Here is a 72,089-nt window from a genome sequence, read left to right as displayed (position 1 = left end):
GCTTCGGTTCACCAAATTTTGATAAATCTTTAAAAGTACACATATTAGAAGAGCAGGCTACTGGGAACTAACTGAATTCACAAAGAAACAGTGTTTCACTTCGTTAAAACGTTGCTCTCTCTTGAATAACAAACTTATTACATGCGATCCCTATTGGGAACCTACTGAATTCACCATGATATTAGATTCCGTTCCTTAAAATGTTGCTCTATATTGTAAAGCAAACTCATACAAGCATTTCCCATTGGGAACTCACTGAATTCGCCTAGAAATTTTGATACCATTCGTGAAAATTTTTCTATATCATGAACAGTCCACTCATTACTACTGCGGCCTATTGGGAACTAACCGAATTCACCATGTTACTCAGCTTCGGCTCACAAAATTTTGATAAATCTTTAAAAGTACACACATTACAAGAACAGGCTACTGGGAACTAAATGAATTCACAAAGAAACAGTGTTTCAGTTCCTTAAAACGTTGCTCTGTCTTGAATAACAAGCTTATTACATGCGAACCCTATTGGGCACCTACTTCATTCACCATGATACTTAGATTCCGTTCTTTAAATGTTGCTCTATATTGAAAAGCAAACTCATACAAGCATGTCCCATTGGGAACTCACTGAATTCGCCTAGAAATTTTGATTCCATTCGTGAAAAATTTTCTATATCCCGAACAGTCCAGTTATTACTACTGCGGCCTATTAGGAACTAAACCAAATTACCGATTTACTCAGATACATCTCAGGAAATTTTGATAAATCTTTAAGAGTACACATATTACAAGAGCAGGCTACTGGGAACTAAATGAATTCACAAAGAAACAGTGTTTCAGTTCGTTAAACCGTTGCTCTATCTTGAATAACAAGCTTATTACATGCGAACCCTATTGGGAACCTACTGAATTCACCATGATACTTAGATTCCGTTCCTTAACATGTTGCACTATATTGTAAAGCAAACTCATACAAGCATGTCCCATTGGGAAATCACTGAATTCGCCTAGAAATTTTGATACCATTCGTGAAAATTTTTCTATATCCCGATGAGTCCACTTATTACAACTGCGGCCTATTGGGAACTAACCGAATTCACCATGTTACTCAGCTTCGGCTCACAAAATTTTGATAAATCTTTAAAAGTACACACATTACAAGAGCAGGCTACTGGGAACAAAATGAATTCACAAAGAAACAGTGCTTCAGTTCCTTAAAACGTTGCTCTATCTTGAATAACAAGCTTATTACTTGCGAATCCTATTGGGAACCTACTGAATTCACCATAATACTTAGATTCCGTTCCTTTAAATGTTGCTCTATATTGAAAAGCAAACTCATACAAACGTGTCCCATTGGGAAATCACTGAGTTCGCCTAGAAATTTTGATTCCATTCGGGAAAATTTTCTATATCCCGAACAGTCCACTCATTACTACTGCGGCCTATTGGGAACTAACCGAATTCACCATGTTACTCAGCTTCGGTTCACCAAATTTTGATAAATCTTTAAAAGTACACATATTACAAGAGCAGGCTACTGGGAACTAACTGAATTCACAAAGAAACAGTGTTTCAGTTCGTTAAAACGTTGCTCTATCTTGAATAACAAGCTTATTACATGAGAACCCTATCGGGAACTTACTGAATTCACCATAATACTTAGATTCCGTTCCTTAAAATGTTGCTCTATATTGTAAAGCAAACTCATACAAGCATGTCCGATTGGGAAATCACTGAATTCGCCTAGAAATTTTGATTCCATTCGTGAAAATTATTTTATATCCCGAAGAGTCCACCTATTACTACTGCGGCCTATTGGGAACTAAACGAATTTACCGATTTACTCAGATACGGCTCAGGAAGTTTTGATAAATCTTTAAAAGTACATATATTACAAGAGCCTGCTACTGGGAACTAACTGAAATCACAAAGAAACAGTGTTTCTGTTTGTTAAAACTTTGCTCTATCTTGAATAACAAGCTTATTACAAGCGAATCCTACTGGGAATCTACTGAATTCACCATGATAGTTAGATTCCATTCCTTAAAATTTTGCTCTATATTGAAAAGCAAACTCATACAAGCGTGTCCCATTGGGAAATCACTGAGTTCGCCTAGAAATTTTGATTCCATTCGTGAAAAATTTTCTATATCCCGACCAGTCCACTTATTACTACTGCGGCCTATTGGGAACTAAACGATTTCACCATGTTACTCAGCTTCGTTTCACCAAATTTTGATAAATCTTTAAAAGTACACATATTAGAAGAGCAGGCTACTGGGAACTAACTGAATTCACAAAGAAACAGTGTTTCACTTCGTTAAAACGTTGCTCTATCTTGAATAACAAACTTATTACATGCGATCCCTATTGGGAACCTACTGAATTCACCATGATATTAGATTCCGTTCCTTAAAATGTTGCTCTATATTGTAAAGCAAACTCATACAAGCATGTCCCATTGGGAACTCACTGAATTCGCCTAGAAATTTTGATACCATTCCTGAAAATTTTTCTATATCCCGAACAGTCCACTCATTACTACTGCGGCCTATTGGGAACTAACCGAATTCACCATGTTACTCAGCTTCGGCTCACAAAATTTTGATAAATCTTTAAAAGTACACACATTACAAGAGCAGGCTACTGGGAACTAAATGAATTCACAAAGAAACAGTGTTTCAGTTCCTTAAAACGTTGCTCTGTCTTGAATAACAAGCTTATTACATGCGAACCCTATTGGGCACCTACTTCATTCACCATGATACTTAGATTCCGTTCTTTAAATGTTGCTCTATATTGAAAAGCAAACTCATACAAGCATGTCCCATTGGGAACTCACTGAATTCGCCTAGAAATTTTGATTCCATTCGTGAAAAATTTTCTATATCCCGAACAGTCCAGTTATTACTACTGCGGCCTATTAGGAACTAAACCAAATTACCGATTTACTCAGATATATCTCAGGAAATTTTGATAAATCTTTAAGAGTACACATATTACAAGAGCATTCTGCTGGGAACTAACTGAATTCACAAAGAAACAGTGTTTCATTTCGATAAAACTTTGCTCTATCTTGAATAACAAGCTTATTACAAGCGAATCCTATTGGGAATCTACTGAATTCCCCATGATACTTAGATTATGTTCCTTTTAATGTTGCTCTATATTGAAAAGCAAACTCACACAAGCGTGTCCCATTGGGAAATCACTGAGTTCGCCTAGAAATTTTGATTCCATTCGTGAAAATTTTCTATATCCCGAACAGTCCACTTATTACTACTGCGGCCTATTGGGAACTAACCGAATTCACCATGTTACTCAGCTTCGGTTCAACCAATTTTGAGAAATCTTTAAAAGTACACTAATACAAGAGCAGGCTACTGGGAACTAACTGAATTCACAAAGAAACAGTGTTTCAGTTCGTTAAACCGTTGCTCTATCTTGAATAACAAGCTTATTACATGCGAACCCTATAGGGAACCTACTGAATTTACCATGATACTTAGATTCCGTTCCTTAACATGTTGCACTATATTGTAAAGCAAACTCATACAAGCATGTCCCATTGGGAAATCACTGAATTCGCCTAGAAATTTTGATACCATTCGTGAAAATTTTTCTATATCCCGAAGAGTCCACCTATTACTGCTGCGGCCTATTGGGAACTAAACGAATTTACCGATTTACTCAGATACGGCTCAGGAAGTTTTGATAAATCTTTAAAAGTTCATATATTACAAGAGCAGGCTACTGGGAACTAACTGAATTCACAAAGAAACAGTGTTTCAGTTCGTTAAAACGTTGCTCTATCTTGAATAACAAGCTTATTACATGCGAACCCTATCGGGAACTTACTGAATTCACCATAATACTTAGATTCCGTTCCTTAAAATGTTGCTCTATATTGTAAAGCAAACTCATACAAGCATGTCCGATTGGGAAATCACTGAATTCGCCTAGAAATTTTGATTCCATTCGTGAAAATTATTCTATATCCCGAAGAGTCCACCTATTACTACTGCGGCCTATTGGGAACTAAACGAATTCCCGATTTACTCAGATACGGCTCAGGAAGTTTTGATAAATCTTTAAAAGTACATATATTACAAGAGCCTGCTACTGGGAACTAACTGAAATCACAAAGAAACAGTGTTTCAGTTTGTTAAAACTTTGCTCTATCTTGAATAACAAGCTTATTACAAGCGAATCCTACTGGGAATCTACTGAATTCACCATGATAGTTAGATTCCATTCCTTAAAATTTTGCTCTATAATGAAAAGCAAACTCACACAAGCGTGTCCCATTGGGAACTCACTGAATTCGCCTAGAAATTTTGATTCCATTCGTGAAAAATTTTCTATATCCCGAACAGTCCAGTTATTACTACTGCGGCCTATTAGGAACTAAACCAAATTACCGATTTACTCAGATACATCTCAGGAAATTTTGATAAATCTTTAAGAGTACACATATTACAAGAGTATTCTGCTGGGAACTAACTGAATTCACAAAGAAACAGTGTTTCAGTTCGTTAAAACTTTGCTCTATCTTGAATAACAGGCTTATTACAAGCGAATCCTATTGGGAAACTACTCAATTCACCATGACACTTAGATTCCGTTCCTTTAAATGTTGCTCTATATTGAAAAGCAAACTCATACAAGCGTGTCCCATTGGGAAATCACTGAGTTCGCCTAGAAATTTTGATTCCATTCTTGAAAATTTTCTATATCCCGAACAGTCCACTTATTACTACTGCGGCCTATTGGGAACCAACCGAATTCACCATGTTACTCAGCTTCAGTTCACAAAATTTTGATAAATCTTTAAAAGTACACATATTACAAGAGCAGGCTACTGGGAACTAACTGAATTCAAAAAGAAACAGGGTTTCGTTCGTTAAAACATTGCTCTATCTTGAATAACAAGCTTATTACATGCGAATCCTATTGGGCAACTACTGAATTCACCATGATACTTAGATTCCGTTCCTTAAAATGTTGCTCTATATTGAAAAGCAAACTCATACAAGCATGGCCCATTGGGCACTCACTGAATACGCCTAGAAATTTTGATTCCATTCGTGAAAATTTTCCTATATCCGGAAGAGTCCACTTATTCATACTGCGGCCTATAGGGAACTAAATGAATTTACCGATTTACTCAGATACGTCTCAGGAAATTTTGATAAATTTTAAGAGTACACATATTACAAGAGCCTGCTACTGGGAACTAACTGAAATCACAAAGAAACAGTGTTTCAGTTTGTTAAAACTTTGCTCTATCTTGAATAACAAGCTTATTACAAGCGAATCCTACTGGGAATCTACTGAATTCACCATGATACTTAGATTCCATTCCTTAAAATTTTGCTCTATAATGAAAAGCAAACTCATACAAGCGTGTCCCATTGGGAAATCACTGAGTTCGCCTAGAAATTTTGATTCCATTCGTGAAAAATTTTCTATATCCCGACCAGTCCACTTATTACTACTGCGGCCTATTGGGAACTAACCGAATTCACCATGTTACTCAGCTTCGGCTCACAAAATTTTGATAAATCTTTAAAAGTACACACATTACAAGAGCAGGCTACTGGGAACTAAATGAATTCACAAAGAAACAGTGTTTCAGTTCCTTAAAACGTTGCTCTGTCTTGAATAACAAGCTTATTACATGCGAACCCTATTGGGCACCTACTTCATTCACCATGATACTTAGATTCCGTTCTTTAAATGTTGCTCTATATTGAAAAGCAAACTCATACAAGCACGTCCCATTGGGAACTCACTGAATTCGCCTAGAAATTTTGATTCCATTCGTGAAAAATTTTCTATATCCCGAACAGTCCAGTTATTACTACTGCGGCCTATTAGGAACTAAACCAAATTACCGATTTACTCAGATACATCTCAGGAAATTTTGATAAATCTTTAAGAGTACACATATTACAAGAGCATTCTGCTGGGAACTAACTGAATTCACAAAGAAACAGTGTTTCAGTTCGATAAAACTTTGCTCTATCTTGAATAACAAGCTTATTCCAAGCGAATCCTATTGGGAACCTACTGAAATCACCATGATACTTAGATTCCATTCCTATAATGTTGCTCTAGATTGAAATGCAAACTCATACAAGCATGTCCCATTGGGAACTCACTGAATTCGCCATGAAATTTTGATTCCATTCGTGAAAATTTTCTATATCCCGAACAGTCCACTTATTACTACTGCGGCCTATTGGGAACTAACCGAATTCACCATGTTACTCAGCTTCGGTTCACCAAATTTTGATAAATCTTTAAAAGTACACATATTACAAGAGCAGGCTACTGGGAACTAACTGAATTCACAAAGAAACAGTGTTTCAGTTCGTTAAAACTTTGCTCTATCTTGAATAACAGGCTTATTACAAGCGAATCCTATTGGGTAACTACTGAATTCACCATGACACTTAGATTCCGTTCCTTTAAATGTTGCTCTATATTGAAAAGCAAACTCATACAAGCGTGTCCCATTGGGAAATCACTGAGTTCGCCTAGAAATTTTGATTCCATTCGTGAAAATTTTCTATATCCCGAACAGTCCACTTATTACTACTGCGGCCTATTGGGAACCAACCGAATTCACCATGTTACTCAGCTTCGGTTCACAAAATTTTGATAAATCTTTAAAAGTACACATATTAGAAGAGCAGGCTACTGGGAACTAACTGAATTCACAAAGAAACAGTGTTTCAGTTCGTTAAACCGTTGCTCTATCTTGAATAACAAGCTTATTACATGCGAACCCTATTGGGAACCTACTGAATTCACCATGATACTTAGATTCCGTTCCTTAACATGTTGCTCTATATTGTAAAGCAAACTCATACAAGCATGTCCCATTGGGAAATCACTGAATTCGCCTAGAAATTTTGATACCATTCGTGAAAATTTTTCTATATCCCGAAGAGTCCACCTATTACTGCTGCGGCCTATTTGGAACTAAACGAACTTACCGATTTACTCAGATACGTCTCAGGAAATTTTGATAAATCTTTAAGAGTACACATATTACAAGAGCCTGCTACTGGGAACTAACTGAATTCACAAAGAAACAGTGTTTCAGTTCGTTAAAACTTTGCTCTATCTTGAATAACAGGCTTATTACAAGCGAATCCTATTGGGAAACTACTCAATTCACCATGACACTTAGATTCCGTTCCTTTAAATGTTGCTCTATATTGAAAAGCAAACTCATACAAGCGTGTCCCATTGGGAAATCACTGAGTTCGCCTAGAAATTTTGATTCCATTCTTGAAAATTTTCTATATCCCGAACAGTCCACTTATTACTACTGCGGCCTATTGGGAACTAACCGAATTCACCATGTTACTCAGCTTCAGTTCACAAAATTTTGATAAATCTTTAAAAGTACACATATTACAAGAGCAGGCTACTGGGAACTAACTGAATTCAAAAAGAAACAGGGTTTCGTTCGTTAAAACATTGCTCTATCTTGAATAACAAGCTTATTACATGCGAATCCTATTGGGCAACTACTGAATTCACCATGATACTTAGATTCCGTTCCTTAAAATGTTGCTCTATATTGAAAAGCAAACTCATACAAGCATGGCCCATTGGGCACTCACTGAATACGCCTAGAAATTTTGATTCCATTCGTGAAAATTTTCCTATATCCGGAAGAGTCCACTTATTCATACTGCGGCCTATAGGGAACTAAATGAATTTACCGATTTACTCAGATACGTCTCAGGAAATTTTGATAAATTTTAAGAGTACACATATTACAAGAGCCTGCTACTGGGAACTAACTGAAATCACAAAGAAACAGTGTTTCAGTTTGTTAAAACTTTGCTCTATCTTGAATAACAAGCTTATTACAAGCGAATCCTACTGGGAATCTACTGAATTCACCATGATACTTAGATTCCATTCCTTAAAATTTTGCTCTATAATGAAAAGCAAACTCATACAAGCGTGTCCCATTGGGAAATCACTGAGTTCGCCTAGAAATTTTGATTCCATTCGTGAAAAATTTTCTATATCCCGACCAGTCCACTTATTACTACTGCGGCCTATTGGGAACTAACCGAATTCACCATGTTACTCAGCTTCGGCTCACAAAATTTTGATAAATCTTTAAAAGTACACACATTACAAGAGCAGGCTACTGGGAACTAAATGAATTCACAAAGAAACAGTGTTTCAGTTCCTTAAAACGTTGCTCTGTCTTGAATAACAAGCTTATTACATGCGAACCCTATTGGGCACCTACTTCATTCACCATGATACTTAGATTCCGTTCTTTAAATGTTGCTCTATATTGAAAAGCAAACTCATACAAGCACGTCCCATTGGGAACTCACTGAATTCGCCTAGAAATTTTGATTCCATTCGTGAAAAATTTTCTATATCCCGAACAGTCCAGTTATTACTACTGCGGCCTATTAGGAACTAAACCAAATTACCGATTTACTCAGATACATCTCAGGAAATTTTGATAAATCTTTAAGAGTACACATATTACAAGAGCATTCTGCTGGGAACTAACTGAATTCACAAAGAAACAGTGTTTCAGTTCGATAAAACTTTGCTCTATCTTGAATAACAAGCTTATTCCAAGCGAATCCTATTGGGAACCTACTGAAATCACCATGATACTTAGATTCCATTCCTATAATGTTGCTCTAGATTGAAATGCAAACTCATACAAGCATGTCCCATTGGGAACTCACTGAATTCGCCATGAAATTTTGATTCCATTCGTGAAAATTTTCTATATCCCGAACAGTCCACTTATTACTACTGCGGCCTATTGGGAACTAACCGAATTCACCATGTTACTCAGCTTCGGTTCACCAAATTTTGATAAATCTTTAAAAGTACACATATTACAAGAGCAGGCTACTGGGAACTAACTGAATTCACAAAGAAACAGTGTTTCAGTTCGTTAAAACTTTGCTCTATCTTGAATAACAGGCTTATTACAAGCGAATCCTATTGGGTAACTACTGAATTCACCATGACACTTAGATTCCGTTCCTTTAAATGTTGCTCTATATTGAAAAGCAAACTCATACAAGCGTGTCCCATTGGGAAATCACTGAGTTCGCCTAGAAATTTTGATTCCATTCGTGAAAATTTTCTATATCCCGAACAGTCCACTTATTACTACTGCGGCCTATTGGGAACCAACCGAATTCACCATGTTACTCAGCTTCGGTTCACAAAATTTTGATAAATCTTTAAAAGTACACATATTAGAAGAGCAGGCTACTGGGAACTAACTGAATTCACAAAGAAACAGTGTTTCAGTTCGTTAAAACGTTGCTCTATCTTGAATAACAAGCTTATTACATGCGAACCCTATTGGGAACTTACTGAATTCACCATAATACTTAGATTCCGTTCCTTAAAATGTTGCTCTATATTGTAAAGCAAACTCATACAAGCATGTCCGATTGGGAAATCACTGAATTCGCCTAGAAATTTTGATTCCATTCGTGAAAATTATTCTATACCCCGAAGTGTCCACCTATTACTACTGCGGCCTATTGGGAACTAAACGAATTTACCGATTTACTCAGACACGGCTCAGGAAGTTTTGATAAATCTTTAAAAGTACATATATTACAAGAGTCTGCTACTGGGAACTAACTGATTTCACAAAGAAACAGTGTTTCAGTTCGTTAAAACGTTGTTCTATCTTGAGTAACAAGCTTATTACATGCGAATCCTATTGGGAACCTACTGAAATCACCATGATACTTAGATTCTGTTCCTTTAAATGTTGCTCTATATTGAAATGCAAACTCATACAAGCATGTCCCATTGGGAACTCACTGAATTCGCCTTGAAATTTTGATTCCATTCGTGAAAATTTTTCTATATACCGAAAAGTCCACTTATTTTTACTGCGGCCTATTGGGAACTAAACGAACTTACCGATTTACTCAGATACGTCTCAGGAAATTTTGATAAATCTTTAAGAGTACACATATTACAAGAGCCTGCTACTGGGAACTAACTGAATTCACAAAGAAACAGTGTTTCAGTTCGTTAAAACGTTGCTCTATCTTGAATAACAATCTTATTACAAGCGAATCCTATTGGGAAACTACTGAATTCACCAAGACACTTAGATTCCGTTCCTTTAAAAGTTGCTCTATATTGAAAAGCAAACTCATACAAGCATGTTCCATTGGGAATTCACTGAATTCGCCTAGAAATTTTGATTCCATTAGTGAAAATTATTCTATATCCCGAACAGTCCACTTATTACTACTGCGACCTATCGGGAACTAAACGAATTTACCGATTTACTCAGATACGGCACGGAATGTTTTGATAAATCTTATAAGTACACATATTACAAGAGTCCGCTACTGGGAACTAACTGATTTCACAAAGAAACAGTGTTTCAGTTCGTTAAAACGTTGCTCTATCTTGAGTAACAAGCTTATTACATGCGAATCCTATTGGGAACCTATTGAAATTACCATGATACTTAGATTCCGTTCCTTAAAATGTTGCAATATATTTAAAGCAAACTAATACAAGCGTGTCCCATTGGGAAATCACTGAGTTCGCCTAGAAATTTTGATTCCATTCCTGAAAATTTTTCTATATCCCGAATAGTCCACTTATTGCTACTGCGGCCTATTGTTGACTAACCGAATTCACCATGTTACTCAGCTTCGGTTCACCAAATTTTGATAAATCTTTAAAAGTACACATATTACTAGAGCTGGCTACTGGGAACTAAATGAATTCACAAAGAAACAGTGTTTCAGTTCGTTAAAACGTTGCTCTATCTTGAATAACAAGCTTATTACATGCGAACCCTATTGGGAACCTACTGAATTCACCATGATACTTAGATTCCGTTCTTTAAAATGTTGCTCTATATTGTAAAGCAAACTCATACAAGCATGTCCCATTGGGAAATCACTGAATTCGCCTAGAAATTTTGATTCCATTCGTGAAAATTATTCTATATCCCGAAGAGTCCACTTATTACTACTGCGGCCTATAGGGAACTAAACGAATTTACCGATTTACTCAGATACGGCTTAGGAAGTTTTGATAAATCTTTAAAAGTACATATATTACAAGAGTCTGCTACTGGGAACTAACTGATTTCATGAAGAAACAGTGTTTCAGTTCGTTAATACGTTGCTCTATCTTGAGTAACAAGCTTATTACATGCGAATCCTATTGGGAACCTACTGAAATCACCATGATACTTAGATTCCGTTCCTTAAAATATTGCTCTATATTGAAAAGCAAACTAATACAAGCGTGTCCCATTGGGAAATCACTGAGTTCGCCTAGAAATTTTGATTCCATTCCTGAAAAATTTTCTATATCCCGAATTGTCCACTTACTACTACTGCGGCCGATTGGGAACTAACCGAATTCACCATGTTACTCAGCTTCAGTTCACCATATTTTGATAAATCTTTAAAAGTACACATATTACAAGAGCAGGCTACTGGGAAATAACTGAATTCACAAAGAAACAGTGTTTCAGTTCGTTAAAACGTTGCTCTATCTTGAATAACAAGCTTATTACATGCGAACCCTATTGGGAACTTACTGAATTCACCATAATACTTAGATTCCGTTCCTTAAAATGTTGCTCTATATTGTAAAGCAAACTCATACAAGCATGTCCGATTGGGAAATCACTGAATTCGCCTAGAAATTTTGATTCCATTCGTGAAAATTATTCTATATCCCGAAGAGTCCACCTATTACTACTGCGGCCTATTGGGAACTAAACGAATTTACCGATTTACTCAGATACGGCTCAGGAAGTTTTGATAAATCTTTAAAAGTACATATATTACAAGAGTCTGCTACTGGGAACTAACTGATTTCACAAAGAAACAGTGTTTCAGTTCGTTAAAACGTTCTTCTATCTGTGTAACAAGCTTATTACGTGCGAATCCTATTGGGAACCTACTGAAATCACCATGATACTTAGATACCGTTCCTTTAAATGTTGCTCTATATTGAAATGCAAACTCATACAAGCATGTCCCATTGGGAACTCACTGAATTCGCCTTGAAATTTTGATTCCATTCGTGAAAATTTTTCTATATACCGAAAAGTCCACTTATTATTACTGCGGCCTATTGGGAACTAAACGAACTTACCGATTTACTCAATACGTCTCAGGAAATTTTGATAAATCTTTAAGAGTACACATATTACAAGAGCCTGCTACTGGGAACTAACTGAATTCACAAAGAAACAGTGTTTCAGTTCGTTAAAACTTTGCTCTATCTTGAATAACAGGCTTATTACAAGCGAATCCTATTGGGAAACTACTGAATTCACCATGACACTTAGATTCCGTTCCTTTAAATGTTGCTCTATATTGAAAAGCAAACTCATACAAGCGTGTCCCATTGGGAAATCACTGAGTTCGCCTAGAAATTTTGATTCCATTCCTGAAAATTTTCTATATCCCGAACAGTCCACTTATTACTACTGCGGCCTATTGGGAACCAACCGAATTCACCATGTTACTCAGCTTCGGTTCACAAAATTTTGATAAATCTTTAAAAGTACACATATTACAAGAGCAGGCTACTGGGAACTAACTGAATTCACAAAGAAACAGTGTTTCAGTTCGTTAAAACGTTGCCCTATCTTGAATAACAAGCTTATTACATGCGAACCCTATTGGGAACTTACTGAATTCACCATGATACTTAGATTCCGTTCCTTAAAATGTTGCTCTATATTATAAGCAAACTCATACAAGCATGTCCGATTGGGAAATCACTGAATTCGCCTAGAAATTTTGATTCCATTCGTGAAAATTATTCTATATCCCGAAGAGTCCACTTATTACTACAGCGGCCTATCGGGAACTAAACGAATTTACCGATTTACTCAGATACGGCACGGGATGTTTTGATAAATCTTATAAGTACATATATTACAAGAGTCCGCTACTGGGAACTAACTTATTTCACAAAGAAACAGTGTTTCAGTTCGTTAACACATTGCTCTATCTTGAGTAACAAGCTTATTACATGCGAATCCTATTGGGAACCTACTGATCACCATGATACTTAGATTCCGTTCCTTAAAATGTTGCTCTATATTGAAAAGCAAACTAATACAAGCGTGTCCCATTGGGAAATCACTGAGTTCGCCTAGAAATTTTGATTCCATTCCTGAAAAATTTTCTATATCCCGAATAGTCCACTTATTACTACTGCGGCCTATTGTTAACTAACCGAATTCACCATGTTACTCAGCTTCGGTTCACCAAATTTTGATAAATCTTTAAAAGTACATATATTACTAGAGCTGGCTACTGGGAACTAAATGAATTCACAAAGAAACAGTGTTTCAGTTCGTTAAAACGTTGCTCTATCTTGAATAACAAGCTTATTACATGCGAACCCTATTGGGAACCTACTGAATTCACCATGATACTTAGATTCCGTTCCTTAAAACGTTGCTCTATATTGTAAAGCAAACTCATACAAGCATGTCCATTGGGAAATCACTGAATTCGCCTTGAAATTTTGATTCCATTCGTGAAAATTATTCTATATCCCGAAGAGTCCACTTATTACTACTGCGGCCTATCGGGAACTAAACGAATTTACCGATTTACTCAGATATGGCTTAGGAAGTTTTGATAAATCTTTAAAAGTACATATATTACAAGAGTCTGCTACTGGGAACTAACTGATTTCATAAAGAAACAGTGTTTCAGTTCGTTATACGTTGCTCTATCTTGAGTAACAAGCTTATTACATGCGAATCCTATTGGGAACCTACTGATCACCATGATACTTAGATTCCGTTCCTTAAAATATTGCTCTATATTGAAAAGCAAACTAATACAAGCGTGTCCCATTGGGAAATCACTGAGTTCGCCTAGAAATTTTGATACCATTCCTGAAAAATTTTCTATATCCCGAATTGTCAACTTATTACTACTGCGGCCTATAGGGAACTAACCGAATTCACCATGTTACTCAGCTTCAGTTCACCATATTTTGATAAATCTTTAAAGTACACATATTACTAGAGCAGGCTACTGGGAACTAAATGAATTCACAAAGAAACAGTGTTTCAGTTCGTTAAAACGTTGCTCTATCTTGAGTAACAAGCTTATTACATACGAATCCTATTGGGAACCTACAGAAATCACCATGATACTTAGATTCCGTTCCTTAAAATGTTGCTCTATATTGTAAAGCAAACTCATACAAGCATGTCCGATTGGGAAATCACTGAATTCGCCTTGAAATTTTGATTCCATTCGTGAAAATTATTCTATATCCCGAAGAGTCCACCTATTACTACTGCGGCCTATTGGGAACTAAACGAATTTACCGATTTACTCAGATACGGCTTAGGAAGTTTTGATAAATCTTTAAAAGTACATATATTACAAGAGTCTGCTACTGGGAACTAACTGATTTCACAAAGAAACAGTGTTTCAGTTCGTTATAACATTGCTCTATCTTGAGTAACAAGCTTATTACATGCGAATCCTATTGGGAACCTACTGAAATCACCATGATACTTAGATTCTGTTCCTTTAAATGTTGCTCTATATTGAAATGCAAACTCATACAAGCATGTCCCATTGGGAACTCACTGAATTCGCCTTGAAATTTTGATTCCATTCGTGAAAATTTTTCTATATACCGAAAAGTCCACTTATTTTTACTGCGGCCTATTGGGAACTAAACGAACTTACCGATTTACTCAGATACGTCTCAGGAAATTTTGATAAATCTTTAAGAGTACACATATTACAAGAGCCTGCTACTGGGAACTAACTGAATTCACAAAGAAACAGTGTTTCAGTTCGTTAAAACGTTGCTCTATCTTGAATAACAATCTTATTACAAGCGAATCCTATTGGGAAACTACTGAATTCACCAAGACACTTAGATTCCGTTCCTTTAAAGTTGCTCTATATTGAAAAGCAAACTCATACAAGCATGTTCCATTGGGAATTCACTGAATTCGCCTAGAAATTTTGATTCCATTAGTGAAAATTATTCTATATCCCGAAAAGTCCACTTATTACTACTGCGGCCTATCGGGAACTAAACCAATTTACCGATTTACTCAGATACGGCACGGAATGTTTTGATAAATCTTATAAGTACACATATTACAAGAGTCCGCTACTGGGAACTAACTGATTTCACAAAGAAACAGCGTTTCAGTTCGTTAAAACGTTGCTCTATCTTGAGTAACAAGCTTATTACATGCGAATCCTATTTGGAACCTACTGAAATCACCATGATACTTAGATTCCGTTCCTTAAAATGTTGCAATATATTTAAAGCAAACTAATACAAGCGTGTCCCATTGGGAAATCACTGAGTTCGCCTAGAAATTTTGATTCCATTCCTGAAAATTTTTCTATATCCCGAATAGTCCACTTATTGCTACTGCGGCCTATTGTTGACTAACCGAATTCACCATGTTACTCAGCTTCGGTTCACCAAATTTTGATAAATCTTTAAAAGTACACATATTACTAGAGCTGGCTACTGGGAACTAAATGAATTCACAAAGAAACAGTGTTTCAGTTCGTTAAAACGTTGCTCTATCTTGAATAACAAGCTTATTACATGCGAACCCTATTGGGAACCTACTGAATTCACCATGATACTTAGATTCCGTTCCTTAAAATGTTGCTCTATATTGTAAAGCAAACTCATACAAGCATGTCCCATTGGGAAATCACTGAATTCGCCTAGAAATTTTGATTCCATTCGTGAAAATTATTCTATATCCCGAAGAGTCCACTTATTACTACTGCGGCCTATAGGGAACTAAACGAATTTACCGATTTACTCAGATACGGCTTAGGAAGTTTTGATAAATCTTTAAAAGTACATATATTACAAGAGTCTGCTACTGGGAACTAACTGATTTCATGAAGAAACAGTGTTTCAGTTCGTTAATACGTTGCTCTATCTTGAGTAACAAGCTTATTACATGCGAATCCTATTGGGAACCTACTGAAATCACCATGATACTTAGATTCCGTTCCTTAAAATATTGCTCTATATTGAAAAGCAAACTAATACAAGCGTGTCCAATTGGGAAATCACTGAGTTCGCCTAGAAATTTTGATTCCATTCCTGAAAAATTTTCTATATCCCGAATTGTCCACTTACTACTACTGCGGCCTATTGGGAACTAACCGAATTCACCATGTTACTCAGCTTCAGTTCACCATATTTTGATAAATCTTTAAAAGTACACATATTACTAGAGCAGGCTACTGGGAACTAAATGAATTCACAAAGAAACAGTGTTTCAGTTCGTTAAAACGTTGCTCTATCTTTAGTAACAAGCTTATTACATGCGAATCCTATTGGGAACCTACTGAAATCACCATGATACTTAGATTCCGTTCCTTTAAATGTTGCTCTATATTGAAATGCAAACTCATACAAGCATGTCCCATTGGGAACTCACTGAATTCGCCTTGAAATTTTGATTCCATTCGTGAAAATTTTTCTATATACCGAAAAGTCCACTTATTATTACTGCGGCCTATTGGGAACTAAACGAATTTACCGATTTACTCAGATACGTCTCAGGAAATTTTGATAAATCTTTAAGAGTACACATATTACAAGAGCCTGCTACTGGGATCTAACTGAATTCACAAAGAAACAGTGTTTCAGTTCGTTAAAACTTTGCTCTATCTTGAATAACAAGCTTATTACAAGCGAATCCTATTGGGAAACTACTGAATTCACCATGATACTTAGATTCCGTTCCTTTAAATGTTGCTCTATATTGAAAAGCAAACTCATACAAGCGTGTCCCATTGGGAAATCACTGAGTTCGCCTAGAAATTTTGATTCCATTCGTGAAAATTTTCTATATCCCGAACACTCCACTTATTACTACTGCGGTCTATTGGGAACCAACCGAATTCACTATGTTACTCAGCTTCGGTTCAACAAATTTTGATAAATCTTTACAAGTACACATATTACAAGAGCAGACTACTGGGAACTAACTGAATTCACAAAGAAACAGTGTTTCAGTTCGTTAAAACGTTGCTCTATCTTGAATAACAAGCTTATTACATGCGAACCCTATTGGGAACTTACTGAATTCACCATGATACTTAGATTCCGTTCCTTAAAATGTTGCTCTATATTGTAAAGCAAACTCATACAAGCATGTCCGATTGGGAAATCACTGAATTCGCCTAGAAATTTTGATTCCATTCGTGAAAATTATTCTATATCCCGAAGAGTCCACTTATTACTACTGCGGCCTATCGGGAACTAAACGAATTTACCGATTTACTCAGATACGGCTTAGGAAGTTTTGATAAATCTTTAAAAGTACATATATTTCAAGAGTCTGCTACTGGGAACTAACTGATTTCACAAAGAAACAGTGTTTCAGTTCGTTAATACGTTGCTCTATCTTGAGTAACAAGCTTATTACATGCGAATCCTATTGGGAACCTATTGATCACCATGATACTTAGATTCCGTTCCTTTAAATGTTGCTCTATATTGAAATGCAAACTCATACAAGCATGTCCCATTGGGAACTCACTGAATTCGCCTTGAAATTTTGATTCCACTCGTGAAAATTTTTCTATATACCGAAAAGTCCACTTATTACTACTGCGGCCTATTGGGAACTAAACGAATCTAACGATTTACTCAGATACGTCTCAGGAAATTTTGATAAATCTTTAAGAGTACACATATTACAAGAGCCTGCTACTGGGAACTAACTGAATTCACAAAGAAACAGTGTTTCAGTTCGTTAAAACGTTGCTCTATCTTGAATAACAATCTTATTACATGCGAACCCTATTGGGAACCTACTGAATTCACCATGATACTTAGATTCCGTTCCTTTAAATGTTGCTCTATATTGAAAAGCAAACTCATACAAGCATGTTCCATTGGGAACTCACTGAATTCGCCTAGAAATTTTGATTCCATTCGTGAAAATTATTCTATATCCGGAACAGTCCACTTATTACTACTGGGGCCTATTGGGAACTAAACGAATTTACCGATTTACACAGATACGGCACGGGATGTTTTGATAAATCTTATAACTACATATATTACAAGAGTCCGCTACTGGGAACTAACTTATTTCACAAAGAAACAGAGTTTCAGTTCGTTAAAACGTTGCTCTATCTTGAGTAACAAGCTTATTACATGCGAATCCTATTGGGAACCTACTGAAATCACCATGATACTTAGATTCCGTTCCTTAAAATGTTGCTCTATATTGAAAAGCAAACTAATACAAGCGTGTTCCATTGGGAAATCACTGAGTTCGCCTAGAAATTTTGATTCCATTCCTGAAAAATTTTCTATATCCCGAATAGTCCACTTATTACTACTGCGGCCTATTGGGAACTAACCGAATTCACCATGTTACTCAGCTTCGGTTCACCAAATTTTGATAAATCTTTAAAAGTACACATATTACTAGAGCAGGCTACTGGGAACTAAATGAATTCACAAAGACACAGTGTTTCAGTTCGTTAAAACATTGCTCTATCTTGAATAACATGCTTATTACATGCGAACACTATTGGGAACCGACTGAATTCACCATGATACTTAGATTCCGTTCCTTAAAATGTTGCTCTATATTGTAAAGCAAACTCAAACAAGCATGTCCCATTGGGAAATCACTGAATTCGCCTAGAAATTTTGATTCCATTCGTGAAAATTATTCTATATCCCGAAGAGTCCAATTATTACTACTGCGGCCTATCGGGAATTAAACGAATTTACTGATTTACTCAGATACGGCTTAGGAAGTTTTGATAAATCTTTAAAAGTACATATAGTACAAGATTCTGCTACTGGGAACTAACTGATTTCACAAAGAAACAGTGTTTCAGTTCGTTATAACATTGCTCTATCTTGAGTAACAAGCTTATTACATGCGAATCCTATTGGGAACCTACTGAAATCACCATGATACTTAGATTCCATTCCTATAATATTGCTCTATATTGAAATGCAAACTCATACAAGCATGTCCCATTGGGAACTCACTGAATTCGCCATGAAATTTTGATTCCATTCGTGAAAATTTTCTATATCCCGAACAGTCCACTTATTACTACTGCGGCCTATTGGGAACTAACCGAATTCACCATGTTACTCAGCTTCGGTTCACCAAATTTTGATAAATCTTTAAAAGTACACATATTACAAGAGCAGGCTACTTTGAACTAACTGAATTCACAAAGAAACAGTGTTTCAGTTCGTTAAAACTTTGCTCTATCTTGAATAACAGGCTTATTACAAGCGAATCCTATTGGGTAACTACTGAATTCACCATGACACTTAGATTCCGTTCCTTTAAATGTTGCTCTATATTGAAAAGCAAACTCATACAAGCGTGTCCCATTGGGAAATCACTGAGTTCGCCTAGAAATTTTGATTCCATTCGTGAAAATTTTCTATATCCTGAACAGTCCACTTATTACTACTGCGGCCTATTGGGAACCAACCGAATTCACCATGTTACTCAGCTTCGGTTCACAAAATTTTGATAAATCTTTAAAAGTACACATATTAGAAGAGCAGGCTACTGGGAACTAACTGAATTCACAAAGAAACAGTGTTTCAGTTCGTTAAAACGTTGCTCTATCTTGAATAACAAGCTTATTACATGCGAACCCTATTGGGAACTTACTGAATTCACCATAATACTTAGATTCCGTTCCTTAAAATGTTGCTCTATATTGTAAAGCAAACTCATACAAGCATGTCCGATTGGGAAATCACTGAATTCGCCTAGAAATTTTGATTCCATTCGTGAAAATTATTCTATACCCCGAAGAGTCCACCTATTACTACTGCGGCCTATTGGGAACTAAACGAATTTACCGATTTACTCAGACACGGCTCAGGAAGTTTTGATTAATCTTTAAAAGTACATATATTACAAGAGTCTGCTACTGGGAACTAACTGATTTCACAAAGAAACAGTGTTTCAGTTCGTTAAAACGTTGTTCTATCTTGAGTAACAAGCTTATTACATGCGAATCCTATTGGGAACCTACTGAAATCACCATGATACTTAGATTCTGTTCCTTTAAATGTTGCTCTATATTGAAATGCAAACTCATACAAGCATGTCCCATTGGGAACTCACTGAATTCGCCTTGAAATTTTGATTCCATTCGTGAAAATTTTTCTATATACCGAAAAGTCCACTTATTTTTACTGCGGCCTATTGGGAACTAAACGAACTTACCGATTTACTCAGATACGTCTCAGGAAATTTTGATAAATCTTTAAGAGTACACATATTACAAGAGCCTGCTACTGGGAACTAACTGAATTCACAAAGAAACAGTGTTTCAGTTCGTTAAAACGTTGCTCTATCTTGAATAACAATCTTATTACAAGCGAATCCTATTGGGAAACTACTGAATTCACCAAGACACTTAGATTCCGTTCCTTTAAAAGTTGCTCTATATTGAAAAGCAAACTCATACAAGCATGTTCCATTGGGAATTCACTGAATTCGCCTAGAAATTTTGATTCCATTAGTGAAAATTATTCTATATCCCGAACAGTCCACTTATGACTACTGCGGCCTATCGGGAACTAAACGAATTTACCGATTTACTCAGATACGGCACGGAATGTTTTGATAAATCTTATAAGTACACATATTACAAGAGTCCGCTACTGGGAACTAACTGATTTCACAAAGAAACAGCGTTTCAGTTCGTTAAAACGTTGCTCTATCTTGAGTAACAAGCTTATTACATGCGAATCCTATTGGGAACCTACTGAAATTACCATGATACTTAGATTCCGTTCCTTAAAATGTTGCAATATATTTAAAGCAAACTAATACAAGCGTGTCCCATTGGGAAATCACTGAGTTCGCCTAGAAATTTTGATTCCATTCCTGAAAATTTTTCTATATCCCGAATAGTCCACTTATTGCTACTGCGGCCTATTGTTGACTAACCGAATTCACCATGTTACTCAGCTTCGGTTCACCAAATTTTGATAAATCTTTAAAAGTACACATATTACTAGAGCTGGCTACTGGGAACTAAATGAATTCACAAAGAAACAGTGTTTCAGTTCGTTAAAACGTTGCTCTATCTTGAATAACAAGCTTATTACATGCGAACCCTATTGGGAACCTACTGAATTCACCATGATACTTATATTCCGTTCCTTAAAATGTTGCTCTATATTGTAAAGCAAACTCATACAAGCATGTCCCATTGGGAAATCACTGAATTCGCCTAGAAATTTTGATTCCATTCGTGAAAATTATTCTATATCCCGAAGAGTCCACTTATTACTACTGCGGCCTATAGGGAACTAAACGAATTTACCGATTTACTCAGATACGGCTTAGGAAGTTTTGATAAATCTTTAAAAGTACATATATTACAAGAGTCTGCTACTGGGAACTAACTGATTTCATGAAGAAACAGTGTTTCAGTTCGTTAATACGTTGCTCTATCTTGAGTAACAAGCTTATTACATGCGAATCCTATTGGGAACCTACTGAAATCACCATGATACTTAGATTCCGTTCCTTAAAATATTGCTCTATATTGAAAAGCAAACTAATACAAGCGTGTCCCATTGGGAAATCACTGAGTTCGCCTAGAAATTTTGATTCCATTCCTGAAAAATTTTCTATATCCCGAATTGTCCACTTACTACTACTGCGGCCTATTGGGAACTAACCGAATTCACCATGTTACTCAGCTTCAGTTCACCATATTTTGATAAATCTTTAAAAGTACACATATTACTAGAGCAGGCTACTGGGAACTAAATGAATTCACAAAGAAACAGTGTTTCAGTTCGTTAAAACGTTGCTCTATCTTTAGTAACAAGCTTATTACATGCGAATCCTATTGGGAACCTACTGAAATCACCATACTTAGATTCCGTTCCTTTAAATGTTGCTCTATATTGAAATGCAAACTCATACAAGCATGTCCCATTGGGAACTCACTGAATTCGCCTTGAAATTTTGATTCCATTCGTGAAAATTTTTCTATATACCGAAAAGTCCACTTATTATTACTGCGGCCTATTGGGAACTAAACGAATTTACCGATTTACTCAGATACGTCTCAGGAAATTTTGATAAATCTTTAAGAGTACACATATTACAAGAGCCTGCTACTGGGATCTAACTGAATTCACAAAGAAACAGTGTTTCAGTTCGTTAAAACTTTGCTCTATCTTGAATAACAAGCTTATTACAAGCGAATCCTATTGGGAAACTACTGAATTCACCATGATACTTAGATTCCGTTCCTTTAAATGTTGCTCTATATTGAAAAGCAAACTCATACAAGCGTGTCCCATTGGGAAATCACTGAGTTCGCCTAGAAATTTTGATTCCATTCGTGAAAATTTTCTATATCCCGAACAGTCCACTTATTACTACTGCGGTCTATTGGGAACCAACCGAATTCACTATGTTACTCAGCTTCGGTTCAACAAATTTTGATAAATCTTTACAAGTACACATATTACAAGAGCAGACTACTGGGAACTAACTGAATTCACAAAGAAACAGTGTTTCAGTTCGTTAAAACGTTGCTCTATCTTGAATAACAAGCTTATTACATGCGAACCCTATTGGGAACTTACTGAATTCACCATGATACTTAGATTCCGTTCCTTAAAATGTTGCTCTATATTGTAAAGCAAACTCATACAAGCATGTCCGATTGGGAAATCACTGAATTCGCCTAGAAATTTTGATTCCATTCGTGAAAATTATTCTATATCCCGAAGAGTCCACTTATTACTACTGCGGCCTATCGGGAACTAAACGAATTTACCGATTTACTCAGATACGGCTTAGGAAGTTTTGATAAATCTTTAAAAGTACATATAGTACAAGATTCTGCTACTGGGAACTAACTGATTTCACAAAGAAACAGTGTTTCAGTTCGTTATAACATTGCTCTATCTTGAGTAACAAGCTTATTACATGCGAATCCTATTGGGAACCTACTGAAATCACCATGATACTTAGATTCCATTCCTATAATGTTGCTCTATATTGAAATGCAAACTCATACAAGCATGTCCCATTGGGAACTCACTGAATTCGCCATGAAATTTTGATTCCATTCGTGAAAATTTTCTATATCCCGAACAGTCCACTTATTACTACTGCGGCCTATTGGGAACTAACCGAATTCACCATGTTACTCAGCTTCGGTTCACCAAATTTTGATAAATCTTTAAAAGTACACATATTACAAGAGCAGGCTACTGGGAACTAACTGAATTCACAAAGAAACAGTGTTTCAGTTCGTTAAAACTTTGCTCTATCTTGAATAACAGGCTTATTACAAGCGAATCCTATTGGGTAACTACTGAATTCACCATGACATTTAGATTCCGTTACTTTAAATGTTGCTCTATATTGAAAAGCAAACTCATACAAGCGTGTCCCATTGGGAAATCACTGAGTTCGCCTAGAAATTTTGATTCCATTCGTGAAAATTTTCTATATCCCGAACAGTCCACTTATTACTACTGCGGCCTATTGGGAACTAAACGAATTTAACGATTTACTCAGATACGTCTCAGGAAATTTTGATAAATCTTTAAGAGTACACATATTACAAGAGCCTGCTACTGGGAACTAACTGAATTCACAAAGAAACAGTGTTTCAGTTCGTTAAAACGTTGCTCTATCTTGAATAACAATCTTATTACATGCGAACCCTATTGGGAACCTACTGAATTCACCATGATACTTAGATTCCGTTCCTTAAAATGTTGCTCTATATTGAAAAGCAAACTCATACAAGCATGTTCCATTGGGAACTCACTGAATTCGCCTAGAAATTTTGATTCCATTCGTGAAAATTATTCTATATCCGGAACAGTCCACTTATTACTACTGGGGCCTATTGGGAACTAAACGAATTTACCGATTTACTCAGATACGGCACGGGATGTTTTGATAAATCTTATAACTACATATATTACAAGAGTCCGCTACTGGGAACTAACTTATTTCACAAAGAAACAGTGTTTCAGTTCGTTAAAACGTTGCTCTATCTTGAGTAACAAACTTATTACATGCGAATCCTATTGGGAACCTACTGAAATCACCATGATACTTAGATTCCGTTCCTTAAAATGTTGCTCTATATTGAAAAGCAAACTAATACAAGCGTGTTCCATTGGGAAATCACTGAGTTCGCCTAGAAATTTTGATTCCATTCCTGAAAAATTTTCTATATCCCGAATAGTCCACTTATTACTACTGCGGCCTATTGGGAACTAACCGAATTCACCATGTTACTCAGCTTCGGTTCACCAAATTTTGATAAATCTTTAAAAGTACACATATTACTAGAGCAGGCTACTGGGAACTAAATGAATTCACAAAGACACAGTGTTTCAGTTCGTTAAAACGTTGCTCTATCTTGAATAACATGCTTATTACATGCGAACACTATTGGGAACCGACTGAATTCACCATGATACTTAGATTCCGTTCCTTAAAATGTTGCTCTATATTGTAAAGCAAACTCAAACAAGCATGTCCCATTGGGAAATCACTGAATTCGCCTAGAAATTTTGATTCCATTCGTGAAAATTATTCTATATCCCGAAGAGTCCAATTATTACTACTGCGGCCTATCGGGAATTAAACGAATTTACTGATTTACTCAGATACGGCTTAGGAAGTTTTGATAAATCTTTAAAAGTACATATAGTACAAGATTCTGGTACTAGGAACTAACTGATTTCATAAAGAAACAGTGTTTCAGTTCGTTAATTCGTTGCTCTATCTTGAGTAACAAGCTTATTACATGCGAATCCTATTGGGAACCTACTGATCACCATGATACTTAGATTCCGTTCCTTAAAATGTTGCTCTATATTGAAAAGCAAACTCATACAAGCGTGTCCCATTGGGAAATCAATGAGTTCGCCTAGAAATTTTGATTCCATTCGTCTAAATTTTTCTATATACGGAACAGTCCACTTATTACTACTGAGGCCTATTGGGAACTAAACGAATTCACCATGTTACTCAGCTTCGGTTCAACAAATTTTGATAAATCTTTAAAAGGACACATATTACTAGAGCAGGCTACTGGGAACTAAATGAATTCACAAAGAAACAATGTTTCAAGTCGTTAAAACGTTGCTCTATCTTGAATAACAAGCTTATTACATGCGAACACTATTGGGAACCTACTGAATTCACCATAATACTTAGATTCCGTTCCTTAAAATGTTGCTCTATATTGTAAAGCAAACTCATACAAGCATGTCCGATTGGGAAATCACTGAATTCGCCTAGAAATTTTGATTCCATTCGTGAAAATTATTCTATATCCCGAAGAGTCCACTTATTACTACTGCGGCCTATCGGGAACTAAACGAATTTACCGATTTACTGAGATACGGCTCAGGAAGTTTTGATAAATCTTTAAAAGTACATATATTACAAGAGTCTGCTACTGGGAACTAACTGATTTCACAAAGAAACAGTGTTTCAGTTCGTTAATACGTTGCTCTATCTTGAGTAACAAGCTTATTACATGCGAGTCCTATTGGGAACCTACTGATCACCATGATACTTAGATTCCGTTCCTTTTAATGTTGCTCTATATTGAAATGCAAACTCATACAAGCATGTCCCATTGGGAACTCACTGAATTCGCCTTCAAATTTTGATTCCACTCGTGAAAATTTTTCTATATACCAAAAAGTCCACTTATTACTACTGCGGCCTATTGGGAACTAAACGAATTTAACGATTTACTCAGATACGTCTCAGGAAATTTTGATAAATCTTTAAGAGTACACATATTACTAGAGCCTGCTACTGGGATCTAACTGAATTCACAAAGAAACAGTGTTTCAGTTCGTTAAAACTTTGCTCTATCTTGAATAACAAGCTTATTACAAGCGAATCCTATTGGGAATCTACTGAATTCACCATGATACTTAGATTCCGTTCCTTAAAATGTTGCTCTATATTGAAAAACAAACTCATACAAGCGTGTCCCATTGGGAAATCACTGAGTTCGCCTAGAAATTTTGATTCCATTCGTCTAAATTTTTATATACGGAACAGACCACTTATTACTACTGCGGCCTATTGGGAACTAACCGAATTCACCATGTTACTCAGCTTCGGTTCAACAAATTTTGATAAATCTTTAAAAGGACACATATTACTAGAGCAGGCTACTGGGAACTAAATGAATTCACAAAGAAACAATGTTTCAAGTCGTTAAAACGTTGCTCTATCTTGAATAACAAGCTTATTACATGCGAACACTATTGGGAACCTACTGAATTCACCATAATACTTAGATTCCGTTCCTTAAAATGTTGATCTATATTGTAAAGCAAACTCATACAAGCATGTCCGATTGGGAAATCACTGAATTCGCCTAGAAATTTTGATTCCATTCGTGAAAATTATTCTATATCCCGAAGAGTCCACTTATTACTACTGCGGCCTATCGGGAACTAAACGAATTTACCGATTTACTGAGATACGGCTCAGGAAGTTTTGATAAATCTTTAAAAGTACATATATTACAAGAGTCTGCTACTGGGAACTAACTGATTTCACAAAGAAACAGTGTTTCAGTTCGTTAATACGTTGCTCTATCTTGAGTAACAAGCTTATTACATGCGAGTCCTATTGGGAACCTACTGATCACCATGATACTTAGATTCCGTTCCTTTTAATGTTGCTCTATATTGAAATGCAAACTCATACAAGCATGTCCCATTGGGAACTCACTGAATTCGCCTTCAAATTTTGATTCCACTCGTGAAAATTTTTCTATATACCAAAAAGTCCACTTATTACTACTGCGGCCTATTGGGAACTAAACGAATTTAACGATTTACTCAGATACGTCTCAGGAAATTTTGATAAATCTTTAAGAGTACACATATTACTAGAGCCTGCTACTGGGATCTAACTGAATTCACAAAGAAACAGTGTTTCAGTTCGTTAAAACTTTGCTCTATCTTGAATAACAAGCTTATTACAAGCGAATCCTATTGGGAATCTATTGAATTCACCATGATACTTAGATTCCGTTCCTTAAAATGTTGCTCTATATTGAAAAACAAACTCATACAAGCGTGTCCCATTGGGAAATCACTGAGTTCGCCTAGAAATTTTGATTCCATTCGTGAAAATTTTTCTATATCCCGAACAGTCCACTTATTACTACTGCGGCCTATTGGGAACTAACCGAATTCACCATGTTACTCAGCCTTGGTTCACCAAATTTTGATAAATCTTTAAAAGTCCATATATTACAAGAGCAGGCTACTTGGAACTAACTGAATTCACAAAGCAACAGTTTTTCAGTTCGTTAAACCGTTGCTCTATCTTGAATAACAAGCTTATTACATGCGAACCCGATTGGGAACCTACCCAATTCACCATGATACTTAGATTCCGTTCCTTAAAATATTGCACTATATTGTAAAGCAAACTCATACAAGCATGTCCCATTGGGAAATCACTGAATTCGCCTAGAAATTTTGATACCATTCGTGAAAATTTTTCTATATCCCGAACAGTCCACTTTTTACTACTGCGGCCTATTGGGAACTAACCGAATTCACCATGTTACTCAGCTTCGGTTCAACAAATTTTGATAAATCTTTAAACGTACACATATTACAAGAGCAGGCTACTGGGAGCTAACTGAATTCACAAAGAAACAGTGTTTCAGTTCGTTAAAACGTTGCTCTATCTTGAATAACAAGCTTAATACGTGCGAATTCTATTGGAAACCTGCTGAATTCACCATGATACTTAGATTCCGTTCCTTAAAATTTTTATATTTTATATATACAAATGTTATATATTTCTATATATATTTTATATTATATACAAATTCCGTGGTTTGTCTACTCATTCCTTTAGTGACATACTCTGCAGAGCACAGCTCTCATTTCAATAAACCCCAGCTTAATAATTCTTGTACAAATCTTGCCTTAGTGTTATACAGCTGAAAGGTCATCGGCTATCGAAGGTCATGGCTTTCTCTTTTTGCTTCTTACCCTTATAGTTGGTCTGAGTTAACTTCTGTGATGATTATAACTTAATCTGTATCTCGGTTTCTCTATTCGTACATGGATGTCCAGTTGTTGCAGCAACATTAGGTAAAATCATGGTCTTCACTCTATCCCACTGCTTATGCGTCTGTCAGTTATTGGTTAATTAATACGGATACCGATATATATATATTATATATCCATATATATATATTATATATACAAATGTTATATATTGAAAAGCACACTCATACAAGATTGTCCCATTGGGAACCCACTGAACTCGTCTAGAAATTTTGATTCCATTCGTGACAAATTATCTATATCCCGAGGAGTCCACTTATTACTACTGCGGCCTATTGGGAACTAACCGAATTCACCAAGATACTCAGATTCGGCTCATGAAATTTTGATAAATCTTTACAAGTACACATATTAAAGAGCGTGCTACTGGGAACTAACTGAATTCACAAAGAAACAGTGTTTCAGTTCGTTAAAACGTTGCTCTATCTTGAATAACAATCTTATTACATGCGGATCCTTTGGTTAACCTACTGAATTCACCATGATACTTAGATTCCGTTCCTTAAAATGTTGCTATATATTGAAAAGCACACCCATACCATCATGTCCCATTGGGAACTCACTGAATTCGCCTAGATATTTTGATTCCATTCGTGAAAATTTTTCTATATCCCGAACAGTCCACTTATTACTACTGTGGCCTATTGGGAACTAACGGAATTCACTAAGTTACTGATATTCGGCCTACCAAATTTTGATAAATCTTTAAAAGTACACATATTACCAGAGCCTGCTACTGTGAACTAACTGAATTCACAAAGATACAGTGTTTCAGTTCGTTAAAACGTTGCTCTATCTTGAATAACAAGCTTATTACATGCGAATCCTACTGTTAAACTACTGAATACACCATGATACTTAGATTCCGTTCCTTTAAATGTTGCTATATATTGAAAAGCACACTCATACAAGCATGTCCCATTGGGAACTCACTGAATTCGCCTAGAAATTTTGATTCCATGCGTGAAAATATTTCTATATCCCGAACAGACCACTTATTACTACTGCGGCCTATTGGGAACTAACCGAATTCACCATGATACTCAGATTCGTTTCAGGAAATTTTGATAAATCTTTAAAAGTACACATACTACAAGAGCCTGCTACTGAGAACTCACTGATTCACAAAGAAGAGTGTTTCAGTTCGTTAAAACTTTGCTCTATCTTGAATAACAAGCTTTTTACATGCGAATCATACTGGGAACTTATGGAAATCACGATGATACTTAAATTCCGTTCCTTAAAATGTTGCTATATACTGAAAAGCACACTCATACAAGCATGTCCCATTGGGAACTCACTGAATTCGCCTGGAAATTTTTATTCCATTCGTGTAAATTTTTCTATATCCCGAACAGTCCACTTATTACTACTGCGGCCTATTGGGAACTAACCGAATTCACCAAGTTACTGAGATTCGGCTCACCAAATTTTGATAAATCTTTAAAAGTACACATATTACAAGATCCTGCTAATGGGATATAACTGAATTCACAAAGAAACAGTGTTTCAGTTCGTTAAATCATTGCTCTATCTTGAATAACAAGCTTGTTACTTGCGAATCCAATTGGGAATCTATTGAATTCACCATGATACTTAGATACCGTTCCTTAAAATGTTGCTATATATTGAAAAGCACAGTCATACAAGCATGTCCCATTAGGAACTCACTGAATTCGCCTAGAAATTTTCATTCCATTCGTGAAAAATTTTCTATATCTCGAACAGTCCACTTATTACTACTGAGCCCTATTGGGAAGAAACTGAATTCACCAAGTATCTGAGATGCGGCTCAACAAATTTTGATAAATCTTTAAAAGCACAAAATTACAAGAGCCTGGTACTTGGAACTAACTGAATTCACAAAGAAACAGTGTTTCAGTTCGTTAAAACGTTGCTCTATCTTGAATAACAAGCTTATTACATGCGAATCCTATTGGGAACCTACTGAATTCACCATGATACTTAGATTGCGTTCCTTAAAATTTTGCTATATATTGAAAAGCACACTCATACAAGCATGTCCCATTGGGAACTCACTGAATTTACCTAGAAATTTTGATTCCATTCCTGAAAATTTTTCTATATCCCGAATAGTCCACTTATTACTACTGTGCCCTATTGGTAACTAAGTGAATTCACAAAGTTCCTGACATTCTGCTCACTAAAGATTGATAAATCTTTAAAAGTACACATACTACAAGACCTGCTACTGGGAACTAACTGAATTCACAAAGAAACAGTGTTTCAGTTCGTTAAAACGTTGCTCTATATTGATTAACAAGCTCATTACATGCGAATCCTATTGGAGAACTACTGAATTCACCATGATACTAAGATTCCTTCCTTAAAATGTTGCTATATATTGAAAAGCACACTCATGCAAGCATGTCCCATTGGGAAATCACTGCATTCGCCAAGAAATTTTGATTCCATTCGTGAAAATTTTTCTATATCCCGATCTGTACTCATATTATTATTGAGGCCTATTTGTTACTACCCGAATTCATGAAGTTACTGAGATTCGGCTCAAGAAATTTTGATAAATCTTTAAAAGTACACATATTACAAGAGCCTGTTACTGAGAACTAACTAAATTCACAAAGAAACAGTGTTTGAGTACGTTAAAACGTTGCTCTATCTTGAATAACAAGCTTATTGTTAATCCTATTGGGACCTACTGAATTCACCACGATACTTAGATTCCGTTCCTTAAAATGTTGCTATATATTGAAAAGCACACTAATACAAGCATATCCCATTGGGAACTCACTGAATTCGCCTAGAAATTTTGATTCCATTCGTGAAAATTTTTCTATATCCCGAAAAGTCCACTTATTACTACTGACCCCTATTGGGAAGAAACTGAATTCACGAATTATGTGAGATTCGGCTCAACAAATTTTGATAAATCTTTAAAAGTATACATATTACAAGAGCCTGCTACTGGGAACTAACTGAATTTACAAAGAAACAGTGCTTCAGTTAGTTTAAACGTTGCTCTATCTTGAATAACAAGCTTATTACATGCGAATCCTATTGGGAACCTACTGAATTCACCATGATACTTAGATTCCGTTCCTTAAAATGTTGCTATATATTGAAAAGCACACTCATACAAGCATGTCCCATTGGGAACTCACTGAATTCGCCTAGAAATTTTGATTCAATTAGTGAAAATTTTTCTATATCCCGAACAGTCCACTTATTACTACTGCGGCATATTTCGAACTACACGAATTCACGAAGTTACTGAGATTCGGCTCACCAAATTTTGATAAGTCTTTAAAAGTACACATATTTCAAGAGCCTGCTACTGGGAACTAACTGAATTTACAAAGAAACAGTGCTTCAGTTCGTTAAAACGTTGCTCTATCTTGAATAACAAGCTTATTAAATGCGAATCCTATTGGGAACCTACTGAATTCACCATGATACTTAGATTCCGTTCGTTAAACTGTTGCTATATATTGAAAAGCACACTCATACAAACATGTCCCATTGGGAACTCACTGAATTCGCCTAGAAATTTTGATTCCATTGAAAATTATTCTATATCCCGAAGAGTCCACTTATTACTACTGCGGCCTATTGGGAAATAACCGAATTCACCATGTTACTCAGATTTGGCTCACCAAATTTTGATAAATCTTTAAAGGACACATATTACAAGAGCCTGCTACTGGGAACTAACTGAATTCACAAAGAAACAGTGTTTCAGTTCGTTAAAACTTTGCTCTATCTTGAATAACAAGCTTATTACTTGTGAATCCTATTGGAGATCTACTGAATTCACAATGATACTTAGATTCCGTTACTTAAAATGTTGCTATATATTGAAAAGCACACTCATACAAGCATGTCCCATTGGGAACTCCCTGATTGGCCTAGAAATTTTGATTCCATTCGTGAAATTTTTTCTATATCCCGAACAGTCCACTTATTACTACTGCGGCCTATTGGGAACTAACAGAATTCACCAACTTACTGAGATTCGGCTCACCAAATTTTGATAAATGTTTAAAAGCACACAATTACAAGAGCCTGCTACTGGGCCTTACTGAATTCACAAAGAAACAGTGTTTCAGTTCGTTCAAACGATGCTCTATCTTGAATAACAAGCTTATTAAATGCGAATCCTATTGGGAACCTACTGAATTCACCATGATACTTAGAATCCGTTCCTTAAAATGTTACTCTATATTGAAAAGCACACTCATACAAGCATGTCCAATTGGGAACTCACTGAATTCGCATAGAAAATTTCATTTCATTCTTGAAAATTTTTCGATATCCCGAACAGTCCACTTATTACTACTGCGGCCTTGGGAACTAAGTGAATTCACAAAGTTACTGAGATTCGGCTCAGCCAAATTTTGATAAATCTTTAAAAGTACACATATTACAAGAGCCTGCTACTGGGAACTAACTTAATTCACAAAGAAACAGTGTTTCAACTCGTTAAAACATTGCTCTATCTTGAATAACAAGCTTATTACTTGCGAACCCTTTTGGGAACCTACTGAATTTACCATGATACTTAGAATCCGTTCCTTAAAATGTTGCTATATATTGAAAAGCACACTCATACAAGCATGTCCCATTGGGAACTCACTGAATTCCCCTAGAAATTTTGATTCCATTCATGAAAAATTTTCTATATCCTGCACAGTCCACTTATTACTTTTGAGCCCTATTGGGAAGAAACTGAATTCACGAAGTATGTGAGATTCGGCTCAACAAATTTTGATAAATCTTTAAAATATACATATTACAGGAGCCTGCTACTGGAAATTAACTGAGTTCACAAAGTAACAGTGCTTCAGTTCGTTAAAACTTTGCTCTATCTTGAATAACAAGCTTATTGCATGCGAATCCTATTGGGAACCTACTGAATTCACCATGATACTTAGATTCCGTTCCTTAAAATGTTGCTATATATTGAAAAGCACACTCATACAAGCATGTCCCACTGGGAACTCACTGAATTCGCATAGAAATTTTGATTCCATTCGTGAAAATTTTTCTATGTCCCCAACATTCCAATTATTACTACTGCGGTCTAATGGGAACTAAGTGAATTCACCAAGTTCCTCACATTCGGCTCAAAAAATTTTGAGAAATCTTTAAAAGTACACATATTACAAGAGCCTGCTACTGGGAACTAACTGAATTCACAAAGAAACAGTGTTTCAGTTCGTTAAAATGTTGCTCTATCTTGAATAACAAGCTTATTACATGCGAATCCTATTGGGAACCTATTGAATTCACCATGATACTTAGATTCCGTTCCTTAAAATGTTGCTATATATTGAAAAGCACCCGCATACAAGCATGTCCCATTGGGAACTCACTGAATTCGCCTAGAAATTTTGATTTCATTCGTGAAAATTTTTCTATATACCGAACAGTCCACTTATTACTACTGAGCCCTATTGGGAAAAAATTGAATTCACCAAGTATCTGAGATTCGGCTCAACAAATTTTGATAAATCTTTAAAAGTATACATATTACAAGAGCCTTCTAGAGGGAACTAACTAAATTCACAAAGAAACAGTGTTTGAGTTCGTTAAAACGTTGCTCTATCTTGAATAACAAGCTTATTATATGCGAATCCTATTGGGAACCTACAGAATTCACCATGATACTTAGATTCCGTTCGTTAAACTCTTGCTATATATTGAAAAGCACACTCATACAAGCATGTCGCATTGGGAACTCACTGAATTCGCCTAGAAATTTTGATTCCATTCGTGAAAATTTTTCTATATCCTGAACAGTCCACTTACTACTACAGCGGCCTATCTGGAACTACCCGAATTCACGAAGTTACTGAGATTCGGCTCACCAAATTTTAATAAATCTTTAAAAGTACACATATTACAAGAGCGTGCTACTTGGAACTAACTGAATTCACAAAGAAACAGTGTTTCAGTTCGTTAAAACATTGCTCTATCTTGAATAACAAGCTTGTTACTTGCGAATCATATTGGGAAGCTATTGAATTCACAATGATACTTAGATACCGTTCCTTAAAATGTTGCTATATATTGAAAAGCACACTCATAAAAGCATGTCCCATTAGGAACTCACTGAAATCGCCTAGAAATTTTGATTCCATTCCTGAAAATTTTTCTATATCCCGAACAGTCCACTTATTACTTCTGAGCCCTATTGGGAAGAAACTGAATTCACCAAGTATATGAGATGCGGCTCACCAAATTTTGATAAATCTTTAAAAGTATACATATTACAAGAGCCTGCTACTGGGACTGACTGAATTCACAAAGAAACAGTGTTTAAGTTCGTTAAAACGTTGCTCTGTCTTGAATAACAAGCATATTACGTGCGAATCCTATAGGGAACATACTGAATTCACCATGATACTTAGATTCCGTTCGTTAAACTGTTGCTATATATTGAAAAGCACACTCATACAAGCATGTCCCATTACGAACTCACTGGATTCGCCTGGAAATTTTGATTCCATTCGTGATAATTTTTCTATATCCCAAACAGTCCACTTATTACTCCTGAGCCCTATTGGGAAGAAACTGAATTCACCAAGTATCTAAGATTCGGCTCAACAAATTTTGATAAATCTTTAAAAGTATACATATTACAAGAGCCTGCTACTGGGAACTGACTGAATTCACAAAGAAACAGTGTTTCAGTTCGTTAAAACGTTGCTCTGTCTTGAATAACCAGCTTATTACATGTGAATCCTATTGGGAACATACTGAATTCACCATGATACTTAGAATCTGTTCGTTAAACTGTTGCTATATATTGAAAAGCACACTCATACAAGCATGTCCCATTGGGAACTCATTGACTTCGCCTAGAAATTTTGATTCCATTCGTGAAAATTTTTCTATATCCCGAACAGTCCACTTATTACTACTGCGGCATATTTGGAAGTACACGAATTCACGAAGTTACTGAGATTCGGCTCACCAAATTTTGATAAGTCTTTAAAAGTACACATAGTACAAGAGCCTGCTACTGGGAACTAACTGAATTTACAAAGAAACAGTGCTTCAGTTCGTTAAAACGTTGCTCTATCTTGAATAACAAGCTTATTACATGCGAATCCTATTGGGAACATACTGAATTCACCATGATACTTAGATTCCGTTCCTTAAAATGTTGCTATATATTGAAAAGCACACTCATACAAGCATGTCCCATTGGGAACTCACTGAATTTGCCTAGAAATTTTGATTCCATTCCTGAAAATTTTTCTATATCCCGAACAGTCCTCTTATTACTACTGCGCCCTATTGGTAACTAAGTGAATTCACAAAGTTCCTGACTTTCTGCTCACCAAAGATTGATAAATCTTTAAAAGTACAAATATTACAAGACCTGCTATTGCAACCTAACTGAATTCACAAAGAAACAGTGTTTCAGTTTGTTAAAACGTAGCTCTATCTTGATTAACAAGCTTATTACATGCGAATCCTATTGGGAAACTATTGAATTCACAATGATACTTAGATTTCGTTCATTTAAATGTTGCTATATATTGAAAAGCACACTCATACAAGCATGTCCCTTTGGGAACTCCCTGAATTCGCCAAGAAATTTTGATTTCATTCGTGAAAATATTTCTATACCCCGAACAGTCCACTTATTACTACTGAGCCCTATTGGGAAGAAACTGAATTCACCAAGTATCTGAGATTCTGCTCACCAAATTTTGATAAATCTTTAAAAGCATAAAATTACAAGAGCCTGCTACTTGGAACTAACTGAATCCACAAAGAAACAGTGTTTCAGTTCGTTAAAACGTTGCTCTATCTTGAATAACAAGCTTATTACATGCGAGTCCTATTGGGAACCTACTGATCACCATGATACTTAGATTCCGTTCCTTTTAATGTTGCTCTATATTGAAAAGCAAACTAATACAAGCGTGTTCCATTGGGAAATCACTGAGTTCGCCTAGAAATTTTGATTCCATTCCTGAAAAATTTTCTATATCCCGAATAGTCCACTTATTACTACTGCGGCCTATTGGGAACTAACCGAATTCACCATGTTACTCAGCTTCGGTTCACCAAATTTTGATAAATCTTTAAAAGTACACATATTACTAGAGCAGGCTACTGGGAACTAAATGAATTCACAAAGACACAGTGTTTCAGTTCGTTAAAACGTTGCTCTATCTTGAATAACATGCTTATTACATGCGAACACTATTGGGAACCGACTGAATTCACCATGATACTTAGATTCCGTTCCTTAAAATGTTGCTCTATATTGTAAAGCAAACTCAAACAAGCATGTCCCATTGGGAAATCACTGAATTCGCCTAGAAATTTTGATTCCATTCGTGAAAATTATTCTATATCCCGAAGAGTCCAATTATTACTACTGCGGCCTATCGGGAATTAAACGAATTTACTGATTTACTCAGATACGGCTTAGGAAGTTTTGATAAATCTTTAAAAGTACATATAGTACAAGATTCTGGTACTAGGAACTAACTGATTTCATAAAGAAACAGTGTTTCAGTTCGTTAATTCGTTGCTCTATCTTGAGTAACAAGCTTATTACATGCGAATCCTATTGGGAACCTACTGATCACCATGATACTTAGATTCCGTTCCTTAAAATGTTGCTCTATATTGAAAAGCAAACTCATACAAGCGTGTCCCATTGGGAAATCAATGAGTTCGCCTAGAAATTTTGATTCCATTCGTCTAAATTTTTCTATATACGGAACAGTCCACTTATTACTACTGAGGCCTATTGGGAACTAAACGAATTCACCATGTTACTCAGCTTCGGTTCAACAAATTTTGATAAATCTTTAAAAGGACACATATTACTAGAGCAGGCTACTGGGAACTAAATGAATTCACAAAGAAACAATGTTTCAAGTCGTTAAAACGTTGCTCTATCTTGAATAACAAGCTTATTACATGCGAACACTATTGGGAACCTACTGAATTCACCATAATACTTAGATTCCGTTCCTTAAAATGTTGCTCTATATTGTAAAGCAAACTCATACAAGCATGTCCGATTGGGAAATCACTGAATTCGCCTAGAAATTTTGATTCCATTCGTGAAAATTATTCTATATCCCGAAGAGTCCACTTATTACTACTGCGGCCTATCGGGAACTAAACGAATTTACCGATTTACTGAGATACGGCTCAGGAAGTTTTGATAAATCTTTAAAAGTACATATATTACAAGAGTCTGCTACTGGGAACTAACTGATTTCACAAAGAAACAGTGTTTCAGTTCGTTAATACGTTGCTCTATCTTGAGTAACAAGCTTATTACATGCGAGTCCTATTGGGAACCTACTGATCACCATGATACTTAGATTCCGTTCCTTTTAATGTTGCTCTATATTGAAATGCAAACTCATACAAGCATGTCCCATTGGGAACTCACTGAATTCGCCTTCAAATTTTGATTCCACTCGTGAAAATTTTTCTATATACCAAAAAGTCCACTTATTACTACTGCGGCCTATTGGGAACTAAACGAATTTACCGATTTACTCAGATACGTCTCAGGAAATTTTGATAAATCTTTAAGAGTACACATATTACTAGAGCCTGCTACTGGGATCTAACTGAATTCACAAAGAAACAGTGTTTCAGTTCGTTAAAACTTTGCTCTATCTTGAATAACAAGCTTATTACAAGCGAATCCTATTGGGAATCTACTGAATTCACCATGATACTTAGATTCCGTTCCTTAAAATGTTGCTCTATATTGAAAAACAAACTCATACAAGCGTGTCCCATTGGGAAATCACTGAGTTCGCCTAGAAATTTTGATTCCATTCGTCTAAATTTTTATATACGGAACAGACCACTTATTACTACTGCGGCCTATTGGGAACTAACCGAATTCACCATGTTACTCAGCTTCGGTTCAACAAATTTTGATAAATCTTTAAAAGGACACATATTACTAGAGCAGGCTACTGGGAACTAAATGAATTCACAAAGAAACAATGTTTCAAGTCGTTAAAACGTTGCTCTATCTTGAATAACAAGCTTATTACATGCGAACACTATTGGGAACCTACTGAATTCACCATAATACTTAGATTCCGTTCCTTAAAATGTTGATCTATATTGTAAAGCAAACTCATACAAGCATGTCCGATTGGGAAATCACTGAATTCGCCTAGAAATTTTGATTCCATTCGTGAAAATTATTCTATATCCCGAAGAGTCCACTTATTACTACTGCGGCCTATCGGGAACTAAACGAATTTACCGATTTACTGAGATACGGCTCAGGAAGTTTTGATAAATCTTTAAAAGTACATATATTACAAGAGTCTGCTACTGGGAACTAACTGATTTCACAAAGAAACAGTGTTTCAGTTCGTTAATACGTTGCTCTATCTTGAGTAACAAGCTTATTACATGCGAGTCCTATTGGGAACCTACTGATCACCATGATACTTAGATTCCGTTCCTTTTAATGTTGCTCTATATTGAAATGCAAACTCATACAAGCATGTCCCATTGGGAACTCACTGAATTCGCCTTCAAATTTTGATTCCACTCGTGAAAATTTTTCTATATACCAAAAAGTCCACTTATTACTACTGCGGCCTATTGGGAACTAAACGAATTTAACGATTTACTCAGATACGTCTCAGGAAATTTTGATAAATCTTTAAGAGTACACATATTACTAGAGCCTGCTACTGGGATCTAACTGAATTCACAAAGAAACAGTGTTTCAGTTCGTTAAAACTTTGCTCTATCTTGAATAACAAGCTTATTACAAGCGAATCCTATTGGGAATCTATTGAATTCACCATGATACTTAGATTCCGTTCCTTAAAATGTTGCTCTATATTGAAAAACAAACTCATACAAGCGTGTCCCATTGGGAAATCACTGAGTTCGCCTAGAAATTTTGATTCCATTCGTGAAAATTTTTCTATATCCCGAACAGTCCACTTATTACTACTGCGGCCTATTGGGAACTAACCGAATTCACCATGTTACTCAGCCTTGGTTCACCAAATTTTGATAAATCTTTAAAAGTCCATATATTACAAGAGCAGGCTACTTGGAACTAACTGAATTCACAAAGCAACAGTTTTTCAGTTCGTTAAACCGTTGCTCTATCTTGAATAACAAGCTTATTACGTGCGAACCCGATTGGGAACCTACCCAATTCACCATGATACTTAGATTCCGTTCCTTAAAATATTGCACTATATTGTAAAGCAAACTCATACAAGCATGTCCCATTGGGAAATCACTGAATTCGCCTAGAAATTTTGATACCATTCGTGAAAATTTTTCTATATCCCGAACAGTCCACTTTTTACTACTGCGGCCTATTGGGAACTAACCGAATTCACCATGTTACTCAGCTTCGGTTCAACAAATTTTGATAAATCTTTAAACGTACACATATTACAAGAGCAGGCTACTGGGAGCTAACTGAATTCACAAAGAAACAGTGTTTCAGTTCGTTAAAACGTTGCTCTATCTTGAATAACAAGCTTAATACGTGCGAATTCTATTGGAAACCTGCTGAATTCACCATGATACTTAGATTCCGTTCCTTAAAATTTTTATATTTTATATATACAAATGTTATATATTTCTATATATATTTTATATTATATACAAATTCCGTGGTTTGTCTACTCATTCCTTTAGTGACATACTCTGCAGAGCACAGCTCTCATTTCAATAAACCCCAGCTTAATAATTCTTGTACAAATCTTGCCTTAGTGTTATACAGCTGAAAGGTCATCGGCTATCGAAGGTCATGGCTTTCTCTTTTTGCTTCTTACCCTTATAGTTGGTCTGAGTTAACTTCTGTGATGATTATAACTTAATCTGTATCTCGGTTTCTCTATTCGTACATGGATGTCCAGTTGTTGCAGCAACATTAGGTAAAATCATGGTCTTCACTCTATCCCACTGCTTATGCGTCTGTCAGTTATTGGTTAATTAATACGGATACCGATATATATATATTATATATCCATATATATATATTATATATACAAATGTTATATATTGAAAAGCACACTCATACAAGATTGTCCCATTGGGAACCCACTGAACTCGTCTAGAAATTTTGATTCCATTCGTGACAAATTATCTATATCCCGAGGAGTCCACTTATTACTACTGCGGCCTATTGGGAACTAACCGAATTCACCAAGATACTCAGATTCGGCTCATGAAATTTTGATAAATCTTTACAAGTACACATATTAAAGAGCGTGCTACTGGGAACTAACTGAATTCACAAAGAAACAGTGTTTCAGTTCGTTAAAACGTTGCTCTATCTTGAATAACAATCTTATTACATGCGGATCCTTTGGTTAACCTACTGAATTCACCATGATACTTAGATTCCGTTCCTTAAAATGTTGCTATATATTGAAAAGCACACTCATACCATCATGTCCCATTGGGAACTCACTGAATTCGCCTAGATATTTTGATTCCATTCGTGAAAATTTTTCTATATCCCGAACAGTCCACTTATTACTACTGTGGCCTATTGGGAACTAACGGAATTCACTAAGTTACTGATATTCGGCCTACCAAATTTTGATAAATCTTTAAAAGTACACATATTACCAGAGCCTGCTACTGTGAACTAACTGAATTCACAAAGATACAGTGTTTCAGTTCGTTAAAACGTTGCTCTATCTTGAATAACAAGCTTATTACATGCGAATCCTACTGTTAAACTACTGAATACACCATGATACTTAGATTCCGTTCCTTTAAATGTTGCTATATATTGAAAAGCACACTCATACAAGCATGTCCCATTGGGAACTCACTGAATTCGCCTAGAAATTTTGATTCCATGCGTGAAAATATTTCTATATCCCGAACAGACCACTTATTACTACTGCGGCCTATTGGGAACTAACCGAATTCACCATGATACTCAGATTCGTTTCAGGAAATTTTGATAAATCTTTAAAAGTACACATACTACAAGAGCCTGCTACTGAGAACTCACTGATTCACAAAGAAGAGTGTTTCAGTTCGTTAAAACTTTGCTCTATCTTGAATAACAAGCTTTTTACATGCGAATCATACTGGGAACTTATGGAAATCACGATGATACTTAAATTCCGTTCCTTAAAATGTTGCTATATACTGAAAAGCACACTCATACAAGCATGTCCCATTGGGAACTCACTGAATTCGCCTGGAAATTTTTATTCCATTCGTGTAAATTTTTCTATATCCCGAACAGTCCACTTATTACTACTGCGGCCTATTGGGAACTAACCGAATTCACCAAGTTACTGAGATTCGGCTCACCAAATTTTGATAAATCTTTAAAAGTACACATATTACAAGATCCTGCTAATGGGATATAACTGAATTAACAAAGAAACAGTGTTTCAGTTCGTTAAATCATTGCTCTATCTTGAATAACAAGCTTGTTACTTGCGAATCCAATTGGGAATCTATTGAATTCACCATGATACTTAGATACCGTTCCTTAAAATGTTGCTATATATTGAAAAGCACAGTCATACAAGCATGTCCCATTAGGAACTCACTGAATTCGCCTAGAAATTTTCATTCCATTCGTGAAAAATTTTCTATATCTCGAACAGTCCACTTATTACTACTGAGCCCTATTGGGAAGAAACTGAATTCACCAAGTATCTGAGATGCGGCTCAACAAATTTTGATAAATCTTTAAAAGCACAAAATTACAAGAGCCTGGTACTTGGAACTAACTGAATTCACAAAGAAACAGTGTTTCAGTTCGTTAAAACGTTGCTCTATCTTGAATAACAAGCTTATTACATGCGAATCCTATTGGGAACCTACTGAATTCACCATGATACTTAGATTGCGTTCCTTAAAATTTTGCTATATATTGAAAAGCACACTCATACAAGCATGTCCCATTGGGAACTCACTGAATTTACCTAGAAATTTTGATTCCATTCCTGAAAATTTTTCTATATCCCGAATAGTCCACTTATTACTACTGTGCCCTATTGGTAACTAAGTGAATTCACAAAGTTCCTGACATTCTGCTCACTAAAGATTGATAAATCTTTAAAAGTACACATACTACAAGACCTGCTACTGGGAACTAACTGAATTCACAAAGAAACAGTGTTTCAGTTCGTTAAAACGTTGCTCTATATTGATTAACAAGCTCATTACATGCGAATCCTATTGGAGAACTACTGAATTCACCATGATACTAAGATTCCTTCCTTAAAATGTTGCTATATATTGAAAAGCACACTCATGCAAGCATGTCCCATTGGGAAATCACTGCATTCGCCAAGAAATTTTGATTCCATTCGTGAAAATTTTTCTATATCCCGATCTGTACTCATATTATTATTGAGGCCTATTTGTTACTACCCGAATTCATGAAGTTACTGAGATTCGGCTCAAGAAATTTTGATAAATCTTTAAAAGTACACATATTACAAGAGCCTGTTACTGAGAACTAACTAAATTCACAAAGAAACAGTGTTTGAGTACGTTAAAACGTTGCTCTATCTTGAATAACAAGCTTATTGTTAATCCTATTGGGACCTACTGAATTCACCACGATACTTAGATTCCGTTCCTTAAAATGTTGCTATATATTGAAAAGCACACTAATACAAGCATATCCCATTGGGAACTCACTGAATTCGCCTAGAAATTTTGATTCCATTCGTGAAAATTTTTCTATATCCCGAAAAGTCCACTTATTACTACTGACCCCTATTGGGAAGAAACTGAATTCATGAATTATGTGAGATTCGGCTCAACAAATTTTGATAAATCTTTAAAAGTATACATATTACAAGAGCCTGCTACTGGGAACTAACTGAATTTACAAAGAAACAGTGCTTCAGTTAGTTTAAACGTTGCTCTATCTTGAATAACAAGCTTATTACATGCGAATCCTATTGGGAACCTACTGAATTCACCATGATACTTAGATTCCGTTCCTTAAAATGTTGCTATATATTGAAAAGCACACTCATACAAGCATGTCCCATTGGGAACTCACTGAATTCGCCTAGAAATTTTGATTCAATTAGTGAAAATTTTTCTATATCCCGAACAGTCCACTTATTACTACTGCGGCATATTTCGAACTACACGAATTCACGAAGTTACTGAGATTCGGCTCACCAAATTTTGATAAGTCTTTAAAAGTACACATATTTCAAGAGCCTGCTACTGGGAACTAACTGAATTTACAAAGAAACAGTGCTTCAGTTCGTTAAAACGTTGCTCTATCTTGAATAACAAGCTTATTAAATGCGAATCCTATTGGGAACCTACTGAATTCACCATGATACTTAGATTCCGTTCGTTAAACTGTTGCTATATATTGAAAAGCACACTCATACAAACATGTCCCATTGGGAACTCACTGAATTCGCCTAGAAATTTTGATTCCATTGAAAATTATTCTATATCCCGAAGAGTCCACTTATTACTACTGCGGCCTATTGGGAAATAACCGAATTCACCATGTTACTCAGATTTGGCTCACCAAATTTTGATAAATCTTTAAAGGACACATATTACAAGAGCCTGCTACTGGGAACTAACTGAATTCACAAAGAAACAGTGTTTCAGTTCGTTAAAACTTTGCTCTATCTTGAATAACAAGCTTATTACATGCGAATCCTATTGGAGATCTACTGAATTCACCATGATACTTAGATTCCGTTCCTTAAAATGTTGCTATATATTGAAAAGCACACTCATACAAGCATGTCCCATTGGGAACTCACTGAATTCGCCTAGAAATTTTGATTCCATTCGTGAAAATTTTTCTATATCCCGAACAGTCCACTTATTACTACTGCGGCCTATTGGGAACTAACCGAATTCACCAAGTTACTGAGATTCGGCTCACCAAATTTTGATAAATCTTTAAAAGTACACATATTACAAGAGCCTGCTACTGGGAACTAACTGAATTCACAAAGAAACAGTGTTTCAGTTCGTTAAAACGTTGCTCTATCTTGAATAACAAGCTTATTACATGCGAATCCTATTGGGAACCTACTGAATTCACCATGATACTTAGATTCCGTTCCTTAAAATGTTGCTATATATTGAAAAGCACACTCATACAAGCATGTCCCATTGGGAACTCACTGAATTCGCCTAGAAATTTTGATTCCATTCGTGAAAATTTTTCTATATCCCGAACAGTCCACTTATTACTACTGAGCCCTATTGGGAAGAAACTGAATTCACAAATTACTGAGATTCGGCTCAACCAAATTTTGATAAATCTTTAAAAGTATACATATTACAAGAGCCTGCTACTGGGAACTAACTTAATTCACAAAGAAACAGTGTTTCAGTTCGTTAAAACGTTGCTCTATCTTGAATAACAAGCTTATTACATGCGAATCCTATTGGGAACCTACTGAATTCACCATGATACTTAGATTCCGTTCCTTAAAATGTTGCTATATATTGAAAAGCACACTCATACAAGCATGTCCCATTGGGAACTCACTGAATTCGCCTAGAAATTTTGATTCCATTGAAAATTTTTCTATATCCCGAAGAGTCCACTTATTACTACTGCGGCCTTTTGGGAAATAACCGAATTCACCATGTTACTCAGATTTGGCTCACCAAATTTTGATAAATCTTTAAAGGACACATATTACAAGAGCCTGCTACTGGGAACTAACTGAATTCACAAAGAAACAGTGTTTCAGTTCGTTAAAACTTTGCTCTATCTTGAATAACAAGCTTATTACTTGCCAATCCTATTGGAGATCTACTGAATTCACTATGATACTAGATTCCGTTACTTGAAATGTTGCTATATATTGAAAAGCACACTCATACAAGCATGTCCCATTGGGAACTCCCTGAATTCGCCTAGAAATTTTGATTCCATTCGTGAAAATTTTTCTATATCCCGAACAGTCCACTTATTACTACTGCGGCCTAATGGGAACTAACTGAATTCACCAAGTTACTGAGATTCGGCTCAAAAAATTTTGATAAATCTTTAAAAGTACACATATTACAAGAGCCTGCTACTGGGAACTAACTGAATTCACAAAGAAACAGTGTTTCAGTTCGTTAAAACGTTGCTCTATCTTGAATAACAAGCTTATTAAATGCAAATCCTATTGGGAACCTATTGAATTCACAATGATAATTAGAATCCGTTCTTTAAAATGTTGCTAAATATTGAAAAGCACACTCATACAAGCATGTCCCATTGGGAACTCACTGAATTCGCATAGAAATTTTCATTCCATTCGTGAAAATTTTTCGATATCCCGAACAGTCCACTTATTACTACTGCGGCCTATTGGGAACTAAGTGAATTCACAAAGTTACTGAGATTCGGCTCAGCCAAATTTTGATAAATATTTAAAAGTACACATATTACAAGAGCCTGCTACTGGGAAGTAACTTAATTCACAAAGAAACAGTGTTTCAATTTTTTAAAACATTGCTCTATCTTGAATAACAAGCTTATTACTTGCGAACCCTTTTGGGAACCTACTGAATTCACCATGATACTTAGATTCCGTTCCTTAAAATGTTGCTATATATTGAAAAGCACACTCATACAAGCATGTCCCATTGGGAACTCCCTGAATTCGCCTAGAAATTTTGATTTCATTCGTGAAATTTTTTCTATATCCTGAACCGTCCACTTATTACTACTGAGCCCTATTGGGAAAAAACTGAATTTACCAAGAATGTGAGATTCGGCTCAACAAATTTTGATAAAAATCTTTAAAAGTATACATATTACAAGACCTTCTAGTGGGAACTACCTGAATTCACAAGGAAACAGTGTTTGAGTTCGTTAAAACGTTGCTCTATCTTGAATAAGAAGCTTATTATATGCGACTCCTATTGGGAACCTACTGAATTCACCATGATACTTAGATTCCGTTCGTTAAACTTTTGCTATATATTGAAAAGCAAACTCATACAAGCATGTCCCATTGGGAACTCACTGAATTCGCCTAGAAATTTTGATTCCATTCGTGAAAATTTTTCTATATCCCGAACAGTCCACTTATTACTACTGAGCCCTATTGGGAAGAAACTGAATTCACCTAGTATCTGAGATTCTGCTCACCAAATTTTGATAAATCTTTAAAAGCTTAAATTTACAAGAGCCTTCTACTTGGAACTAACTGAATTCACAAGGAAACAGTGTTTCAGTTCGTTAAAACATTGCTCTATCTTGAATAACAAGCTTATTACATGCGAATCCTATAGGGAACCTACTGAATTCACCATGATACTTAGAATCCGTTCCTTAAAATGTTGCTATATATTGAAAAGCACACTCATACAAGCATGTCCCATTGTGAACTCACTGAATTCGCCTAGAAATTTTGATTCCATTCGTGATAATTTTTCTATATCCCAAACAGTCCACTTATTACTACTGCGGCCTATTTGGAACTACACGAAATCACGAAGTTACTGAGATTCGGCTCACCAAATTTTGATAAATCTTTAAAAGTATACATATTGCATGAGCCTTCTACTGGGAACTGACTGAATTCACAAAGAAACAGTGTTTCAGTTCATTAAAACGTTGCTCTGTCTTGAATAAGAAGCTTATTACATGCGAATCCTATTGGGAACATACTGAATTCACCATGATACTTAGATTCCATTCGTTAAACTGTTGCTATATATTGAAAAGCACACTCATACCAGCATGTACCATTGGGAACTCATTGAATTCTCCTAGAAATTTTGATTCCATTCCAGAAAATTTTTCTATATTCCCAAGAGTCCACTTATTACTTCTGCGGCCTATTGGGAACTAATCGAATTCACCAACTTACTGAGATTCGGCTCACCAAATTTTGATAAATATTTAAAAGCACACATACAAGAGCCTGCTACTGGGCCTTACTGAATTCACAAAGAAACAGTGTTTCAGTTCGATAAAACATTGCTCTATCTTGAATAACAAGCTTTTTACATGCGAATCCTATTGGGAACTACTGAATTCACCATGTTACTTAGATTCCGTTCCTTAAAATGTTGCTATATATTGAAAAGCACACTCATACAAGCATGTCCCATTGGGAACTCACTGAATTCGCCTAGAAATTTTGATTCCATTCCTGAAAATTTTTCAATATCCCGAACAGTCCACTTATTACTACTGAGCCCAATTGGGAAAAAACTGAATTCAAGAAGTATGTGAGATTCGGCTCAACAAATTTTGATAAATCTTTAAAAGTATACATATTACAAGAGCCTGCTACTGGGAACTAACTGAATTCACAAGAAACAGTGTTTCAGTTTCTTAAAACGTTGCTCTATCTTGAATAACAGGCTTATTACATGCGAGTCCTATTGGGATCCTATTGAATTCACCATGATACTTAGATTCCGTTCTTTAAAATGATGCTATATATTGAAAAGCACACTCATACAAGCATGTCCCATTGGGAAATCCCTGAATTCGCCTAGAAATTTTGATTTCTTTTGGGAAAATTTTTCTATATCCCGAACCGTCCACTTATTACTACTGAGCCCTATTGGGAAAAAACTGAATTTACCAAGTATCTGAGATTCGGCTCAACAAATTTTGATAAATCTTTAAAAGTATACATATTACAAGACCTTCTAGTGGGAACCACCTGAATTCACAAGGAAACAGTGTTTGAGTTCGTTAAAAAGTTGCTCTATCTTGAATAAGAAGCTTATTATATGCGACTCCTATTGGGAACCTACTGAATTCACCATGATACTTAGATTCCGTTCGTTAAACTGTTGCTATATATTGAAAAGCAAACTCATACAAGCATGTCCCATTGGGAACTCACTGAATTCGCCTAGAAATTTTGATTCCATTCGTGAAAATTTTTCTATATCCCGAACAGTCCACTTATTACTACTGAGCCCTATTGGGAAGAAACTGAATTCACCTAGTATCTGAGATTCTGCTCACCAAATTTTGATAAATCTTTAAAAGCATAAATTTACAAGAGCCTGCTACTTGGAACTAACTGAATACACAAGGAAACAGTGTTTCAGTTCGTTAAAACATTGCTGTATCTTGAATAACAAGCTTATTACATGGGAATCCTATTGGAGATCTACTGAATTCACTATGATACTTAGATTCCGTTACTTACAATGTTGCTATATATTGAAAAGCACACTCATACAAGCATGTCCCACTGGGAACTCCAGGTATTCGCCTAGAAATTTTTTTTCCATTCGTGAAAATTTTTCTATATCCCGAAGAGTCCACTTATTACTACTGCGGCCTATTGGGAACTAACCGAAATCAACAAGTTACTGAGAATCGGCTCACCAAATTTTGATAAATCTTTAAAAGCACACAATTACAAGAGCCTGCTACTGGGCCTTACTGAATTCACAAAGAAACAGTGTTTCAGTTCGATAAAACATTGCTCTATCTTGAATAACAAGCTTATTACATGCGAATCATATTGGGAACCTACTGCATTCACCATGATACTTAGAATCCGTTCCTTAAAATGTTGCTATATATTGAAAATCACACTCATACAAGCATGTCCCATTGGGAACTCACTGAATTCGCATAGAAATTTTCATTCCATTCGTGAAAATTTTTCGATATCCCGAACAGTCCACTTATTACTATTGCGGCCTATTGGGAACTAAGTGAATTCACAAAGTTACTGAGATTCGGCTCACCAAATTTTGATAATCTTTTAAAGTACATATATTACAAGAGCCTGTACTGGGAACTAACTGAATTCATAGAGAAACAGTGTTTCAATTCGTTAAAACTTTGCTCTATCTTGAATAACAAGCTTATTACTTGTGAATCCAATTGGGACCTACTGAATTCACCATGATACTTAGATTCCGTTCCTTAAAATGTTGCTATATATTGAAAACAACAATCATAGACGCATGTCCCATTGGGAACTCACTGAATTCGCCTAGAAATTTTGATTCCATTCCTGAAAATTTTTCTATATCCCGAACAGTCCACTTATTACTACTGAGCCCTATTGGGAAGAAACTGAATTCAGGAAGTATGTGAGATTCGGCTCAACAAATTTTGATAAATCTTTAAAAGTATACATATTACAAGAGCCTGCTACTGGGAACTAACTGAATTCACAAAGAAACAATGCTTCATTTCGTTAAAACTTTGCTCTATCTTGAATAACAAGCTTATTACATGCGAATCCTATTGGGAACCTACTGAATTCACCATGATACTTAGATTCCGTTACTTAAAATGTTGCTATATATTGAAAAGCACACTCATACAAGCATGTCCCATTTGGAACTCCCTGAATTCGCCTAGAAATTTTGATTCCATTAGTGAAAATTTTTCTATATCCCGAACAGTCCACTTATTACTACTGCGGCCTATTGGGAACTAACCGAATTCACCAACTTACGGAGAATCGGCTCACCAAATTTTGATAAATCTTTAAGCACACAATTACAAGAGCCTGCTACTGGGCCTTACTTAATTCACAAAGAAACAGTGTTTCAGTTCGTTAAAATGTTGCTCTATCTTGAATAACAAGCTTATTACTTGCGAATCCTATTGGAGATCTACAGAATTCACCATGATACTTAGATTCCGTTACTTAAAATGTTGCTATATATTGAAAAGAACACTCATACAAGCATGTCCCATTGGGAACTCCCTGAATTCGCCTAGAAATTTTGATTCCATTCCTCAATATTTTTCTATATCCCGAAGAGTCCACTTATTACTACTGCGGCCTAATGGGAACTAATCGAATTCGCCAACTTACTGAGATTCGGCTCACCAAATTTGATAAATCTTTAAAAGCACACAATTACAAGAGCCTGCTCCTGAGCCTTACTGAATTCACAAAGAAACAGTGTTTCAGTTTGTTAAAACGTTGCTCTATCTTGAATAACAAGCTTATTACATGCGAATCCTATTGGGAACCTACTGAATTCACCATGATACTTAGAATCCTTTCCTTAAAATGTAGCTATATATTGAAAAGCACACTCATACAAGCATGTCACATTGGGAACTCACTGAATTCGCCTAGAAATTTTGATTCAATTCGTGAAAATTTTTCTATATCCCGAACAGTCCACTTATTACTACTGCGGCCTATTTGGAACTACCGGAATTCACGAAGTTACTGAGATTCGAATCAGGAAATTTTGATAAATCTATAAAAGTACACATATTACAAGAGCCTTCTACTGGGAACTAACTAGATTCACAAAGAAACAGTGTTTGAGTACGTTAAAACGTTGCTCTATCTTGAATAACAAGCTTATTACTTGTGAATCCTATTGGGACCTACTGAATTCACCATGATACTGAGATTCCGTTCCTTAAAATGTTGCTATATATTGTAAAGCACACTCATACAAGCATGTCCCATTGGGACTCCCTGAATTCGCCAAAAATTTTGATTCCATTCCTGAAAATGTTTCTATATCCCGAACAGTCCACTTATTACTACTGAGTCCTACTGGAAGAAACTGAATTCACGAAGTATGTGAGATTCGGCTCAACAAATTTTGATAAATCTTTAAAGTATACATATTACAAGAGCCTGCTACTGGGAACTAACTGAATTCAAAGAAACAGTGCTTCAGTTCGTTAAAACGTTGCTCTATCTTGAATAACAAGCTTATTACATGCGAATCCTATTGGGAAACTACTGAATTCACCATGAAACTTAGATTCCGTTCCTTAAAATGTTGCTATATATTGAAAAGCACACTCATACAAGCATGTCCCATTTGGAACTCCCTGAATTCGCATAGATTTTGGATTCCATTCGTGAAAATTTTTCTATATCCCGAATAGTCCACTTATTACTACTGCGGACTATTGGGAACTAACCGAAATCACCAAGTTACTGAGATTCGGCTAACCAAATTTTGATAAATCTTTAAAAGCACACAATTACAAGAGGCTGCTACTGGGCCTTACTGAATTCAGAAAGAAACAGTGTTTCAGTTCGATAAAACATTGCTCTATCTTGAATAACAAGCTTATTACATGCGAATCCTATTGTGAACCTACTGAATTCACCATGATACTTAGATTCCGTTCCTTAAAATGTTGCTATATATTGAAAAGCACACTCATACAAGCATGTCCCATTGGGAACTCCCTGAATTCGCCTAGAAATTTTGATTTCATTCGTGAAATTTTTTCTATATCCTGAACCGTCCACTTATTACTACTGAGCCCTATTGGGAAAAAACTGAATTTACCAAGAATGTGAGATTCGGCTCAACAAATTTTGATAAAAATCTTTAAAAGTATACATATTACAAGACCTTCTAGTGGGAACTACCTGAATTCACAAGGAAACAGTGTTTGAGTTCGTTAAAACGTTGCTCTATCTTGAATAAGAAGCTTATTATATGCGACTCCTATTGGGAACCTACTGAATTCACCATGATACTTAGATTCCGTTCGTTAAACTTTTGCTATATATTGAAAAGCAAACTCATACAAGCATGTCCCATTGGGAACTCACTGAATTCGCCTAGAAATTTTGATTCCATTCGTGAAAATTTTTCTATATCCCGAACAGTCCACTTATTACTACTGAGCCCTATTGGGAAGAAACTGAATTCACCTAGTATCTGAGATTCTGCTCACCAAATTTTGATAAATCTTTAAAAGCTTAAATTTACAAGAGCCTTCTACTTGGAACTAACTGAATTCACAAGGAAACAGTGTTTCAGTTCGTTAAAACATTGCTCTATCTTGAATAACAAGCTTATTACATGCGAATCCTATAGGGAACCTACTGAATTCACCATGATACTTAGAATCCGTTCCTTAAAATGTTGCTATATATTGAAAAGCACACTCATACAAGCATGTCCCATTGTGAACTCACTGAATTCGCCTAGAAATTTTGATTCCATTCGTGATAATTTTTCTATATCCCAAACAGTCCACTTATTACTACTGCGGCCTATTTGGAACTACACGAAATCACGAAGTTACTGAGATTCGGCTCACCAAATTTTGATAAATCTTTAAAAGTATACATATTGCATGAGCCTTCTACTGGGAACTGACTGAATTCACAAAGAAACAGTGTTTCAGTTCATTAAAACGTTGCTCTGTCTTGAATAAGAAGCTTATTACATGCGAATCCTATTGGGAACATACTGAATTCACCATGATACTTAGATTCCATTCGTTAAACTGTTGCTATATATTGAAAAGCACACTCATACCAGCATGTACCATTGGGAACTCATTGAATTCTCCTAGAAATTTTGATTCCATTCCAGAAAATTTTTCTATATTCCCAAGAGTCCACTTATTACTTCTGCGGCCTATTGGGAACTAATCGAATTCACCAACTTACTGAGATTCGGCTCACCAAATTTTGATAAATATTTAAAAGCACACATACAAGAGCCTGCTACTGGGCCTTACTGAATTCACAAAGAAACAGTGTTTCAGTTCGATAAAACATTGCTCTATCTTGAATAACAAGCTTTTTACATGCGAATCCTATTGGGAACTACTGAATTCACCATGTTACTTAGATTCCGTTCCTTAAAATGTTGCTATATATTGAAAAGCACACTCATACAAGCATGTCCCATTGGGAACTCACTGAATTCGCCTAGAAATTTTGATTCCATTCCTGAAAATTTTTCAATATCCCGAACAGTCCACTTATTACTACTGAGCCCAATTGGGAAAAAACTGAATTCAAGAAGTATGTGAGATTCGGCTCAACAAATTTTGATAAATCTTTAAAAGTATACATATTACAAGAGCCTGCTACTGGGAACTAACTGAATTCACAAGAAACAGTGTTTCAGTTTCTTAAAACGTTGCTCTATCTTGAATAACAGGCTTATTACATGCGAGTCCTATTGGGATCCTATTGAATTCACCATGATACTTAGATTCCGTTCTTTAAAATGATGCTATATATTGAAAAGCACACTCATACAAGCATGTCCCATTGGGAAATCCCTGAATTCGCCTAGAAATTTTGATTTCTTTTGGGAAAATTTTTCTATATCCCGAACCGTCCACTTATTACTACTGAGCCCTATTGGGAAAAAACTGAATTTACCAAGTATCTGAGATTCGGCTCAACAAATTTTGATAAATCTTTAAAAGTATACATATTACAAGACCTTCTAGTGGGAACCACCTGAATTCACAAGGAAACAGTGTTTGAGTTCGTTAAAAAGTTGCTCTATCTTGAATAAGAAGCTTATTATATGCGACTCCTATTGGGAACCTACTGAATTCACCATGATACTTAGATTCCGTTCGTTAAACTGTTGCTATATATTGAAAAGCAAACTCATACAAGCATGTCCCATTGGGAACTCACTGAATTCGCCTAGAAATTTTGATTCCATTCGTGAAAATTTTTCTATATCCCGAACAGTCCACTTATTACTACTGAGCCCTATTGGGAAGAAACTGAATTCACCTAGTATCTGAGATTCTGCTCACCAAATTTTGATAAATCTTTAAAAGCATAAATTTACAAGAGCCTGCTACTTGGAACTAACTGAATACACAAGGAAACAGTGTTTCAGTTCGTTAAAACATTGCTGTATCTTGAATAACAAGCTTATTACATGGGAATCCTATTGGAGATCTACTGAATTCACTATGATACTTAGATTCCGTTACTTACAATGTTGCTATATATTGAAAAGCACACTCATACAAGCATGTCCCACTGGGAACTCCAGGTATTCGCCTAGAAATTTTTTTTCCATTCGTGAAAATTTTTCTATATCCCGAAGAGTCCACTTATTACTACTGCGGCCTATTGGGAACTAACCGAAATCAACAAGTTACTGAGAATCGGCTCACCAAATTTTGATAAATCTTTAAAAGCACACAATTACAAGAGCCTGCTACTGGGCCTTACTGAATTCACAAAGAAACAGTGTTTCAGTTCGATAAAACATTGCTCTATCTTGAATAACAAGCTTATTACATGCGAATCATATTGGGAACCTACTGCATTCACCATGATACTTAGAATCCGTTCCTTAAAATGTTGCTATATATTGAAAATCACACTCATACAAGCATGTCCCATTGGGAACTCACTGAATTCGCATAGAAATTTTCATTCCATTCGTGAAAATTTTTCGATATCCCGAACAGTCCACTTATTACTATTGCGGCCTATTGGGAACTAAGTGAATTCACAAAGTTACTGAGATTCGGCTCACCAAATTTTGATAATCTTTTAAAGTACATATATTACAAGAGCCTGTACTGGGAACTAACTGAATTCATAGAGAAACAGTGTTTCAATTCGTTAAAACTTTGCTCTATCTTGAATAACAAGCTTATTACTTGTGAATCCAATTGGGACCTACTGAATTCACCATGATACTTAGATTCCGTTCCTTAAAATGTTGCTATATATTGAAAACAACAATCATAGACGCATGTCCCATTGGGAACTCACTGAATTCGCCTAGAAATTTTGATTCCATTCCTGAAAATTTTTCTATATCCCGAACAGTCCACTTATTACTACTGAGCCCTATTGGGAAGAAACTGAATTCAGGAAGTATGTGAGATTCGGCTCAACAAATTTTGATAAATCTTTAAAAGTATACATATTACAAGAGCCTGCTACTGGGAACTAACTGAATTCACAAAGAAACAATGCTTCATTTCGTTAAAACTTTGCTCTATCTTGAATAACAAGCTTATTACATGCGAATCCTATTGGGAACCTACTGAATTCACCATGATACTTAGATTCCGTTACTTAAAATGTTGCTATATATTGAAAAGCACACTCATACAAGCATGTCCCATTTGGAACTCCCTGAATTCGCCTAGAAATTTTGATTCCATTAGTGAAAATTTTTCTATATCCCGAACAGTCCACTTATTACTACTGCGGCCTATTGGGAACTAACCGAATTCACCAACTTACGGAGAATCGGCTCACCAAATTTTGATAAATCTTTAAGCACACAATTACAAGAGCCTGCTACTGGGCCTTACTTAATTCACAAAGAAACAGTGTTTCAGTTCGTTAAAATGTTGCTCTATCTTGAATAACAAGCTTATTACTTGCGAATCCTATTGGAGATCTACAGAATTCACCATGATACTTAGATTCCGTTACTTAAAATGTTGCTATATATTGAAAAGAACACTCATACAAGCATGTCCCATTGGGAACTCCCTGAATTCGCCTAGAAATTTTGATTCCATTCCTCAATATTTTTCTATATCCCGAAGAGTCCACTTATTACTACTGCGGCCTAATGGGAACTAATCGAATTCGCCAACTTACTGAGATTCGGCTCACCAAATTTGATAAATCTTTAAAAGCACACAATTACAAGAGCCTGCTCCTGAGCCTTACTGAATTCACAAAGAAACAGTGTTTCAGTTTGTTAAAACGTTGCTCTATCTTGAATAACAAGCTTATTACATGCGAATCCTATTGGGAACCTACTGAATTCACCATGATACTTAGAATCCTTTCCTTAAAATGTAGCTATATATTGAAAAGCACACTCATACAAGCATGTCACATTGGGAACTCACTGAATTCGCCTAGAAATTTTGATTCAATTCGTGAAAATTTTTCTATATCCCGAACAGTCCACTTATTACTACTGCGGCCTATTTGGAACTACCGGAATTCACGAAGTTACTGAGATTCGAATCAGGAAATTTTGATAAATCTATAAAAGTACACATATTACAAGAGCCTTCTACTGGGAACTAACTAGATTCACAAAGAAACAGTGTTTGAGTACGTTAAAACGTTGCTCTATCTTGAATAACAAGCTTATTACTTGTGAATCCTATTGGGACCTACTGAATTCACCATGATACTGAGATTCCGTTCCTTAAAATGTTGCTATATATTGTAAAGCACACTCATACAAGCATGTCCCATTGGGACTCCCTGAATTCGCCAAAAATTTTGATTCCATTCCTGAAAATGTTTCTATATCCCGAACAGTCCACTTATTACTACTGAGTCCTACTGGAAGAAACTGAATTCACGAAGTATGTGAGATTCGGCTCAACAAATTTTGATAAATCTTTAAAGTATACATATTACAAGAGCCTGCTACTGGGAACTAACTGAATTCAAAGAAACAGTGCTTCAGTTCGTTAAAACGTTGCTCTATCTTGAATAACAAGCTTATTACATGCGAATCCTATTGGGAAACTACTGAATTCACCATGAAACTTAGATTCCGTTCCTTAAAATGTTGCTATATATTGAAAAGCACACTCATACAAGCATGTCCCATTTGGAACTCCCTGAATTCGCATAGATTTTGGATTCCATTCGTGAAAATTTTTCTATATCCCGAATAGTCCACTTATTACTACTGCGGACTATTGGGAACTAACCGAAATCACCAAGTTACTGAGATTCGGCTAACCAAATTTTGATAAATCTTTAAAAGCACACAATTACAAGAGGCTGCTACTGGGCCTTACTGAATTCAGAAAGAAACAGTGTTTCAGTTCGATAAAACATTGCTCTATCTTGAATAACAAGCTTATTACATGCGAATCCTATTGTGAACCTACTGAATTCACCATGATACTTAGATTCCGTTCCTTAAAATGTTGCTATATATTGAAAAGCACACTCATACAAGCATGTCCCATTGGGAACTCCCTGAATTCGCCTAGAAATTTTGATTTCATTCGTGAAATTTTTTCTATATCCTGAACCGTCCACTTATTACTACTGAGCCCTATTGGGAAAAAACTGAATTTACCAAGAATGTGAGATTCGGCTCAACAAATTTTGATAAAAATCTTTAAAAGTATACATATTACAAGACCTTCTAGTGGGAACTACCTGAATTCACAAGGAAACAGTGTTTGAGTTCGTTAAAACGTTGCTCTATCTTGAATAAGAAGCTTATTATATGCGACTCCTATTGGGAACCTACTGAATTCACCATGATACTTAGATTCCGTTCGTTAAACTTTTGCTATATATTGAAAAGCAAACTCATACAAGCATGTCCCATTGGGAACTCACTGAATTCGCCTAGAAATTTTGATTCCATTCGTGAAAATTTTTCTATATCCCGAACAGTCCACTTATTACTACTGAGCCCTATTGGGAAGAAACTGAATTCACCTAGTATCTGAGATTCTGCTCACCAAATTTTGATAAATCTTTAAAAGCTTAAATTTACAAGAGCCTTCTACTTGGAACTAACTGAATTCACAAGGAAACAGTGTTTCAGTTCGTTAAAACATTGCTCTATCTTGAATAACAAGCTTATTACATGCGAATCCTATAGGGAACCTACTGAATTCACCATGATACTTAGAATCCGTTCCTTAAAATGTTGCTATATATTGAAAAGCACACTCATACAAGCATGTCCCATTGTGAACTCACTGAATTCGCCTAGAAATTTTGATTCCATTCGTGATAATTTTTCTATATCCCAAACAGTCCACTTATTACTACTGCGGCCTATTTGGAACTACACGAAATCACGAAGTTACTGAGATTCGGCTCACCAAATTTTGATAAATCTTTAAAAGTATACATATTGCATGAGCCTTCTACTGGGAACTGACTGAATTCACAAAGAAACAGTGTTTCAGTTCATTAAAACGTTGCTCTGTCTTGAATAAGAAGCTTATTACATGCGAATCCTATTGGGAACATACTGAATTCACCATGATACTTAGATTCCATTCGTTAAACTGTTGCTATATATTGAAAAGCACACTCATACCAGCATGTACCATTGGGAACTCATTGAATTCTCCTAGAAATTTTGATTCCATTCCAGAAAATTTTTCTATATTCCCAAGAGTCCACTTATTACTTCTGCGGCCTATTGGGAACTAATCGAATTCACCAACTTACTGAGATTCGGCTCACCAAATTTTGATAAATATTTAAAAGCACACATACAAGAGCCTGCTACTGGGCCTTACTGAATTCACAAAGAAACAGTGTTTCAGTTCGATAAAACATTGCTCTATCTTGAATAACAAGCTTTTTACATGCGAATCCTATTGGGAACTACTGAATTCACCATGTTACTTAGATTCCGTTCCTTAAAATGTTGCTATATATTGAAAAGCACACTCATACAAGCATGTCCCATTGGGAACTCACTGAATTCGCCTAGAAATTTTGATTCCATTCCTGAAAATTTTTCAATATCCCGAACAGTCCACTTATTACTACTGAGCCCAATTGGGAAAAAACTGAATTCAAGAAGTATGTGAGATTCGGCTCAACAAATTTTGATAAATCTTTAAAAGTATACATATTACAAGAGCCTGCTACTGGGAACTAACTGAATTCACAAGAAACAGTGTTTCAGTTTCTTAAAACGTTGCTCTATCTTGAATAACAGGCTTATTACATGCGAGTCCTATTGGGATCCTATTGAATTCACCATGATACTTAGATTCCGTTCTTTAAAATGATGCTATATATTGAAAAGCACACTCATACAAGCATGTCCCATTGGGAAATCCCTGAATTCGCCTAGAAATTTTGATTTCTTTTGGGAAAATTTTTCTATATCCCGAACCGTCCACTTATTACTACTGAGCCCTATTGGGAAAAAACTGAATTTACCAAGTATCTGAGATTCGGCTCAACAAATTTTGATAAATCTTTAAAAGTATACATATTACAAGACCTTCTAGTGGGAACCACCTGAATTCACAAGGAAACAGTGTTTGAGTTCGTTAAAAAGTTGCTCTATCTTGAATAAGAAGCTTATTATATGCGACTCCTATTGGGAACCTACTGAATTCACCATGATACTTAGATTCCGTTCGTTAAACTGTTGCTATATATTGAAAAGCAAACTCATACAAGCATGTCCCATTGGGAACTCACTGAATTCGCCTAGAAATTTTGATTCCATTCGTGAAAATTTTTCTATATCCCGAACAGTCCACTTATTACTACTGAGCCCTATTGGGAAGAAACTGAATTCACCTAGTATCTGAGATTCTGCTCACCAAATTTTGATAAATCTTTAAAAGCATAAATTTACAAGAGCCTGCTACTTGGAACTAACTGAATACACAAGGAAACAGTGTTTCAGTTCGTTAAAACATTGCTGTATCTTGAATAACAAGCTTATTACATGGGAATCCTATTGGAGATCTACTGAATTCACTATGATACTTAGATTCCGTTACTTACAATGTTGCTATATATTGAAAAGCACACTCATACAAGCATGTCCCACTGGGAACTCCAGGTATTCGCCTAGAAATTTTTTTTCCATTCGTGAAAATTTTTCTATATCCCGAAGAGTCCACTTATTACTACTGCGGCCTATTGGGAACTAACCGAAATCAACAAGTTACTGAGAATCGGCTCACCAAATTTTGATAAATCTTTAAAAGCACACAATTACAAGAGCCTGCTACTGGGCCTTACTGAATTCACAAAGAAACAGTGTTTCAGTTCGATAAAACATTGCTCTATCTTGAATAACAAGCTTATTACATGCGAATCATATTGGGAACCTACTGCATTCACCATGATACTTAGAATCCGTTCCTTAAAATGTTGCTATATATTGAAAATCACACTCATACAAGCATGTCCCATTGGGAACTCACTGAATTCGCATAGAAATTTTCATTCCATTCGTGAAAATTTTTCGATATCCCGAACAGTCCACTTATTACTATTGCGGCCTATTGGGAACTAAGTGAATTCACAAAGTTACTGAGATTCGGCTCACCAAATTTTGATAATCTTTTAAAGTACATATATTACAAGAGCCTGTACTGGGAACTAACTGAATTCATAGAGAAACAGTGTTTCAATTCGTTAAAACTTTGCTCTATCTTGAATAACAAGCTTATTACTTGTGAATCCAATTGGGACCTACTGAATTCACCATGATACTTAGATTCCGTTCCTTAAAATGTTGCTATATATTGAAAACAACAATCATAGACGCATGTCCCATTGGGAACTCACTGAATTCGCCTAGAAATTTTGATTCCATTCCTGAAAATTTTTCTATATCCCGAACAGTCCACTTATTACTACTGAGCCCTATTGGGAAGAAACTGAATTCAGGAAGTATGTGAGATTCGGCTCAACAAATTTTGATAAATCTTTAAAAGTATACATATTACAAGAGCCTGCTACTGGGAACTAACTGAATTCACAAAGAAACAATGCTTCATTTCGTTAAAACTTTGCTCTATCTTGAATAACAAGCTTATTACATGCGAATCCTATTGGGAACCTACTGAATTCACCATGATACTTAGATTCCGTTACTTAAAATGTTGCTATATATTGAAAAGCACACTCATACAAGCATGTCCCATTTGGAACTCCCTGAATTCGCCTAGAAATTTTGATTCCATTAGTGAAAATTTTTCTATATCCCGAACAGTCCACTTATTACTACTGCGGCCTATTGGGAACTAACCGAATTCACCAACTTACGGAGAATCGGCTCACCAAATTTTGATAAATCTTTAAGCACACAATTACAAGAGCCTGCTACTGGGCCTTACTTAATTCACAAAGAAACAGTGTTTCAGTTCGTTAAAATGTTGCTCTATCTTGAATAACAAGCTTATTACTTGCGAATCCTATTGGAGATCTACAGAATTCACCATGATACTTAGATTCCGTTACTTAAAATGTTGCTATATATTGAAAAGAACACTCATACAAGCATGTCCCATTGGGAACTCCCTGAATTCGCCTAGAAATTTTGATTCCATTCCTCAATATTTTTCTATATCCCGAAGAGTCCACTTATTACTACTGCGGCCTAATGGGAACTAATCGAATTCGCCAACTTACTGAGATTCGGCTCACCAAATTTGATAAATCTTTAAAAGCACACAATTACAAGAGCCTGCTCCTGAGCCTTACTGAATTCACAAAGAAACAGTGTTTCAGTTTGTTAAAACGTTGCTCTATCTTGAATAACAAGCTTATTACATGCGAATCCTATTGGGAACCTACTGAATTCACCATGATACTTAGAATCCTTTCCTTAAAATGTAGCTATATATTGAAAAGCACACTCATACAAGCATGTCACATTGGGAACTCACTGAATTCGCCTAGAAATTTTGATTCAATTCGTGAAAATTTTTCTATATCCCGAACAGTCCACTTATTACTACTGCGGCCTATTTGGAACTACCGGAATTCACGAAGTTACTGAGATTCGAATCAGGAAATTTTGATAAATCTATAAAAGTACACATATTACAAGAGCCTTCTACTGGGAACTAACTAGATTCACAAAGAAACAGTGTTTGAGTACGTTAAAACGTTGCTCTATCTTGAATAACAAGCTTATTACTTGTGAATCCTATTGGGACCTACTGAATTCACCATGATACTGAGATTCCGTTCCTTAAAATGTTGCTATATATTGTAAAGCACACTCATACAAGCATGTCCCATTGGGACTCCCTGAATTCGCCAAAAATTTTGATTCCATTCCTGAAAATGTTTCTATATCCCGAACAGTCCACTTATTACTACTGAGTCCTACTGGAAGAAACTGAATTCACGAAGTATGTGAGATTCGGCTCAACAAATTTTGATAAATCTTTAAAGTATACATATTACAAGAGCCTGCTACTGGGAACTAACTGAATTCAAAGAAACAGTGCTTCAGTTCGTTAAAACGTTGCTCTATCTTGAATAACAAGCTTATTACATGCGAATCCTATTGGGAAACTACTGAATTCACCATGAAACTTAGATTCCGTTCCTTAAAATGTTGCTATATATTGAAAAGCACACTCATACAAGCATGTCCCATTTGGAACTCCCTGAATTCGCATAGATTTTGGATTCCATTCGTGAAAATTTTTCTATATCCCGAATAGTCCACTTATTACTACTGCGGACTATTGGGAACTAACCGAAATCACCAAGTTACTGAGATTCGGCTAACCAAATTTTGATAAATCTTTAAAAGCACACAATTACAAGAGGCTGCTACTGGGCCTTACTGAATTCAGAAAGAAACAGTGTTTCAGTTCGATAAAACATTGCTCTATCTTGAATAACAAGCTTATTACATGCGAATCCTATTGTGAACCTACTGAATTCACCATGATACTTAGAATCCGTTCCTTAAAATGTTGCTATATATTGAAAAGCACACTCATACAAGCATGTCCCATTTGGAACTCGCTGAATTCGCCTAGAAATTTTGATTCCATTAGTGAAAATTTTTCTATAACCCGAACAGTCCACTTATGACTACTGCGGCCTATTGGGAACTAACCGAATTCACCAACTTACGGAGAATCGGCTCACCAAATTTTGATAAATCTTTAAGCACACAATTACAAGAGCCTGCTACTGGGCCTTACTGAATTCACAAAGAAACAGTGTTTCAGTTTGTTAAAACGTTGCTCTATCTTGAATAACAAGCTTATTACTTGCGAATCCTATTGGAGATCTACTGAATTCCCCATGATACTTAGATTCCGTTACTTAAAATGTTGCTATATATTGAAAAGCACACTCATACAACATGTCCCATTGGGAACTCCCTGAATTCGCATAGAAATTTTGATTCCATTCCTCAATATTTTTCTATATCCCGAAGAGTCCACTTATTACTACTGCGGCCTAAGGGAACTAATCGAATTCGCCAACTTACTGAGATTCGGCTCACCAATTTTGATAAATCTTTAAAAGCACACAATTACAAGATCCTGCTCCTGGGCCTTACTGAAGTCACAAAGAAACAGTGTTTCAGTTCGTTAAAACGTTGCTCTATCTTGAATAACAAGCTTATTACTTGCGAATCCTATTGGAGATCTACTGAATTCACCATGATACTTAGATTCCGTTACTTAAAATGTTGCTATATATTGAAAAGCACACTCATACAAGCATGTCCCATTGGGAACTCCCTGAATTTGCCTAGAAATTTTTATTCCATTCGAGATAATTTTTCTATATCCCGAAGAGTCCACTTATTACTACTGCGGCCTATTGGGAACTAAACGAAATCACCAAGTTACTGAGATTCGGCTCACCAAATTTTGATAAATCTTTAAAAGTACCCATAGTACAAGAGCAGGCTACTGGGAACTAACTGAATTCACAGAGAAACAGTGTTTCAGTTCGTTAAAACGTTGCTCTATCTTTAATAACAAGCTTATTACATGCGAATCCTATTGGGAATCTACTGCATTCACCATGATACTTAGAATCCGTTCCTTAAAATGTTGCTATATATTGAAAAGCACACTCATACAAGCGTGTCCCATTGGGAACTCACTGAATTCGCATAGAAATTTTCATTCCATTCGTGAATATTTTTCGATATCCCGAACAGTCCCCTTATTACTATTGCGGCCTATTGGGAACTAAGTGAATTCACAAAGTTACTGAGATTCGGCTCACCTAATTTTGATAAATCTTTAAAAGTACACATATTACAAGAGCCTGTACTGGGAACTAACTGAATTCACAAAGAAACAGTGTTTCAATTCGTTAAAACATTGCTCTATCTTGAATAACAAGCTTATTACTTGCAAATCCTATTGGGTCCTATTGAATTCACCATGATAATTAGATTCCGTTCCTTAAAATGTTGCTATATATTGAAAATCACACTCATACAAGCAGTCCCATTGGGAACTCACTGAATTCGCCTAGAAATTTTGATTCCATTCGTTAAATTTTTCTATATCCCGAAGAGTCCAATTATTACTCCTGCGGCCTATTTGGAACTACCCGAATTCACGAAGTTACTGAGATTCTGCTCAGGAAATTTTGATAAATCTTTAAAAGTACACATATTACAAGAGCCTGCTACAGGGAACTAACTAAATTCCCAAAGAAACAGTGTTTGAGTACGTTAAAACGTTGCTCTATCTTGAATAACAAGCTTATTACTTGCGAATCCTATTGGAGATCTAATGAATTCACCATGATACTTAGATTCCGTTACTTAAAATGTTGCTATATATTGAAAAGCACACTCATACAAGCATGTCCCATTGGGAACTCCTTGAATTCGCCTAGAAATTTTTATTCCATTCGAGAAAATTTTTCTATATCACGAAGAGTCCACTTATTACTACTGCGGCCTATTGGGAACTAACCGAAATCACCAAGTTACTGAGATTCGGCTCACCAAATTTTGATAAATCTTTAAAAACACACAATTACAAGAGCCTGCTACTGGGCCTTACTGAAATCACAAAGAAACAGTGTTTCAGTTCGATAAAACATTGCTCTATCTTGAATAAAAAGCTTATTACATGCGAATCCTTTTGGGAATCTTCTGCATTCACCATGATTCTTAGAATCCGTTCCTTAAAATGTTGCTATATATTGAAAAGCACACTCATAGAAGCATGTCCCATTGGGAACTACTGAATTCGCATAGAAATTTTCATTCCATTCGTGAAAATTTTTCGATATCCCGAACAGTCCACTTATTACTACTGCGGCCTATTTGGAACTACCTGAATTCACGAAGTTACTGAGATTCGGCTCAGGAAATTTTGATAAATCTTTAAAAGTACACATATTACAAGAGCCTGCTACAGGGAACTAACTAAATTCACAAAGAAACAGTGTTTGAGTACGTTAAAACGTTGCTCTATCTTGAATAATAAGCTTATTTCCTGTGAATCCAATTGGGACCTACTGAATTCACCATGATACTTAGATTCCGTTCCTTAAAATGTTGCTATATATTGAAAAGCACAATCATACAAGCATGTCCCATTGGGAACTCACTGAATTCGCCTAGAAATATTGATTCCATTCCTGAAAATTTTTCTATATCCCGAACAGTCCACTTATTACTACTGAGCCCTATTGGGAAGAAACTGAATTCACGAAGTATGTGAGATTCGGCTCAACAAATTTTGATAAATCTTTAAAAGTATACATATTAAAAGAGCCTGCTACTGGGAACTCTCTGAATTCACAAAGAAACAGTGCTTCAGTTCGTTAAAACGTTGCTCTATCTTGAATAACAAGCTTATAACATGCGAATTCTATTGGGAACCTACTGAATTCACCATGATACTTAGATTCCGTTCCTTAAAATGTTGCTATATATTGAAAAGCACACTCATACAAGCATGTCCCATTTGGAACTCCCTGAATTCGCCTAGAAATTTGGATTCCATTCCTGAAAATTTTTCTATATCCCGAACAGTCCACTTATTACTACTGAGCCCTACTTGGGAAACTGAATTCACGAAGTATGTGAGATTCGGCTCAACAAATTTTGATAAATCTTTAAAAGTATACATATTACAAGAGCATGCTACTGGGAACTAACTGAATTCAAAGAAACAGTGCTTCAGTTCGTTAAAACGTTGCTCTAACGTGAATAACAAGCTTATTACATGCGAATCCTATTGGGAACCTACTGAATTCACCATGATACTTAGATTCCGTTCGTTAAACTGTTGCTATATATTGAAAAACACACTCATACAAGCATGTCCAATTGGGAACTCACTGAATTCGCCTAGAAATTTTGATTCCATTCCTGAAAATTTTTCTATATCCCGAAGAGTCCACTTTTTACTACTGCGGCCTATTGGGAACTAACCGAATTCACCATGTTACTCAGATTCGGCTAACCAAATTTTGATAAATCTTTAAAGTACACATATTACAAGAGCCTGCTACTGGGAACTAACTGAATTCACAAAGATACAGTGTTTCAGTTCGTTAAAATGTTGCTCTATCTTGAATAACTATCTTATTACTTGCGAATCCTATTGGAGATCTACTGAAATCACCATGATACTTAGATTCCGTTCCTTAAAATGTTGCTATATATTGAAAAGCACACAAATACAAGCATGTCCCTTTTGGGAACTCACTGAATTAGCCTAGAAATTTTGATTCCATTCGTTAAAATTTTTCTATATCCCGAACAGTCCACTTATTACTACTGCGGCCTATTTGGAACTACCCGAATTCACGAAGTTACTGAGATTCGGCTCAGGAAATTTTGATAAATCTTTAAAAGTACACATATTACAAGAGCCTGCTACAGGGAACTAACTAAATTCACAAAGAAACAGTGTTTGAGTACGTTAAAACGTTGCTCTATCTTGAATAACAAGCTTATTACTTGTGAATCCAATTGGGACCTACTGAATTCACCATGATACTTAGAATCCGTTCCTTAAAATGTTGCTATATATTGAAAAGCAAACTCATACAAGCATGTCCCATTGGGAACTCATTGAATTCGCCTAGAAATTTTGATTCCATTCGTGAAAATTTTTCTATAACCCGAACAGTCCACTTATTACTACTGCGGCCTATTTGGAACTACCTGAATTCACGAAGTTACTGAGATTCGGCTCAGGAAATTTTGATGAATCTTTAAAAGTACACATATTACAAGAGCCTGCTACAGGGAACTAACTAAATTCACAAAGAAACAGTGTTTGAGTACGTTAAAACGTTGCTCTTTCTTGAATAACAAGCTTATTACTTGTGAATCCTATTGGGACCTACTGAATTCACCATGATACTTAGATTCCGTCCCTTAAAATGTTGCTATATATTGAAAAGCACACTCATACAAGCATGTCCCATTGGGAACTCACTGAATTCGCCTAGAAATTTTGATTCCATTCCTGAAAATTTTTCTATATCCCGAACAGTCCACTTATTACTACTGAGCCCTACGTGAAGAAACTGAATTCTCGAAGTATGTGAGATTCGGCTCAACAAATTTTGATAAATCTTTAAAGTATACATATTACCAGAGCCTGCTACTGGGAACTAACTGAATTCAAAGAAACAGTGCTTCAGTTCGTTAAAACGTTGCTCTATCTTGAATAACAGGCTTATTAAATGCGAATCCTATCGGGAACCTACTGAATTCACCATGATATTTAGAATCCGTTCCTTAAAATGTTGCTATATATTGAAAAGCACACTAATACAAGCATGTCCCATTGGGAACTCACTGAATTCGCCTAGAAATTTTGAATCCATTCATTAAAATTTTTCTATATCCCGAACAGTCCACTTATTACTACTGCGGCCTATTTGGAACTACCCGAATTCACAAAGTTACTGAGATTCGGCTCAGGAAATTTTGATAAATCTTTAAAAGTACACATATTACAAGAGCCTGCTACAGGGAACTAACTAAATTCACAAAGAAACAGTGTTTGAGTACGGTAAAACGTTGCTCTATCTTGAATAACAAGGTTATTTCTTGTGAATCCAATTGGGACCTACTGAATTCATCATGATACTTAGATTCCGTTCCTTAAAATGTTGCTATATATTGAAAAGCACACTCATACAAGCATGTCCCATTGGGAACTCACTGAATTCGCCTAGAAATTTTGATTCCATTCGTTAAAATTTTTCTATATCCCGAACAGTCCACTTATTACTACTGAGCCCTATTTGGAACTAAGTGAATTCACAAAGTTACTTAGATTCGGCTCACCAAATTTTGATAATCTTTAAAAGTACACATATTACAAGAGCTTGTACTGGGAACTAACTGAATTCATAAAGAAACAGTGTTTCAATTCGTTAAAACTTTCTCTATCTTGAATAACAAGCTTATTACTTGTGAATCCTATTGGGACCCATTGAATTCACCATGATACTTAGATTCCGTTCCTAAAATGTTGCTATATATTGAAAATCATACTCATACAAGCATGTCCCATTGGGAACTCACTGAATTCGCCTAGAAATTTTGATTCCATTCGTGAAAATTTTTCTATATCCCGAAGAGTCCACTTTTTACTACTGCGGCCTAGTGGGAAGTAACCGAATTCACCATGTTACTCAGATTCGGCTCACCAAATTTTGATAAATCTTTAAAATACACATATTACAAGAGCCTGCTACTGGGAACTAACTGAATTCACAAAGAAACAGTGTTTCAGTTCGTTAAAACGTTGCTCTATCTTGAATAACTTGCTTACTACAGGCGAATCCTATTGGAGATCTACTGAATTCACCATGATACTTAGATTCCGTTTCTTAAAATGTTGCTATATATTGAAAAGCACACTCATACAAGCATGTCCCATTGGGAACTTTCTGAATTCGCCTAGAAATTTTGATTCCATTCATGAAAATTTTTCTATATCCCGAACAGTCCACTTATTACTACTCCGGCCTATTTGGAACTACCGGAATTCACGAAGTTACTGAGATTCGGCTCAGGAAATTTTGATAAATCTTTAAAAGTACACATATTACAAGAGCCTTCTACTGGGAACTAACTGAATTCAAAGAAACAGTGCTTCAGTTCGCTAAAACATTGCCCTATCTTGAATATCAAGCTTATTACATGCGAATCCTATTGGGGACCTATTGAATTCACGATGATACTTAGATTCCGTTCCTTAATATGTTGCTATATATTGAAAAGCACACTCATACAAGCATGTCCCATTGGGAACTCCCTGAATTCGCCTAGATATTTTGATTTCATTCGTGAAAATTTTTCTGTATCCCTAACAATCCACCTATTACTAATGAGCTCTATTGGGAAGAAACTGAATTCACCAAGTTACTGAGATTCTGCTCACCAAATTTTGATAAATCTTTAAAAGCACAAAATTACAAGAGCCTGCTACTTGGAACTAACTGAATTCACAAAGAAACAGTGTTTCAGTTCGTTAAAACGTTGCTCTATCTTGAATAACAAGCTTATTACATGCGAATCCTATTGGGAACCTACTGAATTCACCATGATACTTAGATTCCGTTCCTTAAAATGTTGCTATATATTGAAAAGCACACTCATACAAGTATGTCCCATTGGGAACTCACTGAATTCGCCTAGAAATTTTGATTCCATTCGTAAAAATTTTTCTATATCCTGAAGAGTCCACTTATTACTACTGCGGCCTATTGGGAACTAACCGAAATCACCAAGTTACTGAGATTCGGCTAACCAAATTTTGATAAATCTTTAAAAGCACACAATTACAAGTGCCTGCTCCTGTGCCTTACTGAATTCACAAAGAAACAGTGTTTCAGTTCGATAAAACATTGCTCTATCTTGAATAACATGCTTATTACATGCGAATCCTATTGGGAACCTACTGAATTCACCATGATACTTAGAATCCGTTCCTTAAAATGTTGCTATATATTGAAAAGCACACTCATACAAGCATGTCCCATTGGGAACTCACTGAATTCGCATAGAAATTTTCATTCCATTCGTGAAAATTTTTCGATATCCCGAACAGTCCACTTATTACTATTGCGGCCTATTGGGAACTAAGTGAATTCACAAAGTTACTGAGATTCGGCTCACCAAATTTTGAAAATCTTTAAAAGTACACATACTACAAGAGCCTGTACTGGGAACTAACTGAATTCACAAAGAATCAGTGTTTGATTTCGTTAAAACATTGCTCTATCTTGAATAACAAGCTTATTACTTGCGAATCCTATTGGGACCTATTGAATTCATCATGATACTTAGATTCCGTTCCTTAAAATGTTGCTATATATTGAAAAGCACACTCATACAAGCATGTCCCATTGGGAACTCACTGAATTCGCCTAGAAATTTTGATTCCATTCGTTAAAATTTTTTTATCCCGAACAGTCCACTTATTACTACTGCGGCCTATTTGGAACTACCCGAATTCACGAAGTTACTGAGATTCGGCTCAGGAAATTTTGATAAATCTTTAAAAGTACACATATTACAAGAGCCTGCTACAGGGAACTAACTAAATTCACAAAGAAACAGTGTTTGAGTACGTTAAAACGTTGCTCTATCTTGAATAACAAGCTTATTACTTGTGAATCCAATTTGGACCTACTGAATTCACCATGATACTTAGATTCCGTTCCTTAAAATGTTGCTATATATTGAAAAGCACAATCATACAATCATGTCCCATTGGGAACTCTATGAATTCGCCTAAAATATTGATTCCATTCCTGAAAATTTTTCTATATCCCGAAGAGTCCACTTATTACTACTGAGCCCTATTGGGAAGAAACTGAATTCACGAAGTATGTGAGATTCGGCTCAACAAATTTTGATAAATCTTTAAAAGTATACATATTAAAAGAGCCTGCTACTGGGAACTAACTGAATTCACAAAGAAACAGTGCTTCAGTTCGTTAAAACGTTGCTCTATCTTGAATAACAAGCTTATTACATGCGAATTCAATTGGGAACCTACTGAATTCACGATGATACTTAGATTCCGTTCCTTAAACTGTTGCTATATATTGAAAAGCACACTCATACAAGCATGTCCCATTTGGAGCTCCCTGAATTCGCCTAGAAATTTGGATTCCATTCCTGAAAATTTTTCTATATCCCGAACAGTCCACTTATTACTACTGAGCCCTACTGGAGAAACTGAATTCACGAAGTATGTGAGATTCGGCTCAACAAATTTTGATAAATCTTTAAAAGTATACATATTACAAGAGCCTGCTACTGGGAACTAACTGAATTCACAAAGAAACAGTGCTTCAGTTCGTTAAAACGTTGCTCTTCCTTGAATAACAAGCTTATTACATGGGAATCCTATTGGGAACCTACTGAATTCACCGTGATACTTAGATTCCGTTCGTTAAACAGTTGCTATATATTGAAAAACACACTCATACAAGCATGTCCCATTGGGAACTCACTGAATTCGCCTAGTAATTTTGATTCCATTCGTTAAATTTTTCTATATCCCGAAGAGTCCACTTTTTACTACTGCGGCCTATTGGGAACTAACCGAATTCACCATGTTACTCAGATTCGGCTCACCAAATTTTGATAAATCTTTAAAGTACACATTTTACAAGAGCCTGCTACAGGGAACTAACTGAATTCACAAAGAAACAGTGTTTCAGTTCGTTAAAACTTTGCTCTATCTTGAATAACTAGCTTATTACTTGCGAATCCTATTGGATATCTACTGAATTCACCATGATACTTAGATTCCATTACTTAAAATGTTGCTATATATTGAAAAGCACACTCATACAAGCCTGTCCCATTGGGAACTCCCTGAATTCGCCTAGAAATTTTTATTCCATTCATGAAAATTTTTCTATATCCCGAAGAGTCCACTTATTACTACTGCGGCCTATTCGGAACTAACCGAAATCACCATGTTACTGAGATTCGGCTCACCAAATTTTGATAAATCTTTAAAGGCACACAATTACAAGAGCCTGCTACTGGGCCTTACTGAATTCACAAAGAAACAGTGTTTCAGTTCGATAAAACATTGCTCTATCTTGAAAAACAAGCTTATTACATGCGAATCCTATTGGGAATCTACTGCACTCACCATGATACTTAGAATCCGTTCCTTAAAATGTTGCTATATATTGAAAAGCACACTCATACAAGCGTGTCCCATTGGGACTCACTGAATTCGCATAGAAATTTTCATTCCATTCGTGAAAATTTTTCGATATCCCGAACAGTCCACTCATTACTACTGAGCCCTACTTGAAGAAACTGAATTCACGAAGTATGTGAGATTCGGCTCAACAAATTTTGATAAATCTTTAAAGTATACATATTACAAGAGCCTGCTACTGGGAACTAACAGAATTCAAAGAAACAGTGCTTCAGTTCGTTAAAACTTTTCTCTATCTTGAATAATAGGCTTATTAAATGCGAATCCTATTGGGAACCAACTGAATTCACCATGGTACTTAGAATCCGTTCCTTAAAATGTTGCTATATATTGAAAAGCACACTAATACAAGCATGTCCAATTGGGAACTCCCTGAATTCGCCTAGAAATTTTGATTCCATTCGTTAAAATTTTTCTATATCCCGAACAGTCCACTTATTACTACTGCGGCCTATTTGGAACTACCCGAATTCACGAAGTTACTGAGATTCGGCTCAGGAAATTTTGATAAATCTTTAAAAGTACACATATTACAAGA

This window comes from Rattus norvegicus, chromosome 8 (assembly GCF_036323735.1).
Source record: "Rattus norvegicus strain BN/NHsdMcwi chromosome 8, GRCr8, whole genome shotgun sequence".
In the NCBI taxonomy this organism is placed as follows: domain Eukaryota; kingdom Metazoa; phylum Chordata; class Mammalia; order Rodentia; family Muridae; genus Rattus; species Rattus norvegicus.
Note: the sequence above shows the minus strand (reverse complement) of the source record.